Genomic DNA, 72,089 nt, shown 5'->3' on the forward strand with positions numbered 1-72,089 from the left:
CTTTAAAGTTCTATGGCTGAACTTGATACACACACTTAATTCTCAGGGATGCATGGAGGCACCAAAACAGGTTCTCTGCCTAGACCACTCAGTGAAGAAGCTGTACTTCTAATATACTTGGCAGACCAGTTCAGCTAAACCATGACTCGAGGAGGGGATGACCAGCAATGGCCCTGGGAAAGAAAAAGATAAAAATGAATGAGGTGAAGAATACTCAAGAAAAATCAGACCATGTTCAGTACAATCTCAGCAGAAACAACTACCTACAAGAACGACAAGAGGCCACAAGTTGAGTGCCCATCCCAGTGTTAGTAATTGTCCATCTAAATTTCTGGGGACTTAGAAAGAAGCAACTCACTACCTAATCCTTTTTTAACCCTTTGATTTCCTTTCTCATTGCACATTTAATAAGATATTTTACTTTACTTTATTTTTTTAATTTTAGATAATTGTATTTGAGAATCTTTATATTTTAATCTAAATTTCTTTTGCAATAGCTCCTCTTGTGTTTTCTCTGTAATTTTTTTTTGCATGTGCCTATGTCCCCTCCATTACCCCCCGTCTAGATTTAGTTTTATTGGTCTTATTATTTTTTTTTCTTTTAAAATTGTCTGGTATATTTTACATACATTTTATTTTCTTTCTCTGAAGGATACTCAAGGAACTAATAACATAAAGCATCAGAATTATCATAAAGGGAATATATATAAAGTAAATGGAATATTAATCATAATGCATTTGTATTGAAATTAGAGATAAAACCTTCGAGACAGTGATCAATGAGATTAGGAAATAATAACCAGTTTATAACAGCAAGTATGAGTTTTGTTGTTGTAGTTGTTGTTGATTTTATATATATATATATATATATATATATATATATATATAAATCAGTATATATATATATATATACATATATATATACTGATAATTGGGAAAAGTTGAATAATGAGACATGTATGTAAATCAGTGCTTATATTTTATCCTGGTTTAAAGGAAGACATAATTTCAGAGCAATAATACCCATTATGATAGCTTGATTTTAAAATGTTTATTTTTATGTGTTTCATAACTTTTACTAAGGTTTGCACTACTTTACTTTTTTTAGTAACACCGCCTTATTTGACTGTCTATTTAATTATAGTCCCTTAAAGAAAGATACTGATCTTTCATATCTCACCAAGCAGTCAATCAAAATAAGGAACTGATATCTATCATTGCTGTGGAGTAACGGTTGAGCAGGAAAACATATGAGTGGTAATAAAATAAATAAAGGAAAGAAATCTAAACCAAATGGAGATGCTTATTTTTTTAGTACAGTGTAGCAGTTTCCTAAGTCAAAAACTACTGTGGGACCTTAGGTTTGAATTCAGATTCTGGACTTTGTCTCCAAAAATAATGCCTATGGTAAAGCAAATTCATACTTGCTGTTATAAACCGGTCTTATTATTTTTAATACTCATTTTAAAATTTTTATTCCCTTTATTAAAACCATCTAACTTCGATGCAAAAATCACATCTTGAAACTGGGTACAATATTTCTGCTCTTCCAACAAGATTCTTTTCCACTTTCTGGTTAGTGTCAGTGACTGAGTCCTCCTGTGATTGTAGGATACCTGTGAATAAAATCTACCCACTAAAATGCAAGAAATATTCAAATTAGCCAATTACAAATCACAGTGAATAAGTGGGGAGAGATGACAATAAAATATGATCCTTCAAAGATCATAACTCTTCAACTACTAAGCTTAAAATTATTAATATAAGAAAAACTCCAGATGAAGATATCAAATGTTTATTGGTAAAAATGATAAAACATTGTTGACATGGTTTTCCCATCCCAACTGCCCAGTCCCAAATAAACAACATGGACACTTAATACAAATTATAAATTCTTGGCCAAAATCTCAGGTTTTTTACTAGCTAATATTCATTTAAATTAACTCATATTTTTATCTATGATTTGCTACATGACTTGATAACTTTTCTCAGTATGACATAACCATCTTGCTTCTTTCTGCATTTGTTTGCTTGTCTAGACTCTGCCCTTCTTCGTAGCACTCTCTTATTCTGGATTCCTGCCTATAGTTTTTGTTTAGCTATCAGACAGTTGGTTTTATTGTTAACAATGAAAGCATAATTTTTACAGTGTACAAAGATTGTTCCACAGCAAAATAACACTAAAGAGGAAAGAAAATGGCAAATGAGTTTATTCTAGGTACTTAAAAAGAAAATAGGCACTGTGTGTGTGTAAATGTTTTCCACAGACCAAAAACCCCTGCAACCTGTAGAAGTCTATGCAATTTTTAAAATTGTTGAATCTTAAGCTTTACCCCAGACTCAATACATTTTGATGAAATCACAAATTTGTCACCTATCACAGCAGGTCTCTTACATTTTCCTTGGCATAACCAAGGAAACCATTTTTAAAACTTGTACTTCTTCACAGCCTCTTCCCAGTGTTGCATAACCCTTCTCTTCAGAATTCTGTCCTTACTGGTTCATAAGACTTTTTTTCTTTTGTTTTTCATACTGGGAAAAGAGAGACGAGGGGGAAAAAAGCAGAAGGCAGACAGACTTATGTAAACTAAACGTTGATGTCTGACTGTCCTTCAGATTGAGTTTCACATTCACGTAACTCAATAAGAAATCGTATCATGTTGGGTCCAACAATTATGTATATTACCTCATTCAGGATAGTTTTTTTCTAGCTCCATCTATTTGCCTGAAATTTCATGATGTCATCATATTTTACAGCTGGGGAGTACTCCATTGTGTAAATGTACTACATTTTCCTTATCCATTGTTCAGTTGATAGGCATCTTTGGTCATTTCTAGGCAATAAAGTGGATATCATAATAGAGAGACACACTATAGGCATAGGGAGTACTGGTGCTATGGTAACTCCCAAGAATCCACAAGGAGGATCCTAGCTAAGACTCCTAGCAGTAATAGTGAGGATGCCTGAACTAGTCTACCTCTGTAATTGGATTGATGACCATCCCAACTACCATCATAGAGCCCTCATCCAGTAATTGATAGAACCAGATGCACAGATCCACAACAAAGAATCAGGCCAAACTCTGGAAATCCAGTGGAAGAGAGGGAGGAGGGAATATATGAGCAAGGAAGGTGAAGATCGTGATGGAGAAATCTACATAGGCAGCTGAACCAAGCTCATGGAAACTCATAAACTCTAGACCTGCCTCTGGATAATTCAGGGGACCAAACTAGATCCTCTGTATGTAGGAGACAGCTGTGAAGCTTGGACTAGCTGAGACACCTCTGGCAGAAGAACCACAATATAAACCTAGTTCATGACCTAGCTTGTTGGAGCCTATTTCTTAGGGTGGGATTCCATTCTTATTGGCAGTAGAATCATGATATAATCCCGGTATATGAACTAGCTTGTTGTAGTCTATTCCAAATGATGGGTTGTCATGTTCAGCCTTAAAGCATGGGAGAGGACCTGACCCTGATCCTGACCCAACCTATTGTGCTGGATCATGTTGAACTAATCATGGGTGCCCTTACCCATGAGCAGGAGTGGACTGGGAATGGGTTAAGGGGGAGGTAGGGGTGTCAGGAAGCAAGAAGAGATGGAAGGAGGGATGGGAGGGAGAACTGTTGTTGAAATGTAAAATGAAATAAAAAATAAAAACTGGAAAATAAACAAAAATATTTCATTAGTTTTATATTTCTTGATTTTGTTCATTACTTCATAAGTTATTAAGTAATACATTAGTATACTTTCTTGTAATAAAAGTATTAACTACCTGTGTTCCCTGTACCATGTCTAATATTAGTAATTATTTTTGACAAGTTAACTTACCGTGCTAAGTTTCACATGTGGTCATTCACTCTGTGTGTTTGGGTTTGGGTTTCTGCATAGAGATTCCCTGTCATTAATTTCATATTCAGAATGATCTTCTAATTTCTCTGACACACCAAGGACAGAAAATACACACTGTGCATTCTTATTTAAGGATATCAGTACTGCTGAACTTCACTGAGTATGTTTTGATATGTGACCCAGATTTATTCTTCAAAGCATACATAAGTTATCCTGATTATGTTATTAAATCCAGTGATACTTGAATTTCATTTCACATCAAAAGTAATTCATTCAACAATTTTAAGACTTTGCTCTATTTCATTCTACTTATTTTGTTCAGTCTAGAGACTGAATTAAATTAAACAATTTAGTGTCTGATAGAAATTCCCCTTGATAATGTAATTCTGTCTTTGAGCTTTTCTCAAATTTTAAAGTTAATTTCCATTTTAAACATGAAATAAAAATTGTTAAATGTTGAAGAGATAGATTTTACACCTTGATTTCATTTTATATAAAACATGTGTAATGTAGGAGGCTACTTCCTTACCTAGCATCATGCTATAACTTAGTCTACTTTTTGTCTGTCAAAACCCTTGCCTGACTTACATATGCTTTATCTTTTGCCTTTACTTCTCATTTCTTATCCATTTTCAAGCATCAGTATCTGGAAATTCAGAGATATTGTTAAAGTCACCTTAGGCTAAAGTGGTTTTGCCCAGTATTATAGCAGTTTTCATACTAATCTAAGACAACAATTCAAGCTCATGGATAATCAAATGAAAGGAAAATGTAGAATAAAGTTTTTTTTCCATCAAGTTTGCTGATTAAATGTAGTAATTCCCTTAAATTAATCACAGAGAGAAAATCTTCTGGTGCAACAATAACTGTGTGTTTGTTTTGTGGTTGTCTAACCAGAATCCTTCTTCCTAAGGGAGTTGAGGTGAAGTTCAGCTGCCTGATGTTAAAACTGACATGTGCCTGTTCTTTCATGATTCACTTTGTGGCTTGATGGTGGTCCACTTCAATGTTTATGACATCTGGAAACAATAAATAGTATCATCGGTATGGAGCAACATCCCTTTAGAATTCCACATTTGTTCCCTCATCATAGAAACATTAGTTATTACTGATCATAAGAAAAGAGGAAATGTCCTCCCGGTGCTTTTAGCTTTTCTGAAACATTTAATCCAGCAGCTGATGTGGATATGATGAATGGCATCATCGTTCCTGACCAATCAAGCAGAGGAAAGAGCCAAGGCAAGGAAGACTTCTTAGTATTTTTGTTTGTTTGTTTATTTGTTTGTTTGTTTGAAAAGTGTCCAGGTCTTCTCTGGTTTGAATCTTTGGGGACCAGCCTTTTTGTTGTTGTTCCTTTGTAACACTTATTGGCAAGTCCAGAATGGTCTTGTACTTAGGTTTTCTGGATTAATTTCCACTGACTGGAATGTTAAAGTTTCTTTTCTCAGTGATATTTAGTATGATAAACTGAAAGAGGTTGTTGTTCTTCCTTGATGTTCTAATATATGCGTCTCTAATAGTGAGCTTCAAAATCCCCTGCCTATCTAATTCCCTGCTCATTCATATGAGGCCATATCTGGCTGTGAGGTCCTATAGCAGCCAGAGTCTCTGTTGATGTTCTTGGCTTCTGTTGCCATGACGGTCATGTGGATTCCTAGGTCTGCTTTGCCACCTGTGGTCTGAGGGACAAGTTGCCATCAGGCCATGTCTGCATGGGTGGCCTACACTGACACCTGAGGCCACAGTGTCATCCAGACCCAGAGTGCTACCAAAGACCATGTCTGGGTCCGTGGTGCTAAGCCAGGGACTGTATTGAATCCTGTCCCCATGCTGATACTGAGAGCCCTGTGGATGCCTTGGGGTAGGTCAGCCACCCGAATCCATGTTAGTGGCAGAGGAACATGCTGCAGCTGGGGCCCATGCAAATCTGAGTGGCCTGTGTTGCTACCCAGTGCAAATGCTTGTGATGGGACTGGTCCTGTGCTTTCATAACTGCAGGATCTCAGTGACTTGGGGTGGCTATGGATATCTGACAAGAATTTCCATGAGGATCCAGTGACAATGGTGTACCAGAAACCAGGGCCTTGAACCAGGTCAAAGACTCATTGCATTGAACATTGCAAGTAACGCTGATTGGACAAAGGGTATATTTTGTGACACAATGCAACTCCCAGTGTCACCAAGAAGAATGAAGGGTGTGGGAGAAGTAGGAAAGGTGGGGGAGTAAAGAAATAAAGAGGGTTTTTTTTTCCTGTTTTTTGTTGTCGTGCTTCTTTTTTTATTTGTTTGATTGTTCTTTTTTTGATTTGCTTGTTTTGATTTTTTAAATTAGGATACATGATGTGAAATTCTCAAAATTTCAATGAAGAAATTATGTGGAAGATTAGAAATCATTTTAATGTTTTTTTTTTTTTGGTACTTCCATGATTAGGTTTTAATATAGATCCACCATGATGTGTTCCAGGCTTGAACTTTGAGTGATCCCTTAGTTTCAGTGTGGACTTTTAGGGTTCCTGAGGAGATACTCTAAGGAAGCTCTCATGAAACCTATATGCTTCTTAAAGAGTGAGTCTTTATGAGTGAGCCTAAACTGGGACATCAACTAGCTTCCACTTTGGTGATGTAATCTTCCACATGTCCCTACTATCAGCAGAGAGATCCTCACTAGACCCAAGCTTATTTCAAAGCAATGACCTTGAGTCTCCAGAACTATAAGGTATGTGAAGCTCTTTGTAAAATTTGCATGCATAATATACTTGTACTAATGGAAAGCAATGCAAATTAACACATACTATATTGGTCAGCCTTTCTGTTGCTATGATAAAACACTGACCCAAAGCCTCTCAAAACAAAAAGAGATTGTTGCCTCACAGTGTGATGTTACATTCTGTCTTTGAAGGGAGTTAGGGCAAGAAATGAAGGAAGGAGCTGAAACAGAGACCACAGTGTAGGGTGTCTTTCTACCTTCCTCAGCATGTGTCTGTTGCTCAGCTAGATTTCTTACACAACTTAGAATCCTCTGCTGAGTCCTCTCTTACCAATCGCTAATCAAGAAATTGCTCCACAGACCAATATAATGAAGAAAAATCATGAATTGAGGTTCCTATTCAATTTACTCTAACTTATATTAAGTTGACAAAAATCTAAGCAGCATCCATACTACATTGTCATTTGGAATACATTTTTAATTTAACCACCCACATTACTAAACATCAGGCTTCTTAGAAATAATAACTATAGCCTTATTTACCCTTCTAAAGGAAACTCTGTTAATGCATAAAAAATTTCCTGTTTTTTTTTATCAATATGGAAGCTCTTTGGGAAGAGATAAACCTCTCTGGGTTTTACTGATAATGTCACATTCATATGGAATCCTCACTTCTACTGACACATTTTTGTTAAACCTCTTTGCACAAAAGATCATTTCACAAATACTATATCTAACCTGGCACTTATTTAAAATGTTCTTTTTTAGATTAGCATGGATCACAACACATTTTAATCATATACTCACCTATCAATTTATGATAACACCTTATAATAGCATAACAAGGCTCAAAATACATCCATGCTATTCAACTTTGGAGACATTGCTCTCAAATAATAGGAGCATACTGAGTACAACTTTGTGGGGTGTGATTGTGTGTGTGTGTTTCTCTCTGTGTGTAGACAGAAACAGATAAAGAGAAACAGAAATAGAACAAGTTTATATCCATACTCATACATATTTTTGTGTGTTAAGTAATGACTAAATGCCAAGTTAAAAGACTTGATGAATGAACTGATAGCACACAATTTACAATAAAACACAGTGAAATATAAGCCATCACAAGGAGGTTTAGATTTCTTACAGCCTTAGGAGATAGAAAGTGCTTTCCAAGTACCTTTTCATGGATGTTTAAAGATTTTATAACACCAAGATTTATTTTTATTCAAGTATTGACAAATAATTACACTATACTTTAGAAAATTAAAAGCAACAAACTCTTCTATACATTATGCAAATACTCCAATGAACCACTGCATTTTAAATTAACATCTCTTTTTCATTGTGGCTTATATAAAATGCTGAGGTTTATATTTCAAAATCAACACATCATAGTCATGTTACTAACCCTTTCTATGCTTAGTGTCTTTTAGTCAGTATTATTTCTTGCCTATCTCCACAGTCCCCATTTTGACCACCTTCAGTGTGCTTTTCCATTGAACGAACAAACTTACTGAACTTATTCCCAAGATGTAAAGAATGTATGGCACCCAGATAATTGGACTGAACATTTAAACTGGTAGTGTCACGAACAAATCTATACCAAGGCAGTACAAAATAAATTATCACTTACACAAAGAGACTTTCATGGAGAGCACACAGCCTTACAAATAAGGAAAATGATGCCAAAAGTAGAGGAAGTAGACTAACATGGGATTGAGCTATTAGTGGGTGGCCTGAGTAAAGGTCACAGTGGCTAGGTAAGCAATTTCATGATTGAGTTACCCAGCAATACCACCAGATGCAACTGACATACTGCTCGTCCAACAGAATTGGAGGAGAGTTACATGGCTTAGAAGATTCTATTGATAAATTATTAGAAATGAAAGAAGTCTGTATCTGTATTAATATTCTTTGCTTGAATGAATTTATATGTTCATTTTATAAATAAGAGATCATCTTAGTATTGCAAGAACAAGGTAAAGTCCTTATTAACATCTTAGTGAGATGTTACATTCTTACACATGGTAGGAGATTCTATGTATCCTATATTCTATTACCTGTTTGAAAATTAAAATATGCTTCTTTAAAAATTATACATTTTAGTGAAATTTTATATCAACTAAAATTTTCACTTCCCAAACAAAAACTTATGCTCTGAATATTTTAAAAACAAATTAGAATTCAAAGTAGTATTTTTTTTTTTAGTGATAGCTTTGAAAAACCTCAAACTCATTATATATCTTTACATAACTTAAGTGACTGATTATGTGATTGCTAGAGTAATGGTAAAAATAATGACTGAAGTGATCTCTAAATTTATATTGCAGACTCACTCCTGAGATGACCATGAGTATTGGTGTCTGAGTGTCCCATGGGTAACATTACAAATGACTTTTCAAATTAACTTCAATGTAGGACACATTGAAGAAAGATAATAAGCACAACTTATTTGGCTTATATTACCTTATAAGTTAGGTAGTAGGTTAGGTAGGCTACAGATAGATATCAGATAGAAGGCAGAATTGATCCATAGATGACAATAGACAGCAAAGCAAACAATTCAATTGTTGAGAGCTAGGAAACAAATGTTCTGGAAGGGAGAGAATCTTTTTAAGAGACATTATTAAAAACATCATGTACTATTTTAAAATAAAAATATTTTGCTCAATAATTTTTATTTCATTTGAATTCCCCAAATAATGCACCCTCCTATTACACACAATCAGTGCAGAACTCAGCTGCTAACTCTGTTCTTCAGTTTTACTGCACTCTAGATAATACTTGGAGCTCTTTATTACACATAAGCAGGATAAGTCTCATGTCCTCAGGAAGAAATAGTTTAGCTGAAATATGCTCTACATGTACAATAATATATTATTCTTTTAACAATTACATACGATGTCTCACTATAAATAAGAACTGAATTTTAAAAATATATAGCAGTAAACTTCACCTGCTACTGTGTTCTGTAGGTAAATAGTAAATAGTTTGTTGTTTTTCTACAAATCAGATGGTCTAAAAAAGGCCTAATGGATACTCAAGGTAACATCTGTTCCTTTTGCATGTCACAGAGACGTAATTGTTTTTTATAGCCAAGTGATGCAACATCATCACCATTGGTTAGGGTAATATATTTAGCATCAGTATAGAAATATGGAAAAATCCAGAATTCATAAATGACTGACCAAGATTGACCAGGTAAGAGAAATAATTCAATCACTTTAGTACATACTATGAATCAATATAGTTTGAAATTTTGAATTATAGTATACACTGATAGTAATTGAGCTTCATAGTAACAGTGATGTTTCAATTAGGCTACCTTAAAAATATGAATAACTCACAAACTAAAGTCACACACCTTTAATTGCTTACCACAAACTAACATTTATATAATTTTAATGATCACTTTACATTCATAAATATACATTGCTTCCAAATAAGCATGCAAGTGCATATTTCTGTTGATTTTTTTTTACTGTTGCTTTTCAACTACACTGAGTATTAATTATTTGTTTACATAAAAATTTGGTGACTATTAAATCTTTTTCTTTAAATAAAATAGTAAAGTTTCCAACCTAATTTTCTTTGGTAATTAAATTCTCTAATAAAAATTTTCTTCGATGTAATTGTCTTTCAGTAATATTCAAATGAAGAATATTTTTGGGAGACACTATACTCGGAAAGTATTGTTGAAAAGTTTTATATTATTGATTCCACACTTATGACAGAATTTCCACACATTCTTTTCCTACAAGATTTAGTCTTAATGGATTATGTGTTTATAATAATTCACTCATTTTTTATCAAATTATCCACTTTTCTTGCATAATAATTTTTCATAGTATTTTCATACTGTTACATGACTTAAAATGATTTCAAACACTGCCATAGATTGCCTTCTGAATAATATGCATTTTGCTAGAATCTGAGGAATTCTTATCCTTTTTCAGGAATATTTGCTTTATCTTACCAGACCCATCACAATCACTGAATTCAACTACTGAACCTCAAAATCTGCATAATCTCAAAAGTTAGAGAGATGTTTGAAGTGTTAGACAACAGCAGAGAGTCAGTGTGTGAGCAAATTCTATGAATACCCAGAACCTGCTAGAGCTTACAGAGTTAGAGCTACTCTTTGGAGTCCTGTCCACAGTGATTGACTCTGCCCTACACCATCCATGGACCTTGTCTATAATTTCTGGTCTCTGTTCTGGTGCACATTACCTTCTTCTGAGAACTGATTCTGATATAAATGTCCACCTTTGATATCTTTTACAAATTTCAAATGATATATTTATTGGGAAACAGATATTGGTGCTTTATCAAAGATGACAAGGTCAGAGATGGATGATGGGATGAGGGAACCTCAGTTGGGACTATTCAGGACAGCAGAAAGCATGAGTCTCAGATCCTGCAAAACCTACTCCATGTCAGCCTTTGAAAAAACCTCTCTGGGAAGCCACTAAACACAAGGTCCTTGTCCCATTGGGATTCTTCTCACAGTGTAGATCTACATAGAGCCTTATGGCTGCCAACTGTTTCCAAGCCAGGACAATTTTTGTCAATGAAGTCTCATCAAGAGGCCTAAGCTGTATGGACAACATCCACATTTTGTCCTGGTAGGAGGCTTCATGCTAGGTGGGAAAGAAAGAACTGTTTTTATTTTAGTTGGGTTTTACTTTCTATAGAGGAGAGTCCATCCTAACTGAACAACTGGACCGTTACTATTTTGTAAGTCACTCATTGTGCAGTTAAGGCACTCATGTACACAGCTTACCCTTGTGAGCCTTGCATGTTGGTTAAGTGCATGGGTGTGGTTCGTGAAAGTATACTTTAATACTGTTCTTATCACAATTGTATAAAACACAAGTGTCTCTTATTTTTATTTCCATGGATTAATTTGCAACCTCCACAATTATACTTCATCTTTCTATCTTCTCTCTATATAATTTTTTGAGACATGGGGAGCTCAGTCCACCTATATGTTTGTCAATCAATGCTTATATCATTAATTTTTTTCTTTCCTCCCTATAAGTTTGTGATATATATATATATATATATATATATATATATATATATACACACACACACACACACACACACACACACACACATATATATATACATACATATATATATATATATATATATATATGGCTACTTTTATACTATAAAATCTTTCCCAGGATAAAACTCATGGAAATGCTCCTGTCTCAGATTGCCAAGTACTAAAAGCATGCCATGATTCCCAGCTGAGAGTTCTATTGTATTTTTCTCTATCTCATCCACTTCGTTAGCTAAATATTAGTACTCTTCCTTCACTAGATCCAGTATTAGGAAATTATGTTGCAAATTTTATTCTCTATATATGGATGTTTATCATAGTAAAATTTCCTAATATTGCTATTTTTATTTTAATAATTATTTTGAATGTGTGACAACAAAATTACAAGAAACAAAATCACAACTAAAATTATGTCAATTTAAAACTTTATGTACAACAAAGGAAACATTAAACAGAGTTAAATTACAACCTGCATATGGGAGGAAATATTTATAGACCATGAAACAATTAAGGGGTTAATAACTTAGACATATGACAAACTGACATACCTCAACAGAAAATAAACCACCTACTCCCTGGATTTTAAGAAGCCTAAGTGTTTCATCTCTAATAAAGCCACAGAAAAGAACAACAGGTATGTGTAAAAATACTCATTATCAGTTGTGTCTGGGGAAATGTAAATCAAAACCACAATAAGATTCATCCTCACACCAGTCAGGATGGCTATTATCAGAAAAAGATAGATGGCAAAAAAGTGTTAGTAAAATATTCAAAGAAATTGGGATCTTTGCAAACTGTTGATGGACTTGTGAAATGATACAGCTACTATGGAAAAACAAAATTGAGGTTTCTGAACACAAAATACAATTACCCTATAATTTACAATTGCACTTGTGGGAATTTATCCAAAAGAACATGGGATAACACTTCTTGTCATAGTATTCAACTGTGGAAACGTCTCCATGTCCTATTTCTCAGCAGTGTGGGCAAAGGGGAAGAGTGTACAGTGGAAAAACGACAAGCATTAACAAAGTAGAAGATTCTACGCTGTGTGGCAGCACACTTGCAATTGGGAGATACTATTCCAGGAAGAATAAATCACCTTCCCTCAGCTATTATTAGTAAACTCTAGAAATCTGCTAGACGGCTTTGTCACTAGAGTTAATCAATGTGTTTTGCAACTAGAAGTTTTGGACAGGAATGTTCGCATGTGATCTTATCATACAACATTTTTTTACTTAAACAAACAAACAAATAAAAACTGTAAAGCTGTTAATCAAAGCTTAATTCTTATATATGCACCCATTAGATACATTTATCTTTAAAATCTTCAACCTGAACATAACATTTTCCCCAGGAGCTAGGATAAGAAATTATAGATGTTTCCTTGCACATTACACTTCATTTAACTTTCAGACCTGCCTCTTTAAAGGAATAGTGACAAAGCACTGCGCACAGAGGGAGAATTGGAGGAGAAAAGGTGCAAATTGGTTGCCTGGGGCATGTGGGAGGGCCCAGTGTTCCTGTCCTAGTGATGGAATGCTCTGGAGTAGCTCAGATGTGGAGGCCACACAGCATGGTGGATGTAGCACACCTCTCTCACTCTTCAGCTCTTAAGAGGTTAATTTTATTGGTTATCTGAATTTCATCTAATATCAGATATATTTTTAAATGAAATCTTATTCTAGAATTTTCTTCCATTGTAAAATCTTTCATTAAAAAAAAAAAAAAACATTTTCAACAATTATCTTTGAACATGACTTTTGTAGTTTCTGAATGTTTTCATGTAATTTCATAAGTAATCAGACTTGCCTTTCAAATTCTTTTTTTGTGTTGTTACTAATTGCAACTTTTAGTACATATAATAAAAGAAGTTGATAGCATTAAACTTGTGATGAATGTTACTTTTGTATGTGTGAGTGCATTTTTCATGGGTGTGCACACATGTATGGAGGCCCGTGGACAATGTCAAATGTAATGAACAAATATTCTCCACCTTAGATTTTGGGTTGGGTTTCTCACTGATGTTAAACTCAGTGGCTCCATAGGACTGGGTGGCCAGTAAACCTAAGGATTGACCTGCCGCTACCTTCACAGTGTTGGGATTACAGGTGTGTGTTCTTGGTTTTTGAAGATATCTAGAGGATCCCAAATCATACTTGTTCAATAAGCACATTACTAACAGAGCCACTTCCCAATTGCTTCCTGAGGAATGATTTATTGTGTCCATTTTATGTACTTACTTCTTTCACATTTCCTTTAAGAAATTTCCCACAAAATGAAAATTCAAATGATGTGTGATATTTATGAATAAATACAGCTAACTCACACTAAGACATTTATTACATTGAAATCAGACCTTAAAAACTGCTATCCTTGTTTTGAATAAACTTCTTCATCCTACCAATTTCTTTGATTTAGCCTATTTAATTGAGTGATGGTGTTGATTTACACAGGTGATGATTACATACTTATGAATAATATAAACAAGCATAAAGTGATAAGAGTAATTGGTTTTCTGTGATTCAGAAAATTCTTAATGACTGATTCACTTGATAATACTTATGTGAGCTATAATTTTGCATAAATATAAAATACAAAGTGAAATAGACCTTTATTATAAGTTAAAATTTGTTGTTTTATAGTCCTCTCTAATATTTCAGATTGGAAATTTTTATTTTGCCTGCACACTCACATAGAAATGCCAGTGTGATTAATATGCAAAGCACTACTATCTTATTCTAGGGTCCTTATAAATAACTGGAGGAAAGAACCTTGATGTAATTATTGTATTAGTAAGGTGCTAGCAGGAATGAGGAAGGAAAAAGGGGAAGAGGAAGAGAGAGGCACGAAAACGTTAATGAGGATTACAAGTTTTCTAGTCTCAGTTCTTCAAAAGGTCTGTTGTATGTCACTTAAAAATAGACATCTCTGTCCATTGAATTAAAGTGATGTAAACACCCCTCCCCCACTTCTAGACTAAGCTTTTCCAGTGGTCATTGGAATTCCACAACCATGGAGGCTGCCTAGGCACAAAACATGACTTTGGGATATAGAAGACATACATGCATGTGTACTTATTTTATAAGAAACATGAATTTTAACTGCATTGCCATCAGGTAGTGAATCCAAGCCCCAGCACCGGAAAAGTGGAGTCCCCAAAAACTGGAGTCCCTGAAATCAGGAGGCAGAGGCCAGGGGAACTCTTGAGTTTGAGGCTTGTCTGGTTTACAAAGCCAGTTTAATGACAGCCGGGGCTATACAGAGAAACTCTATCTCAAAAAAAAAAAAAATTAAAAAAAAATTCAAAACAAACAGAACAAAAAAAGCCAGTGTCCACAGTCTTAAAAAATGTAGCACAGGTCTGCTGTCTACTACATAGGAGACATAACAATGCAGGGGATTAGTAGAAAACATTTCCTCCTTCGTTCATCTGTTCATTTATAGAAATTATATTATATAGGTCGTATTAATTGGTTTCCACATGGTTTCTCTTTCGGTTCCTTTTCCTATTTATGGTTTGTGGTCAGGAAATAATAGTTTAACATGCCTTGCTAGAAAGAAATGGAATATTCTATCAAATTGTAGGGTTTGAAAGGGGTAATTAATTTTCCTGGGAACATACAAATTTCACACGTATTGTGTTCAGTATTATTGAACCTCCAAGGACATACATACATTTTCCCCTTATTATTCAAAACTGATGTTGCTAATGGGGATTGTTCTCTCAGTCACTGAAAAGATGGATGTGTGACTAATGGCGCTTTCCATCCCACATAAAATGTGTGTGCTGTCCTTCAGCTATGACTTACAGTGACGGAAGCCATTTACCACAAAGTGTCCTACACTCTGCTTTCCCAACACTTTCACTGAAACTGAAACACCTCATCTCCAACTGTATTGTGTAGAGCTAAATTGGTTTGCATTAAAAAAGTAAAATGTTTTCTTCTCAAAAGTATTGTCTTTAGCTTCCGTCCTAATATTCACAAGCATTCACCTGGAAATACAAAGCAAAGAAGGAAAACAAAAGGGGGGAAGGCATGCTCATTTTTCTTATTGAATGCATACAAAGAGAACAGTGTAGTAGAATTAAAGATGTCTTATGTTACATGAAATGCTGCTTATTTCAGTCTCCTCTGTCTCCGTTGGTTATCTGTCAAGTTCTTAGTTTTATTCTTTTTTTTTATGCATATAGAGTATTTTTATTTAATTTTATATAACAAAGTCCAATTAAATGAAAACAAACATTTATACACAATATTTGGGAATTTGGGCGTTGTTCTATCCAAACTACTTCCTGCTGGTAAGGGGCGCTGTCTTGGGGGATTCGAAGAAGATTCAGATATCCTAGCTGTAGTCTGTAGGGCTGTTTTGTCCAGCTGTTTGGAATGTAGGATCAGCTTGTACTCTGTTTCAGGCGGTCTGGTGTGATCAAACCACATTAGTCTGGAAGGAATCCACATCTTAGTTTTATTCTTAAGAGTTGTGAAAATAGAATTAATTTATTAGTCCAGTCCTATTGTCAAATCTGTTGTTTCTAGTCTATATCCTCATTAGAAACCACGTAATTTTTTTTTAAATGCATGATACTTGTCAAGTATTTTTTCTGTTATCTGTCTCTTTTGGTTCCATTTAGTCATTTCATTTTCTTGGTGAGACCAAGCCAGATTCTCATTCCTTACTTTATTTTTTATACATTTTGCAAGCTACTCATCTTACTAATTATACTTATACACCTAAATTATTGTGTATACCTATGATTCAATGCCCCCTTTTTTTCTCTCCTGAAGATTCTTTAAATTTAAACTTTAACAAAGTAATACAAAGACAGGCTAATATCCAAGGATACTCACAATCAAATGAAAGGACCAGATAAGTGAAGAGACCAGAACCTGGAACTAAAATGCCATCAGAAACACCTGCCATTGCATAAGGTAAACATATCTCATAGTTATATCTCATCTCTGAGTATTAACTTTCTCATGTCTTTAATGTTTAAATTGGAAAATTCCCTGCTCCCAGATTAGTGCCTTGAAACTTAGGGAGTACAACAAGAAAAAGAAAATGTGAAAGTGTGAATGATGACTCTTACAATCACATTTTCCAGTGAAGGTTCAGTCTTACATCTCCAGCATACTGCAGCATTTATATATCAATTAACCAGAGATTTCCATTTTAGTTAGTACTTAGTATAAAAACAAATATAAAGCTCTAAGTTTTTCAACATACTTGAAAACAAACAAACAAAAAAATAGAACCTATTTTTCTTTTTTTTTTACTATAATTTATTATTTTACATGTCGATCCCAGTTCCCTCTCCCTCCCTCCCTCACAAGTTCCCTCACTTCCTCCCTTCCTCCCTCCTCCCCTCCCCTTTACCCTCTCTTCCCTCTCACATGCACTCTAACCACCCTTCCATCCCCCCCACCCCAATTCCATATGTAGGGGAATGTAATCCAGTAGGGGTCATGTAGGTCTGACAGGTCAGGTGAAGTAGGGACTAGGGCTTCTCTCTGTCTCTAGATTAAGGCAGTTATACCTCCATGGGGGATGTGTTCGCAAAGTCCTTTTGTGCTCCAGGGATACATCCTGGCTCCACTGTCTGAAGTCCCTTAGATTGCTCAGTCATTCTGGCTGAGACCCATATTCAGGGGGGGCTGAGTCAGTCCCATGCTGGCTTCCCAGCTATCAGTCTGGTGGCCCGTAAGCTCCTCCTTGTTCAGGTAAGTTGTCTCTATGTGTTTCTGCCCCCTGGTCTTGTCCTCTCCCTCTGTATCTGAGCTCTACTTCGACTCAGTGTTGATGTATGGGTGTTTGCTCCTGTTTCCAACAGGCATCAGTTAAGGGCTCCATGGATAAGTTAGTTGTTGATCTCACTCTCTGGGAAGGGCATTTATGATAGCCTTTCCACAGAAGCTCAAATTGTTAGTTGGCAGCAGTCTTGTAGTTCTCTAGACCTTTCTTTGTGTTCAGTTTTATCCTCAAACCAATATTGGCTCCCTCTTTTATGTTCTCTCTCTCTCTCTCTCTCTCTCTCTCTCTCTCTCTCTCTCTCTCTTTCCTGTCTTCTATTACTAACGAGGCTAAATCATCACCATTCCTGACTTCAAGCTCTACTACAGAGCTATAGTTCTGAAAACAGCTTAGTATTGGCATAAAAATAGACAGGTAGACCAATGGAATCGAATTGAAAATCCTGATATTAACCCACATACCTACGAACACCTGATTTTCGACAAAACAGCTAAAATTATACAATGGGACGAGGACAGCATCTTCAACAAATGGTGCTGGCACAATTGGTGTGTAGAAGACTGCAGATAGACCCATGTCTGTCGCCATGCACAAAACTCAAGTCCAAATGGATCGAAGACCTCAACATCAATCCAGCCACATTGAACCTCTTAGAAGAGAAAGTAAGAGGTACCCTTGAACAAATTGGTATAGGAGACCGCTTCCTGAACATAACTCCAGGGGCACAGACACTGAGAGAAACAATTAATAAATGGGACCTCTTCAAACTTAGAAGCTTCTGTAAGGCAAAGTACACAGTCGACAAGACCAAATGGCAGCCCACAGACTGGGAAAAGATTTTCACAAAACCAATATCAGACAAAGGGCTGATTTCCAAAATATACAAAGAACTCATGAAACTAGTCAACAATACACCAAATAACCCTATTAAAAACTGGGGTACAGAACTGAAGAAAGAATTCTCAATAGAGGAAATCAAAAAGGCTGAAAGACACTTAAGAAAATGCTCCACATCCCTAGCTATCAGGGAAATTCAAATCAAAACAACTTTGAGATACCATCTTACTCCTGCCAGAATGGCTAAAATTAGAAACACCAATGATGACCCATGTTGCAGAGGATGTGGAGAAAGGGGAACACTCCTCCACTGCTGGTGGGAGTGCAAACTCATACAGCCATTTTGGAGGTCAGTATGTTGGTTCCTCAGGAAAATGGGAATTAGTTTACCACAGGACCCGGCAATCCCCCTCTTAGGCATATACCCAAAGGATTCACATCCATGCAACAAAGACATCTGTTCTACTATGTTCATAGCAGCACTATTTGTAATAGCAAGAACCTGGAAGCAACCTACATGTCCCTCAATTGAAGAATGGTTAATGAAGATGTGGCACATCTACACAATGGAATACTACTCTGCAGAAAAAAATAATGGTATCTTGAAATTCGCAGGCAAGTGGATGGCACTTGAAGAAACCATCCTGAATGAGGTAACCCAGTCAAAAAAAGAGAAACACAGTATGTACTCACTCATATATGGATTTTAGAACTAGATCAAATGATCACCAGCCTATAATTCACATCACCAGAGGAACTAGGATACAAGGTGTATTGTAAGAGATTCATATAAAGTCCCTCACAGAACTGGTAATGGACAAGTCCCCCAGAGCTCAGGGGAAGTGGGGGGGCAGCAAATGGAGAGAGAAGTAGGAGAAAACAAGCGGGAGGAAAGGAAAACATGTAGACCCTATTTTCAATTCAAGGAATTAACTGCCATCTGGAGAAATTCATATTACATTAAAAAAGAAAGGGAACATTTTAGTCTAAGGCTAAGTAAGAACAACTATTTCAGCCAAACCACCTTAAGCAAGGTATGGATGGGATTCTTCAAGGTGTCATTAACCCATCAAAAATCTTTGTGATCTCTTATACTTCTAAGAACACTTTATACATAGGAAGTCCATCTCTCATCTGCCTGGGAAGATCAAGTACCAGAACAGAGCGTCATGCACAAAAGCACAGCCTCCAGATGTTATAAGAAATGGCCACTTTCTAGGAGCTTATAAGCAGTATTGAACTCTGGGAAAACTTGATTCACTAAGTAAATTCCTAGGTGGCAGCCACATTTGCACCCAAATGACACAGAGAAAAACATATTTTAAAAATATCTTAGTTAAAATTTCTCAGAGTGTTTATAGTTTTATTTCCACTGGGATTTTAAATATAACAGGGATGTGCTGTTGAATAGAAAATTCTGGAAAGAGAGAGAGAGGACAGAGAGTGGAAGGAAGGGGGGAGGAAGGAGGATGCGCTTTGAAAAGTCTCATTTTATTTGTTTCCTTAGATAATTTTCATTATAATGAGAACAAACTAGATGTGATGAGACACAAATCTACTTACCATCCTTTTAGTCTTGGTGTCCTCAGCTCAGGAGACATATACTGATCGACAACAGTTAACCTGTGGTCCACACTTTTTTTTTTTTTTTTTTTTTTTTGCCAAGAGATACAATGCTAGAAGCTCAGACTGAGAACATGTTTAACCTTGTGAAGGTCCCTTGCATTTACATCACCCAAGCTGGGATGGCAGGAATACTTTCTCTGAGCCCTTGTTCATTAGTGTGTATCCATATAAAACCTATACGTGATTTAGAAGGACAGCACAAGGCTCATCCTGTACAAGAGTGTCTTAAAATGTTGACTGTGATAAAGACAGTGACTATAGCTATTTCTAGACCATAGCTTCTCTTCAGCTTACAATGGGGTTACATCCCAGTAAACACACTTTGACTTAAAAATGAATTTAATGCTCTGAGCCAACAGAACATTAAAGCTCAGCCAACAGTACACTGTAGAATATGAGATGTTTGACCTTGTTGTGAAATAGATGACCGGGATTGTAGGTCATTGCTACTACTTTTCATACATTGTCTCTTATCACATATCTCCAGCCCAGGAAGAGACCATAATTCAAAATTCAAAAAATAATCTCTGAACTTTGTAATATCATGAACTAAAGGCAAAAGAAGACAAGTTGAGAATCATCTTGACATTGTTAGATTCCCTTGTCTATTTTATAATGTCACCAATTTATATAAAGTTCTCATCTTCTAAATATTTTCATTGATTTCTCTTAATACCAGACTTAGAAATAAGCTAAAAATATTTTTTGAGAAACTTTCTATGTTCACAAAAGTTGTTTATACATTCTTTATTCTACCAACTGGCCTTGCGATAACGACCTGTGTAAAGGAATGCTAGAGCATCTTTACCAAGTATTATGACTCATATAAATAGCACAAGAAGCCTTCATTATCCTTTTCTCAGAAATAAGATCACTTTTATGCTGGTGCTGTACATGTCAGTGATTACTAAACAAATACTGTCTTTTCCAAGTGTTCTCTTCAGTGTGAGAGAAAGCATGTCAGAGAGCATTTTGCCAAATACTTTAACTGTCTTCCCCTCTTTCCTGGGAATTCAGATTGGCTGTTCAAGGATGAACTCAGGAGTCCTTAAGTACTTTAATTTTATTCAGTCTTGATGACTTAAAAATGACTACCTCCTCAGTCCAGCTGCATTTAAAAGAGAGGGGAGTACTGTATTTTCAGTAGGAAGGTTAATTTCAGGTGATGATTTGAAGCCTCTACAAGATAGAAAAAAGATGTAAGTCCTGCATAGATGTTTCCAAAACAATAAAATATCTAGAACCTACCTATTCCACACAGGGAACATTCCATATGATTCAAGACCTATTTCCTCCCACAGCATGGATATCTGATATGGGGTATTCCATAAAGCAACTGGCACGGTCACAGGTGCTATAGTTCTGGGATTGTTCAGCTTTCCAGAATCACAAAATATCCTTGTGTGCAAGCCCCAGTGACCCAGGCCTGAGATAAATGGCTGCCAGGCTCTTGTTATTTTTATAAGGAGGTCTTTGCTTCTTGATTCAGAAATAACCACATTCTGGTGGACTCTAGTCTGTCAAAATCCCTACCACACTATGGGGAATCCACAAAGAAGGGTTACAAAATGTACAAAACACAATTCTGGAGAAAATGCTTACAGATATTTAAGCTACCAGTTTGAGGAGTAAGAGTGCTTCTCCCAAACATGCAATACCAAAGATAACACACACACAAGTCCCCTCAGAAAGCAGTTCACATAAGCCACCCTCCCAAAAGGATCAGGGCAACAATCCTCAATTTCAAGTAAAATATCCTGTTACACGTGTTTTCAACATACAAAAACTGTGGATGTCTATTCTCAAACATTATACTGAAAATCCCACAGATAAATCAAGCATTTCCACAGTTAAAGACATTCCTGCATTGCAAAATCATAAATTAATTTTATTTATTCCATCTGCCCACTCACACCATTATGTATCTATTAGAACATTTTATAGATTAACACCATTTTATGAATCTCTGTGTCTATTCTGTAATCGACAGAACATAACCTTTAATTTCTTCTGAATGCATTAGTAATTTAATGGGCTTCCCATTGTGCTTAATCTCTTTGTTCTTCTATAATGTGGAGCACACTTAAAATTCCTATCTGCCCTTTTGTTGAGTAAAGAGCTTTGGAAATGTGATTTCTTTGTTCATCCCTCTGCTCTTCCCATTAAGGACTAGTGTATCCTATGTGAGATTACTGTATAGTTATGGAAGAAAAGAATAATTACTTCCGAGTCTCTATAAGAGTAGCTTATGCCCTTTAGATCAGTGGTTCATATACCTGGAAGATCAGCATAATTACTGTGGATCATTTTCATAAGACAAGTTCTGGGCTCCATCCAGAGAGACTCTGCTTCAGTTGACTTAAGATTTTAATTGAATTAATACTGGTGTTCAGCTTCATTGCCACAACATAGGGAAAAACAAAAACAGCACTACGATCAACCACTAGGATCACCTGTGAGAAACTGAGCTGTCAAAATAAACAAACAAATTAATGCACTGCTGTCCTTGATAGAATTCTCTAAACTGAAAGGACTTCTTCACTAACTATTACAACCCACAACCCAAGATCAAAGGTTCAGTCTTTGCTGAAAGAGAAACTGTGGTGAATGCAACACTTCTTAGCCCCAGCTTTGAGAAGACTTGCTGTAAGAGGCCGCACATCATAGTATCAACCTTGGTCCAGCTGCTTACAGCATCAGATTCTAAACTAATCATCAACAAGCCTCCTACATGCTGCTTTCTCAGACAGCGTTTACTGGCAGAATCATCATTAAAACTAGAATGTCAAAAGAGCCCTTCCCAACTACCTTAAGTAAATACCCCTTCAATCAGAGTGTAAACTGAATTTTGATAAAGTCATAATCAAATTGTTGTCCCCTCCATCCACCACCAGAGGCTCTATTCTTTTTTTCAACCACCTGCTTACAACTACCTGCCGATCATGGAAGGTGTCTTCAATAGTAAAATGTCTTTCCCTTTTTCTTATTCCAAAGTGCTTTTTCTCATGTTGCTACTCATGGTGGTACTCTCCGTTGCAATTATCTAACTTTTCACTACTTATCACTGTATATGTAACAGGAATGTAATCATGAATTTTCTAATAATAACTAATAGTATACATGCACCATGTTTCTGAGAAAATCAACAAAACTACTTGGTTTCATATTTGCTTTGGTTTCTTTCATATTCCACAATATAACTACTAACTGCAGGCTGAACAATTAAACAGAACGATTGATGTTCTACAATGAGACTTTGCTCTCCCAAACTCCTGATTTTATGAATAATTTGAAAAATAAAGGGGGACCATATGCAAACTCACACACTGAGACGAAAACCCCTGTTTTGACTCTGTGGACCTTTGAAATGTGCAGCTTTCCATTATGTTCACAATAACAGACATGACACATCAGTTAAACTTGTTGCTTTGGCTTCTGCATGTACTTCAACTTACATGCTTCCCATTATATGTCCATATGACCAGTAACATATATTACTTAATATCTGCACAAAAGCACCCGTGTAAAAGTACAATGAAATGCAATTCTTCTCATTAAAAAAATACAATCTGAAATTGAACTGTGAGAGTATTTATTAATTTTGCTTTATTGGTGTATGTGTCCTTAGGAATTAAACCAAAATCATAGACATGCTAGCCAAACATTTTCCTAGATGAATGATCACCCCAGGATTCAGATATTTTAAGTTCTGTTTACCATTTATTAGTTTTGGCAAATCAAGAGTTACTAGAGTTGAGTTACTAGAGTTAAAGTTACTAGTTCTCTTTGTGTTTCTGGCAAATGGTAAGTTTTGGGTAAGATTAGTTCTTGTTTTTACCTCTTAGAATGTTTCTACCAATAAGAATTCTGCAAGGCTGCTGATGTCTTATCCCAGTGTAGATTAAGGCATTTATCTAGGGACAGTGATATCGCCCTCAACCCTGTCTCAGGTCAGAACAGGAATACTCATGTGGTGAAGGAAGCATTAGGATATTATGATATTGTTCCTAACCTTACAGAAAATACATGTCCTGGAGACTCATCGGAGTAACTGGTGAAAGTTTCCAATGTGCAATTTCCTATTTTGCCTTGAGACAGGAATTTGGTTAGAATGGCATAAATTCCAGTTGTTAGGTTTTTGCTTGTATTTGTGTTTTGAGTTGGGGTTGTTTGTTTGTTTGTTTTAGATTTATCCATGTAATCCATTTTTATTTTTACAAGCAAGAATGAAACTATCAGAAGAAAAAAAATTTGTAATCAATTCATCACAGAGAAATAAAATCACATTGTGATTTAAGATTGAGTATCTCCCCATGACAGTTAAACTACTCATGGACAAATAATACCCATAAGGCATGAGACAATATTCTTAGGAGGGAAGTGTGGCACAAACCCCATTAACAAGTAACTCTACCTTATGGAAACTATTGATATCTATAGGGAAAAAGGCCAATAGTTATTAGAAAAGAGATAATTATGAAGAAAGAACATAAACCAATAGAGTAATAATTTACTGAGAATTAGAGAGAGAGGGAATGTCTGCCTCTGCCTCCCAAGTGCTGGGATTAAAGTTGTGGGCCACCACTGCCTAGTGGAATGTTTACTAAGAATAGAAAATGTCTATCTAAATAGGAATTCCAAAGATACAGACAAAATTAATCTTTGGGTATCAAAATCTAGGGCTGGGCAGATTTAAGGGAGGAAAATCTCCACATTGGAGTCTAGCATAGGGATATTTCATTCTTCACCAAGAAACTTCTATCTGCTTTATGGACACTGAACTTTATGGCATGAAGGACATGAGAATTATCAAGTGACTTCCTGAAGTAATTGGAGTAAAACTTTGCCTCCATACCTAATAGTTTGATGCAGGAAGCTTTACAAAATGCATATTTATAGCTTCCTTCCAATCTCCAAATTAGTCTAAAACAGAAATGAAAATACATTTTCTAAAACTTCAGCAATATTATGTCTGACAGTGATGTGAGCAAACTCACTGATTCTGTCGCCACTGACCAACAAAGAAAGCTGTTTTGATCGATCAGAAAAGACATCAATGTTGGCTATTGCCCACGATGCAAAAAGCCAATGCATAAAACATTATCATAAAAGAAGTAAAGCCATACTTAGGGAGTGGAAGATAAACAGAAGACAAAAAAGCTTCAGATACTTTGTCCAAAAATAATTCAAAGACCAATAGTGAGGAGCTCAAAAAATTCTGGGATACTTGCAAATTATATTATTAAATGTCTCTCCTTTGGAAAACTGTTTCCAAAGTAAAACTAATAAATAAAAAAGAAATGAAATTTTACAGATGAAAATAAAATCTAAATGAAGAGAAATAGAGACATGAGAATTGAGGCTTAAGGATGGGAGATAACTCTATTCTTGCAAATATATAATAAATAAAAAGAAAGAAACCATTGATTGAAAATCCATGTGATCACTCATTTGGCATGAAGAGTAGACCAAGTCATTTTAAAGTCTATTCAGTCACTCATCACTGTCATTCAAGTACTGTCCAGAGCAGAAAATACGGTGGTAAATATTAAGAAAATATTACAGTATTTATTACCTCTATAGGAAATAAATTACATTTTATTCTTTCAAATGATGTGACTCTCCAAATTCATTATGCTTCATACTCCAACATACATAACATAAAAAGTTGAAAAATGAGAAAATCACTTGTTTACCCATACATTATTGCCATATGAAATACATTCCTAAGGCATCTGGAACAGATAAAGATTATACATAAACATATTTTCATTTCATAGAATATTTTAAAATGTGAGTGTAAAGGTAGACAAACTTTACATCATGAAATTTTAAATCAAAAATGGCATATAATACATGTGTGAATGAATTTCCTTTCATTTCCATAATTTTAATATATGTGTACTCATTTGAATAAATATGTACCTACTCATTTATTGTTAAGTTTAATACCTCATCACAACCTACCATATTCTTTTCTCTCCTAGGAGTCAATAGGCAAGGGTCAATTTCCTGATAAACACAGATGTAAAAAATTTAATAAAATGTGTACAAACCAAAAGAGCACATCAAAACCAAAAAGATCATTGTCTGTGATTAATTTGGCCTTATTCCAGGAATACAGAGATCGATGAGCACATACCTACAGTCTTGTTGCCTGTTTAAGTCAGCTTCCTCCTTCCCAGCTTCTGTTTATTTGCAGAGTCCAGAATAACCTTTGACTTGTAAGAGTTCCTCCCAAAATCTGCTTCCTATGTACACCCTCCTGGAACAACTACTTTCAAACAACCTCACCAAAAACAAAGTAATTACTAAATACCCAGTGTGGAGGAAGGACAGGCAAATCTAAGGAGAAAGGGCTTTGTGTAATTCCAACTTTTGCCATTTTCTCTACAACCCTGTAAAGACCATCATTTGTCTCTGGGGCAGCACAAAGTGTGTGTGTTCACCTGTGGATAATCTGTTCTTCCCTCTTGGAGAAAAACTATATTGCAAATTTTAACTTAAAGTGGCACATTAAAATACATTTTGCTCAAAATTGATTTTCTTTAGAAGAGTTTCAAAGGACTCTCTGACCCTCTTTTGACCCAGATGAAAGATGCAAAATGCAGGAATACTTTTAGCCAGTTACAAGATAACCAATAACCATCACATTACTTACCACAAATACACACTTAAAAGAGCCAATGTTAGAAAAAGAAAATCATGCTGTTTCTGTCCTGAATATTATTTGTTGGTCTCCTCAGGTAAGATGATAAAAGCATTTATATTAATTAGACATCAATTCTTATAGAAATCCTGCAGAGCTTTGAACTTTCATTAGAAGTCACAGAGAAATGGTGAAAGAGTGAGATTATATTCATTTTACTTAGGAAAATACAGAATAGAAAAATAAAGACGTCAGAAGGAAATCATTACTTAGTTTCTAAATTTTTCTTGCCATAAACTACAGATGACTCACAATCATCACTATAAAATTTTTATTTGTGGCTAATGTTAGACTCTGTGAAACATTAGCTCAATTTTAAACACGTTTACTCATTGTGTCTCATCCACAAGACATTATTTTTATGATGTGTGGAATAGAAGAAGCTAACACTCACACTGGGGAACATGCAACAAGCACTGCACCAGTCTAGCATGTTGTGAGAAAGGGATTTGGCACAAGCTAGAAAGTCATGTCAAAAAATTCCCTGTGATAATATCATTGAGCAGGACATTAGAGGAACAAGTTAAGACGAAGGATATGCAGAATGGCCATTTTAAACTGGTATTTGTAAAGAGGCATGAACGTAGGGAGGAATGAATGAAGGATCAGAAAGATATGACAAGCCAATTAGAGGAATAACTCATTTTCTCTAGTAGCTTGGTCAGTCCAAGTATAAGTCATTCTTCTTCAAATAGCTTTTAACTCAATTTAAAGATAATTTCTGTGGTAGCCTCCTCTGGTGACAATGTGTTCAAAAGCAAGATATGGAATGTTCCATAAAACCTTGCTTTGAAAAGCAAAAGTAAAATTCAGAATGCTAAATCAGAAAAGTTTTGTTATGGGATTGTAAGAATTTGACCAAAAGGAATTTATTTCTGTTCATGTCAAAGACTTAAACCTGATAGCACCAACAAAAAAGTTACAAAGGCCCATTAATCTAATTACCCAGCACATTTTCTGTGGTTTTTAATTAAAATGAGTATTGTTTATTCTAGTTGAGAAAAAAAGTCACCATTTTCCTAAGCTGTTTGTTGAGAAACTAGTCTCAAAGAAAACTGTTACCTTGTATGTATTTTACATCCATGCAGATAAGTATTCTTGCAATCATTTCATTACTTATATATGAAGGCAAATAATAATGGTAGACTGGCTTGTTTTCTTCCTAAAGTATTAAAAATCCTAAATAGAGTAAATTAGTTCAATAATGTCAGAACTTCCATAAACACAAAACAAATTGTAATAAGTGTTATGCCCATGATTTTAAGAAACAACAGCATTATATTGCTGTAGAAATCTTTAGTTTGGTGATAATAGTAATTTTGAAGTGCAGCAGGAATGTCCACAAGGCACCTCCTGACACTTACGATAGGGAAAGGTTCAGGTGTTTGGCTTCCTGTACCACTGAGATTATTCTTGCTCCTTTTAGTTCAGGGTAGATCATGTTGTATCATTGGCCCAAAATGCTATAGAATTTGAGTTAACAAAAATAATCATAATAAGGTTGTAAAATGTAAACAATGTATATCTTTATGGGCCATTTTGGGAATTGTTACAAAGAATAAGAGAGTCTTCATATTCAATGTAGAATATTAGAGATGGCCAGATGCCCTCTATCATAGACATCAGTTTTGGAATCATTTACAGTCTTGATGGAAACTCTTCAGTTCTACCATCCACCATTTGCCTTCATCAGAAACCCACATCATATTCATCATACAGTTCCATGAAAACTTAATTAGCACCAAGAGATGCCATATCTTGCTCTTGAGTCCAAGTGCCACTCAGAACAGCAGCAACAAGTGCACATAACAGGTAACTTGTTAGTGGGAAGGGGCAAGCTTTAAATAAGAAAGGGTGAGTACATAAAACTGTTGATTTATCATATAAAGAAATAATAGCAATAGGGGAAAGGATAAAGGGATGGAAATAAAAATAGAAAGACAAAGGGAGAGAGAATCAGATAGATGGGAAAGTGATTCAAAGAGAAAAATAAATATTAGTGTAAAAGAGGCTTATTGCGGTAAATAAGGATCAGGATAAACAAATAGGCCAAATAGATGTTTATTCAGGGAGAAATAACTTACAACCAAGACAGATGAACACCAGGAAATTCAACCCGAGTCACGCCAGAAAGAGAGAGCGCCTTCCTGGCCCCCTCCAACCTCCTTCCTCAGGTCACCTCCGCCCATCGCTCCACCCCCCAATGGGCGTGGTCAGTGCTACAGAAGGAGTATCTCACTACAATTCCCCTTTTAGTCTAAAGAAAAGATTTAGGCTTAATACAAAACTATATACAAAACAGTGAATAACAAGTGTGCTCTAAGAAAAGGAAAATCGAGAACAAAATGACCTACATATCTAGTCCTAGGGTGAGGGCATAATGGAGTTTACAATAGAGTTGTCCTAAGCTGGAAAACGTAAGTCTAGTACCTAATATATCTAACTAGGAAGAGAGAATAATAGTTGTGATAGTTTAATCTTTAACCTCATCAAGACCTGAGAAGGAAATTAACAATACTAGAGTAGACAGGAAATGCGGATGGACAACTTCCAAAAGGTGCAGCAAGGACAGAAACAGCAAGCCACCTGAACAGTCACCCTAGGTCTCACAGCGACGTTGGTACACCCAGATTTGGCTAAGGCCAAGAGAACTTGACAGACCACAACAACAGCAGGGAAATAGAATGGCTGTCTTACCCTGACTTGGCAAGGTCAAGCAGTCTTCTATATTTGTCTCCTGCAAGCACATAGGACTGCATGTCCAAATCAGTGGTCAAGGTGGGGGCAATTCTATGCTCAACAGGCCATTAGCTGAGGCGAGATTGAACTCCAGCAGGAGCAACAACAGTGTCCAACATATTTTCGGGAAAGTGCACGGTGCTGTCAGGAGCAACAGTGTCTCATGTCAATGGAGTACTAATATTAAAACATTTAATTGCCATGTTCTGCATGTCTATGAAGTGATTGAAGATTAAGCATCTATATCTGACTAATCTCATAGGTACAGGAAATGTGAGTGAAGATAATCTGTAATACTCGGGAACTTAGCTAAAAAGACTGATTAAAACTTTCCTGAGTAAAGCAGGAACAAATACTTAAACAATATAACTATTTACATATACATACATGTAAATCCCTAAAATAGAGGTAGAGTATAAGTGTCAAAATAAGAGGTAGAACTATAAAGGGCAGCAAGATAAATATCCCAAATTGTATCAATATACAAAATGTCTTGAATACAGGAAAAGTATACATAAATAGAATATGGTAAAAAATAATGTGCATAAAATATTATAAGTGGTAACATTTAACACAATATAACAAAAATTAAACTTAATTTTACATAGCTTACCACATAAGAATACACAACAATGTAAGCTGTAAAATACTATCTCATTCTTACTCAAATTCTCAAGAAAATAGGCTAATCTACCTATATCCCATCTAAACCATACCTTTACCAACCATTCCCTATTCCTGTCTAAAAGATAAACCCGAGTGTAAGCATCACCCAATCCCAAATAACGAAAACCAACCCAAAGACGATGACTATTATTCCAAAATTCCAAGGGTAGGGAAAGGGGGCGTAGTCATATTAAGATTACTTCCTGCTGAAATGGGACGATGTGCCCCCGCCTGCTCTTGTTCCACCATCTTTGGTAAACCGCGGCTGACACAGCTATGACTTTCATTTTAGCAATGTTGTTGTTTACCAGATAAAAGACTTGTGGCCAGACAAAGATAAAGATTTACAGTAAAGACAGATTCATATTAAGAAAAACCTCTAAAGGTTTACAGTGTGTTTTAAAATATATGTAGACATGGAAAAAAAATAAAATGGTTTTAAAGAGACAAAGAGGAACTGGGTGTGGTGGCACACACCTTTAATCCCAGCACCCGGGAGACAGAGGCAAGCAGATCTCTGTGATTCAAAGTAAACCTGGTATGCAGAGTGAATTCCAGGACAGATAAGAGTTACACAGAGAAACCCTATCTCAAAAAATAAAAAGTAAAAGAAACAGAGTAATAATAAAGCCACGTAAAGATGAAAAGCTCAGAGAGAATCTAGTTACTGTATGCTATTGTGTTGTCTCTGCATTGTTTGACTGCTGAGAAAATAACAACAACTGATAAAGGAAATGCTGCTGAATTAATTCAATTTATATATTTTAAAAATGCTTTGACTCCAACATTTAAGTTCAAGGACAAGTTACTGTGGAAAAGGATTTCTATTTTTGTTTCCACAGAAATTAAAAAGCTGTGGATTCCTTCCAGACTAATGTGGTTTGATCAAGCCAGGCCCCCTGAAACAGAGTCGCTGGTGATCCAACATTCAAAACAACTTGGACAAAGCAGCCTCGCAGACTACAGCCAAGATTTCTGCATCTTCTTAGGAGCCCCATGACAGCGCCCCCTATCAGCAGGAAGTAGTTTGGAAAGAACGACGCCCAAATTACCAAATATCGTTTATAAATGTTTGTTTTCATTTAAATGAACTTGGTTATAAATGGTTAATGATCACAACCAATATCTTTTAAAGGTAAAAAGGGAAATATGGTATAGATATGGATACTTTGTATTGGAATGGATTTTCATTTATTGATACAATTTAAGGTCAATTTTGTGATGTATATATTTCTCCTTTTGTTTAGGTATTGTGTTTATATAGTTCATTCAGAAACATATTGTATAATGTACTACAGATTATAGATAATTACCTATGATAGTCAAAGCTTAGAGTTGTTAGGTTTTTCAAGATACACAGAGATGTATTTGAGATAGATAGGCATTCTTCAAACCTTTCAAAGACCTACAGAATATGACATTTAAAATGGTTTAGGGTTTTCCTGACAGTGAGACATAATTGCTCTTGGCAATACCACCTGCACCAGAAAAGAAGATGGACATTGACGAAACTCGTTTTGGAGTTTACTTCCAATATGGCAAGACTAGCCATTTGGACAAGATACTCCTCTTGTCTGGACTGTTTGACTTTGTGATGTATAAACTGGACATGCAGGACCCACAGGAAAGTGACTTCTGATTCAAGATGGACATTGCTAACAGAGATCCTGCTTCATGGAAGAGTCTGCAAGACAGTATGCAGAACACAGACAAAAGTGACTGACAAACTGCCAATACAAGAAGACAGTTTAAAGTTTCCTGCGTTGCTGAAGAGTCTGCCAGACACACTATGGCCTATGGGCTGAAGATGAAAGATTACAAAAGAACTTCGGGTGACCAGGCAGTGAGTTGTCTCTGTCATTTCTAGAGTTTATATACTATCCTTCTGTGGTCTTTAAAGGAGTTGAAGACAGATAGTAATGGTTATAGTTTTCATTAGTTAGGATTAAAGATAAGTTACTTAGACTTTAGACACACAAAGATAGAATAGATGATGAAATATTTTCTTCAAATCTTGCTAAATGTTAATGGACTAAATGTTGTTAACTGTGATTGTTACTTGATAACTGTTGTATAATATATTTTGCTATGTTAAGGTTAAAACCCTTCTTTTTATTTAGACAGAAAAGAGGAGATGATGGGAGAGGTCATTCTGTATGTTTCTCATACTGGTTAATAATAAAGCACTGTTGGCCAATAGGAAAGGAAGATAGGAGGGACTAGGAGACAAGGAGGAAATAGGAAGTAGTAGGGAGGAGCCAAGATGGAGAGTCTGAAGAAAGCAGTATGCTGCTGGCTCCCCGGTAAGAGAAATACATAGATCAGCAGAAATGGGTTAATAATTAAGGCATAGCTAGCCGATAAGAAACAAGTAACCAGGCCAACAGTATTGTATCAAATACAGAGTCTCTGTGTATTATTTGGGGCTGGCATGGCAGCAGGTCAAGACCAAGCGGCAGGCGGAAAACCCGTACTGGTTACAGAGGCTTCCAAATAATTTGACATAAAAAGAGAACTGAATGACTAGGGAACAATTACAAGTAGGTGAATTAAAGGTTTATGTTTAGCCTTGATTACAAGAAAGTATATTTCATTAAAAGCTTTTGTAGTTTCAAAATGTTTCACTTTCAGATCCATCAATTGCAAGAAAAAGCATGGTTCTCATATTTATATATACAGATATGAATTAATATGACATTTTTGAATATTGCTTAATTTTTATTTAAGTTTGTTACTGATTAATGTGGATTATTTAACTAACTCACAACCTATTGAGAAGTCTAAGTGGTCTGTACTCCATGGCTTACCTGACAGTTTATTGCTTTATCATGCTACAAGCCACCCAGAAGCTTAGTGGCTTCAAAACAATATGCACACTTTGTTTTGGGTCTATACTAGGAGGGCAGCTCGGAAGACACAGGCAGATAGGCTGGCTGCTGTCCTTTAGGTTCTCTGTGTTTCAAGGACTTAGTCAGTTCTATGTATGCTACTTCTGTGGTTTCAAGTGCAAGACTGTTGGCATTCAGGTAAATCTTGATACTATTTTCAGGAAAAATAACTGAGCCAGTAATGAAACTGCACTCCAAAAGGCACATTTGAAATAAATACCTGATTCATTCTACTAATCATCATGTTTGCTAAAGCAGATTTGTGACTCAGTCTAACATCATTGAAGAAGTATATATCACAGTGAGAAGATTAGACAAAATTTTACTACACATACTTATACTATTATGGCACAATTATAAAACATAAATATTCAGACTCTAATAATTTCCCAAATTTGAGTAGACTACAAACCTTTATAGGAATTCCAAGTGTAACATAAACACAACATTGGTAAAAAACTTATTTTTAAGGAGACCTGATATATTTCATAGAAAATATAATATTCATATAAAACATATCCAGGGAACAATGATAATTTTTTTTATATTCAATCAATAGTTTATATTCAGGAAGTCACAAATACATCTACCAGTTGTTTTGTGTATATTGTCCTCTAATGCATGTGCATTTAATGGCTTGTTAATAAAGGATAAATGAAAAGAATCTTTCAATGCACTGTGTGTGGTTAGCCTGTGGGGTTTTCTGTCACAGGAGGTCACTGAATCAAATATTGTGGATTGAGTTTTGAAGGCTACTGAAATTTTTTATAATGACTAATAGAGTTCATCATTATTCATGCCAAGCTTCAGGTAATGAAGTCATCCACACAAAGCTCTGATCACCTCGGGGGTCAAATGAAGTAGTTGCTTTTGTATTGCTAAACAAGAGCCTATTCATTGGGGAACAACCATGAAATTGAAAACAGCATTTTAAAAATTAGAGACTTCCAGAAATTATATAATGTTTCAAAATTTCAATGTGCTGAGGGAAAATGTAATAACATTTCACTATCATGCGTGTTTGCTATATTTTTAGCCCAATTGGCTTTGAAAGTGCAGTGAGATTGAAATTGTAGTTATATCTCAATTGTATATAAATAGATAATCCATTTTTAATTCAGAAAGCCAAGTACAGCTTCAAACTATTTTAAAGGCAAAGAATACATTTTGCATTGCCTTCAACATTCATGTTAGTATTAAACTAACTGAGGTCTGCTATACTGGAAGGCACAAAGAATGAAAAAAAAAAAAAGATTGGAGCAATGGCAACTTGATCTCTCTCTCTCTCTCTTTCTCCCTCTCTCTTTCTCTCCATGTATGTGTGTGTGCACCATAAAATGCCTTACATCCCAAAAGAAAATGCAAATGCTTCATGCATCATATTGGTTAAGAGTACAGCAACATTTCTCCACCTCCATTGTAGGATAGAAAGAGAAAGGAACTAAGGACAGTAAGAATGGCCTTCCTCTTCCTTATAATTGATTTCTCAGAGTTTGATTTGATTCTATCTGATATATTCAAAAAAAGATCTTTTTATACTTTGATGGATATATGAAATTATATCCCAGCCCAAAGTAACAAAATTGGGGGAGTTATATGGTATTTAAAAGTACATAAACTCCTGTTACTTAGCATGTTCTAAAGTAAAACCATCAGTCTTTTTTCAGGAAAGGGAAGTTTGTGGGTTCCAACTATCACTAAGTTTCTATATTTTGCATATAAATCAAGAAGGAAATAGAATAGTAAATGCTTGGAGTTAGCTTTATTTATTTATCATTACTAGTAATTCCATAAGTAGTCAATAAAGAATTGGACTTATATGCGGTTGAGCTAAATGAGGAATAAAACAATATGAAGTGGATAAAGGTTGTTGACATCTCTAGCCCTAGCCCTAGGTAAATATATTTTAAAAAGTGAGAGAAGTAGTTACCTGTAAAAATCCTGAAATATCTTGTTATTGAAAGCCTATAAGCAATACAAGATCCTATCTGATACTGAGAATCCTGTTAATAGTTATACATAGTTATTATTTTTAGATACGACTTAAGTGAATATATGTCTCAAAAATATAGAAAAAGATGATCTCTAATTACATGTGACATGCTTTTATTTAAGTTACATCTATTTGACAATATAGGAATTTAGATAGCAAGGACTGGTTATTTTTGTAGAAGTAACTCTAAGGTTCACTCATAGTTAAACTTCTTTTAGGATAGCATATAGTTACCAGCTCAGCAAAGCTATCACTTTTGATCAATCTAGTGATCAAAACATCTAAGGAGTAAAGTAACTTTTTCTCTCTTGACTGAGTCATCAATTTAAAAGATGGCATATTTTTATATCCAGTATTTGGGTCACCAAGACAAATGTTGCTAACTACTTCTTTCTCTGGGTTGTTATAGTTGAGAATGCCAAGAAATTGGTCCAAATTCTAATTGTTTTTGTTGGAGAAAAGCAACTGACAGGGGCATTAATATGGAGAAAGCAACTGCTCCCGTTTCTGTTGCCCTCAATCTGCAACTCATTTCTCCTATTCTTAGAACCTAAAAGTAACCCAACTGGGAAAGGAAACCAGGAGATTAGACATGGTTTCATAGAAAGAGAATTTAAGGTGAGATTGGACATAATTGATGCCTCACAGAGAATTTTTGTGAGAAGAAAGTCTATTATTAACAAATATTATGAACTTAAAAATGACTATATAAGGCAGTTATGGCATTAAAAATTAATGAATAACAAATCAATGTAGACTTTCAGTTTGAAAATTATCATAATTCCTTTCTAATAAATGATATCTATTCATAATATTTAAAGGGAAATACATATATGTATAGGAAATAGAGCATAGAATGGCATCAATAGATAAAAATAACTTCTGATTTATAAGAGATGAACAACATTTTCATGATAGTATTTTTTATTTAATTTGAAACAACCTTTTTTGACATGTCAATCCCAGTTCCATTAATCTCCCTTCTTCCCTGCCTCCCCAACATCCATTCTATCCTGTTTCTGCTCCTCAGGGAGGGTGGGGCCTTCCATGGGGAGATCTTCAAAATCTGTCATATCATTTGGAGCAGGGTCTAGGCCCTCTCCCATGTGTCTAAGCTAAGAGAGTATCCCTCTATGTGGAATGGGTTGTCAAAGATCATTTGTATACTAGGGATAAATAGCAATCCACTACCAGAGGTCCCATAGACTGACCAGTCCTCCTAACTATCACCAATGTTCAGTATGTTTGGGTTGGTCCTATGCTGGTTTCCCAGCTATCAGACTGGGGTACATGAGCTCCCTCTTGTTCAAGTCAACTTTTTCTATGGGATTCTCCATCCTGGTCTTGACCCCTTGCCTCATCACACCTCACTTTTCGCAACTGGATAACAGGAGTTAGGCTTAGTGTCTAGCTGTGGGTGTCTGCTTCTGCTTCAACCAGCTACGTGATGAAGGCTCTAGGATGGCATATAAGATAGTCATCAATCTCATTATTAGGGAAGGACATTTAATGTAGCCTCTCCACTACTGCTTAGACTGTTAGTTGAGGTCATCCTTGTAGATCTCTGGACATTTTCCTAGTGCTAGATTTCTCTTTAAACTTATAATGGCTCCCTCTATTATGGTATATCTTTTCTTGGTCTCCTCTATTCTTCCCCTGACTCAATTTTCCTGCTCCCTCATGTTTTCTCCCATCATCTTCTTACCTCTTTCTCCTAACTCCCTTTCCCCTCCTGCTATGCACCCAATTTGCTCTAGAGATATTGTCCCTTTCCCCTTCTCAGGGGTACCTTGTAAATCTTTCCTAGAGTTGTCCTTGATTCCTAGGTTTACTGTGGCAGTGCGGAATGTAGGCTTGTGGTCCTTTGCTCAATGTCTAACATCATATATGAGTGAATACATAATGTGTTTGTATTTTTGTGATTGTGTTACATCACTCAGGATGATTTCTTCTAGTTTCATACATTTTCCTGGGAAATTTATGATTCCATTGTTTGGTTTTTTGTTTGTTTATTTTGTTTTTCTGCTGAGTCATAATCCATTGTATAAATGTACACATTTTCTTCATCCATTTTTTCATTTGAAGGGCATTTAGGTTGTTTGCAGGTTCTGGCTATTACAAATAATGTTGCTATGAACATAGTTAAACAGATGTCCTTCTGATGTGAATGTGTACCTTTTGGGTTTATGCATAGGAATAGAATCATTTGATCTTGTGGTAGACTGATTTCCATTTTCCTAAGTAACTGCCAAACTGATTTCCAAAGTGGCTGGTGGCTGTACAAGTTTCCAATCCCACCAACAGTATACCCTTTTCTCCTCATACTCTCCAGCATAAACTGCCTGTGCTGTTTTTTATTTTATCCATTGTGACAGGAGTTGCTTTGATTTGCATTTTCCTGATGGCTAAGGATATTGAACACTTTCTTAAGTATCTTTCAGCCATTTTAGATTCCTTTATTGAGAATTCTCTATTTAGTTCTATACCCCTTATTTATTTATTTATTTATTTATTTATTTATTTATTTATTTGCGAAGCAAGATCTTTAATGAAATGTAAATCAAAGTTAGAAAGTAAACTTTCAGGGCTCTAAGCAGATGAGCAGCACTTGCTTTTTTTCCCAGAGGATCTAAGTTCAGTTTCCATTGAGTGGCTCACAAGCACTTGTAACCCCAGCTCTGAGGAACCTGACAGCTTCTCCTGGTGTCCTCAGAAGATGTGTGAATTTGCTCACACGCCGTCATAAATAAAATTGAAACTCCAACTTCCAGATTTTCCAGTGGAGTACATCTGCATATATCAACCACATTGCAAACAGGCCTCATACCCAGGAATAGTCGACTAATACAATGTTTACTGCATGTTTTCTTTGTGGACTTTTTGTTGTTTTTTGTTTGGTATTTGTTGTTTTGGTTTGTTTAGATTTTTCACTTTGCTTTTACGTTTTGGTAATATTTGGTGGTGGGGACAACATGACTTTAGGTGGATTGGAAGATGGGAAGGATCAGGGAGAAGTTGGGGAAGGGAAGAAAAGAGTGTATGAAAAAACTTAATAAAATATTATTATTATTATCCCCCAAAAATTTATCTCACATTTTATAGTTAATATTATCTTCCATTTAAAGGGAAAAATTAAAACTTGTAGAATTTTACTTTCTGACAACCATTTTTTCTTTATAATCATGTAGAACTTGTATCTCATTTTTCTGAACAATGCATAGAGAAGAAATGTAATCTTGAAAAACACTGTTAACAACATTGGCAAACATTAAGCCATTAAGGGATCTTTTAAAATTTTGCTGTCGGCTGTCATGTTTTTAGTCTACTACTTTAAGTCAAAGTCAATTGACACAAGTGTGTCTATCCATAGGCCACCCTGATAGACATGGATGCTACCTGACAAGATAGCCAGAGCCTCTCTGTCGTGGGCTGAAGGACCTGTTTCCTAGGGAAGGCAGGTAGCTGTCTGGATCCCTAGCCAGCCCATTGCAGAATTCCGATGTGCAATGCCCACAATGCACATTTTTTTTTTTTTTACTAGTCTCGATCTCAATGGAATTAAGCCTCTACCACAACAGGACTAAGAAAAATGTCCTCCACTTTTTAATTGGATTATTTGGTGTTTTGGTAACTAGCTTCTTGAATTCTTTGTATATTTTGGATATCAACCCACTGTCAGATGTGGGATTGGTGAATATCTTTTGTTATTTTGTCTTGTTGACTGTGTCCTTTGCCTTACACAATCTTTTCAATTTCAGGCGGTCCCACTTATTAATTGTTGATATCAGTGTCTGTGCTACTGGAGTTATATTCAGGAATCCGTTTCCTGAACACATTTTTTCAAGGATACCTCCCACTTTTGCTTCTAAGCTGGACTTAAGTTGAGGGCTTTGATCTATTTTGACTTAAGTTTTGTGCATGGTAATAGATAGGGATCTATATTCAGTCTTCTGCACACCAGCATCGCGTTATGCCAGCAATATTTGTTGAAGATGCTTTCTTTATTCCTTTGTGTAATTTTAGCTTCTTTGTCAAAAATTAGGTTTTTATAGAGGTGTAGGTTAATATCAGGGTTTTCAATTCGATTTCATTGGTCTGTCTATTTTTGCACCAATACCAAGCCATTTACAGGACTATAGCTCTATAATATAGCTTGAAGTCAGGGATGATGATGCCTCCAGAAGTTCCCTTATTGTACAGGGTTGTTTTATCTATCCTTTGTCTTTTATTTTTCCATAAAAAGTTGGGTACTGTCCCTTCAAGGTCTATGAAGATTTGTGCTTGGATTTTGATAGGGATTGGATTGAATCTGTAGATTGCTTTTGGCAAGATTGTCATTTTTACTAGGTTTATCCTACCTATCCAAGAGCATGGGAGATCTTTCCATTTTCTTGTATCTTCTTTAATTTCTTTCTTAAAGCCACTAAGTTCTTATTATATAGGTCTTTCACCTGTTTCTTAGTGTTACCAAACCTAAGATAATTTTATGTTGTTTATGGCTATAGTAAAGGGTGATGTTTCTTTGATTTCTTTATCAGCTCCTTTATATTCTGTATATGGTAGGGCTACAGATTTTTTTTTTGTTTTGTTTTTTGAGTTAATCTTATATTCTGTGACTTTCCTGGAGGTGTTTATCAGCTGTAGGAGTTCCTGAATAAGAGTTTGACAAAATCTAACACCCAATCATGATAAAAGTCTTGGAGACATAGGGGATAACAGGAACATGCCTAAACATAATAAAAGCCATATACAGCAAACCAACAGCCAACATCAAAATAAATGTATAGAAACTCAATGTGATTCCTCTAAAATCAGGAATAAAACAAGGCTGTCTATTCTCTCCAAATCTCTTTAATATTGTTCTTGTAGTTCTAGCTAGGGCAATAATAAAACAAAAGGATATGAAGGGGATACACATTGGAAAGGAAGAAGTCAAACTGTCACTCTTTGCCTGTAATATGATAGTTTATATAAGAGATGCACTGCTTTTTAATACTTTTCTCTCCTATTATATTTTTCTAATTGGTAATTGCTTATACTGTGGTAAATTGGAAAATTATGGGGTTAGAAATATTTCTACTTAGTCACTTTTAATATTTTTTTCATTATTTCATACTTCAACTAGAAAAATCATTATCTACACATTATATCATCTATAAATAATGAGACAATATCATTGTTTAACAAATGTATAATGTTTTCTGCCTCATAGTGTATTAGACCAAGAGGGATGTCAACATGTACTATTACATTCCCTTACTAAATCATAACTGAGTCTTCATTTTTACTCCCTGCTGAGTTTTCTCCTATTGTTCCTATAGTTTTCATATTGTCTGTCATGCTCTTCTTTGCACTCCAAATACATGAAGGAACCTGCTGACATTTTAAAGTAAATAATGTTTTACTAATGAATCATAACATTGCTACATAGTCACAAAATTAAAGGAGGTTTTGAAATATGCTCTTTGAAGCAGTACTAAGATTCTCTGATCAGTAGCCAAATCATGCATATTTGCACTAATGCTGGGAGGGAAAAGTAAACTAATTAATAACAAAAAAAATATTGTTTTCAAGTACTTTTGTTTAAGCTGACTGGTCCATAAGAGCTGTCTTGGGCTTTACATATATTAACACAAATTCTTCACATTTGCCCTTTGATGTAGGGTTTGAAATTGCATGGATGATTTATCTGAGGTCTCCATAAAGCTTGACAGGATGTGCTTAAATTCATATAATGATTATCTAATCCCTGGAGTAGCTGGCCTTAAAGAACAAGCTCTTTAATTTGGAATCTGTGTAAAAGTTATGCTACTCTTTCTTCCTCTGAGATTGTACAACCTCCTATCAACTGGTTGATAACAGAGTGGCAGTTTGTGCCATTTTCAAGAATGAAAGTTGATTTTAAGACAGGAGCCTCTCTAATGAGATAGTAGTGTGATGATTTTAAGATCTAGGTAATGCAATGATTTGATTAATTGAATGAATATATGGAGTTTATAAAGGAGAGACAAAATTTGGTAAAAGTTTGTGGAGAATCTTGGATGCTTGCCTAAAAATCATTCTTTTGTTTAACTTGAAGTTGTTGTGAGTAGTAGAGAGAATGCAACACTTAGAACAGTCATCTACATATAGCAGGCCAATTTGATACCATCAGCCATGTTATAAAAAGGAGAAATTAAGGTATTATAATCTAAAAGCAATACCAAGGAATGGGACACCTACAAATTGTCAGCAACGATTATAGAAACCAAGAAAATACATGACATAAAAGAACGAGCTCCTTTCCTTCAGCATAGAATTACCTACCCCCTTAGCATTGCAGCCCCAAAGGGGACAGTCAGAAGGAACAAAGCTTGGGTTCTAAAGTTCCAATGCAATTTCCATCTTCAAAATTCTGTCAAACTGCGTTAGAAATCTTTTTATCCAAACCATCCTTAGATTACAGGTAGCCCCAAGCTATGCTGAGCCACTTCTTAGACAGTTTCAAACCTTTCATTTCTTTTGTGACTGAAATATGGATTTGGCTTATCTTAAAACACACATGTATGCATGCACGCAAATAAACTTCGGTCCAAAGAAAGTTTAAGAAAAAGAAAAATTGTGGAGTCTTTAAGACTATCATCAAAAATTAGCTTGGTATCCCATTTGTGGGTCTTACCTGTCATCTCATCAGTTTGCCCTTCCATAAAAATGACCTGAGGATCAGGGATGTGCTATAAACCTTCATGCCGAGGAACATTTTAATTACTTTCTGAGTCTGAGGAAGTCCTGTCTGTAAGCATTATCAGGCATTTTGCACATAATTCAATTATTGAAAGCCCAGTGCTGCAGAAAGCACACCCTACCTCATCTGAGGCTCAAATGCACAACAACTGAGAGCAAAACTCTAAACTGCAGTCACAGGAAAAGGTGTCTAATTTCTACCAAAAAGTTTAGCCACCACGATCCACAATTTCATGTAAAAATGGACATTTGCATGATCAAATTTGAGAGCCACAATTTAGTGATTTTACAAATGTTCACCAAGAGTAATTTAAATATGTGCTAAATGCAAAATATTTTTAGATGTTAGTGTCAAAAATATAGTGAGTGATTGATGCCAGGAGGAGAGTGTAATTTTATGAAAATTTAAATTTTATGCATATTTAATCCACTTCATTTTTTTTCTCAGCTATATTGAGGCTTTATTGAGAGCAAGCAGAAGTTGTATTTAACAGCATCACTATCCATAATAATTTCGGTTGAAAATTTTACAAAACCATGCCATATAGTATCCAGGGTCAATATGTACTAACTTTTCAAAAGTGACTAATATAGTTAAGAAATTAAATTTTACATTTTTTTTAAATTTGGTTAGTTGAAGTATGAATAGCTGAAGAAGTTAGGTATTATCACTTAAAACAGCAGAATCTATATCATACAACATGGTTAACCAGAAATGAAAGTATTTTAATATTTTCAACAAGTTGTTGCTTGTATATCCACAATAAGTAAAATAAATATCATACTGTGATAAGATCCTAAACTTAAAACCTTTCAATTATACATGTACATAGATGCATTCACTGACCTTGATCTTTTGATGTGTGAAGCAGGCATGACAGTTCAATCCATTGAACTGGAAGAGGATAATTTTCCTCAATGACCAGGTACTTTATAATACATGAGCTGAGACTTCATAGAAAGACTTTTATTACAAGTTTTATTTGAGAGGTCTCAGTATAGTGGAGAAAACCGTGTCTGCTAATACATCAATATATTTCCATGTGTTCCTACTAGCTTGGAGATTTAGAATGAACTGCTGTCATCTATTCTCATTAACACTGTTGAAAACATTTTCAACACATTTATTAGGTTGTGTTTACTCTTGATTGTGAAGCTTAAATATATGCCCTTCAAAACCGAAGTCCAGTGTCTTTGCCAGTGACATAAAAATATCCCTGAGTGCTATTTCATATAGTAGTTCTACTTAATGAACAGATTAACGATTACTGGCTGAAATATAACAACACACAGGAAGATAAATGAAAGGTAGCTGCTAGACAAAAGTATTTACCCCTGTTCTTTCCACTAAGTCTTGCTCTCTGGTATTCCTACTGACAAGATCCCTTTCTTGGTTGTCGCCTCTGCTTTAGTTGATTATAGATAGTTTTGGAGTTTCTCTCTGTTTGTTAGTATTATGGTGGCACATTTTAAACGATTCAATAAGGAAGTAGTTGAGACCACAAGGCTCATCCCCTTCTACATGCTATTAGTACTGGAATCCCAAGGGCCAACTGTGCAGTGAACCATGGTAATGAGGTTGATAGTTCATGAAGAGGCTGAAGTGACAAATTGCCAACCTGCTGAAGGCACAGCCTCTCTAACCCACCAAAAGGCCAATGTTATTACAATTTCCACTCAGCATTGTTCCTGTTCTGAGTGTGTCTGTACTAACACTGCAATGATATGATTCAAATGGTTATACTCACTCCCCTCCCCCTGGGAAGGAGAGCACTTGGTAGCATGTAGGTATATAATTCCTCTTTCAAAATGACATGCTTCCAGAGTGAAATTAAAAGCATTTGTTCTGTACTTTAAAGCATAAAAGAATGTATAATTTATAATGACTTATTTTGGAAGTATTTGTGAAAGCAATAATTTCACCTATTGCCATTATTGATCTACAAGGACCCTTTAACTCTATTGTTCCTCTTTTGATAGTCACATTGACTGAGTTTTACAGTATTCTCTTGAGTGTGTATAGAATCCCTTGAATGCAGCCTTTTTCTCTGTCTCTGCCTGAATTTGTAATTTATGTAGAGAGGCATAACATATGGTCGATAAGCTGACAGTCAATGCCATCAGTAGGTGAATTTCATTATAAATACTGTTTATAATTCATGCTAAGTTGCATTTACATTTCTTCATCTTACTTTAATAGACATTTTCTTTTAAAGATGTTATTGTGATCAAGTGAAAAATGAGAATTAGGTATCATGGGATTTAATGGTGAAATCTGGCCAAATTAAATTGATGTTCAACAAGTCCTTCATTAGGTAGGAATAAGCATTTTAAGATAATTATATTTTGGGCAGGCCTAAGAAACCAATATCAACTTGTTCTGAGAGGTTATAATCAATATGTTCTAATATTTTTAGACAAACCAAATAGTTTAGAGAGAAAGGTAATAAAATTATCTTCTTAAATTCTTAATTGTTTAGAGCCATGCTAATCTTCTGTGTATCATTCCAATTTTAGTATATGTGTTGCCAAGGCACTAGAGAAATGTCCAGAGACCTACAAGGATGACCCCAACTAACAATCTGAGCAATACTGGAGAGGCTATCTAAAATGTTCTTCCCTGATAATGAGATTGATGAATACCTTATGTGCCATCCTAGAGCGCTCGACTGGTAGCTGATAGAAATAGAAGCAGAAACCTGCATCTAGACACTGAGCCAAACTCCTGGAATCCAGTTGGAGAGAGGGAGAAGTGATGAGCAAAATGGTCAAGACCAGGCTGAAGAAACCCACAGAGACAGCTGACCTGAACAAGAGGTAGCTCATGGATCTCAGACTGATAGCTGGGAAACCAGCATAGGATTATCCTAGATTCCCTGAATGTGCATCTCAGTTAGAAGGCCTGGGCTGTCTATAGGACCTCTGGCATGGGAACCAGAATGTGTACCTGGTACATGAAAGGACTTTGGGAGTACATCCCCCATGGAGATATATTCCCTTAGCCTAGAGAAAGGAGGGAGGGCCTATACCCTACTCCAAATGACTTGACAGATTTTGATGATCCCTCCTGGAAGGCCTCATCCTCCCTTGGGATTGGGTGGGGAATGGGATGAGAGGTGGTTCAGGGTGGCATGGGAGGATGGGAGGGACAGGGACTGGAATTGATATGTAAAATAAGAAAAGAAACAATAAAATATTCCTATTAGCATCTAAAATTCCATAAGATATTATAAGCCTTTGGAGAATCAGGTTTTCTGTTCCAAGTCTTTATGATTTCAGTTTTCTAATCACTATGCAAATGCTTCCCCCAGCTTTCATTTAGGTAAAACACTGCAATTATTTTCCTGTTGCCACTTTTCTTATATAAGCTCCATGAGGGTAAGTTAAGCATGTAGCCTTTATGTCTTTATTGCTTACTGCTAACATTTTAGTTCTTGCTCCTCAAAGTGGGTGATCCATCAGTTGCTTTAGTTATTAACTATGGGGATATTATTGTATAACTTGTTAATAAAGTACCCACCCCTTTTTCCCTCACTTGGAAGGAAAAGGCAGTCTGCTAACTAAATTTAATTGCTTGATTTATTTTAATTGGCTAGCAAAGTATTAAAACATTAACACTTAAATGCTTTATTGAAGGACACTCATAAACATAGCACTTGCATGATCTACTGCTTGAATATGAGATGTTTGTGTTTACCTTTGTGTGCTACATGAAGCCTACACTTGGTAGCATTCTAGAAACAGGCAAACAAACTTCTCTTCCCTTTGGAGGTTACATTGGAAAAACTTTAATCAGGGAAATAGAATAATGTAAACCTTGGTTCTTGTACCCTGAGAGGTCTATACCATAATGAGGTTAATAACACAAGAATTTTGAAAAGGACAAAGTTGTGGGGAGGTAACACAAAGCCTGTTCTGATTTATGGCTTGAATTGTCTGACAAACTCAGTCTAAATTGGGTGGTTTTGAATATTGGATGTCCTGTTAACAATAATTATGTCTCCTACAGTTTCATATGAGACATTTTCCCCCCTCAGGGAAATGTAGCTGTAGGCATGGTCTTCTTTTAGTGAGTCAGAGGGGAGAGTAGGAAATAGCATCAATTTCTTATTATTTGATCATTCCAGAAATCCCACACAGTATTCCTTTTTCTGTGCACAGTAGACTCACCCAAAACCTAGTTGGGATCCCTAGATAAAAGACATGGTTCAAGTTGCCAAATCTGTAAGAGAACCTTCGTTACCTGAAGTTCCCATCTCTGTCCCAGGCCAGACTCTAGTCTGAGAACTGCCTATACCTTATGGTGTGGAAGTAAAATATGGCTTTAAGAACCTAAACAGGGAAACAACCTATATTCTGCTCTCCCTCCACCAGGAAACATAAGATTCAGTGATGTGTCACCCTGATGCTGGTATTCCAATATCTTCTTAACAAATGAACCCCTACAATGTCTAATGTCCTTAAGAGCCACTGTATTTACCTACCCAATAGGTAAATTATGCAGGCCTTTCCATGATTCTTATTATATTACATTGTTTCATTTCCGAGAATTGCTTGATTTATTCTGTTAAGAAATATGCTTGATAGCTTTGTACAAATTATTTTATGATTTATAAGAATTTTTGCTGGAGAAGATGTTTTGGTCATTTAAAAAAATAAGAGTAACAGCAAAATCTGTTTCTAGAATCTAAGTATCTATGTCTATCTACTAGAATGAACACATTGAATATATTTTTCAACTAACTTTTTGTGTTACTTTATTTTTCTAATTCTGAAGGAGGTTTTATATTATCATTCACTATAAAGTAAATTTTTATGCAGTTTCTCTGTTCTTTGGCATTTATAGATTTTCCTGGTACTTTTCTTGCTGCATGAATTTTTATGACTATAGATTTTTTTCTCAGTGTGTACCCTTTACCATTAAACAATAAAAATCTTTGTCCTGCTTAATGCACTAGCCTTGAGTTCTGTGTCCCCTCATGCCAACGGTGACATTTATGCTTCTACTCTGCATATATATATCCAGAATATCTTTGTTCTCACATTTTCAACTCAACTTTACTTTTGAATAAAGTTTGAATTTATTACGAGAAAACTTATATAGATTCAAACATGAACAATAAGGGGTGAAGAGATATGTAAGAGAAAGGTAATAGTGAAAATTTAGTTTCAACTTGAGTTTCTAAGAGAGCTGTTGTATTTTGATTTCTAGTCTGTCAGCTGAGCATCAGAGACCTGTCTGAATATTATTCCTCACCTAACCTTCTCTTTTGAGTTTATGAAGTCTTCTTGGATGCGTTTTCCCTTCCTTTATTAATACAAGCTTTAATTAAAACAAAAACCATAACAAAATCCAAGCCATAGGGTTATATAAGATAAAGGTAACGATAAATCACGAAGAAACTCTGTCAATATGTCCCTTACCAATCATATAGGATGGACATTGTGTCTCTTATTCTTTGCTATAACAATGTGAATTTAAAATCAGCTTAGCTATAATACCACATTGGCTTGGACATAAAAGTTATGCCTGTGACCTATTGTAGGCAAACTTCATCAGTTTTGTTACCCACTGACACCCACATTTGAATATGCTATTTGAATGCAGAGCTAATTTGATAAAAGCAGGATGCCAGGGTCATGATTTAAAGGTCTTTCTTGTCTTGACACCCTTCTTCACACCCTCAGCTTTCTGGCACCCTTCTGCTATGATAATCCTGTTTCTCTATGGGACTTGTTGCAATAGAACCTAGTGGCCTTTCACTAAAGCCTCTAAAATTCTGACAAGAAAATGCCCCATTCTAAAAAAAAAAAATTAATACATTTATTTGTTTTACATTCCAACTGTGTCTTCCCTCCCTCCTTGCCCTCTATATCTTACCCCAATCTCCCCTCTGCCCCAATTCATTCAATGCCATATCTGCTTTTTGTTCAGAAAGGGAAGGCAGCCTCTCATAGGTATCAACAAAAGCATGGCATAACAAGTTGTGGTAAAATCAAGCACCTCCCCATGTATTAAGGCTGAACAAGGCAAGTCAGTATAAGCAAAAGTTTCCCAAGAGCCAGTCAAAGCATTAGGGACAGACCCTACTCCCATTCTTAGGGGTTCCACAAGTAGACCAAGCTACACAATTATCTCATAGGGCCTAGATCAGTCCCATACAGGCTCCCTGGTTGTTGGTTCAGACTCTGAGTTCCTATGAAACTGTTTAGGTGTTTCTGTTTCTGTGGTTGGTTTTCTCATGATGTACTTGAATCATCTGGCTCCTACAATCTTTCCTTCCTCTCTTCAGAAGGATTTCCTAAGCTTGAGCTAATGTTTGACCATGAGTCTCTGCATCTGTTTCCATAAGACACTGGATGAAGGCTCTCTGATGAAAATTGGGGTATTCACTAATCTGATCACAGGAGATGGCCAGTTCAAGCTACCCATCTACTATTGTTAGGACACTTAGCTGGGATCATCCTTGTAGATTCATGGAAGTTTCTCTTTTATCAGGTTTCTACCTAATCCCAAATGCCCTCTATTTCCAGTGATTTCTTTCACTACTCTCTCCCTTCACCCACCCCTTAACTCTATCCCTCAAATTATCATCCACACCTTCCCCCAGTCCACCAGGATATCTCTTCTATTTTCCTTTTCCAGAGAGACCCAGGGGTTCTCTCCTTTGGACATTTTGTTAGCTAGCCTATCTAGGTATATGGATTATAACATGGTTATCATTTACTTTATAGGTCATACCCACGTATGAGTGAATACATAACATGTTTACCTTTCTAGGTATAGGTAATCTCTAGTAGGATGATGTTTTTCTAATTCTACACATTTGTATTCAAATTTCTTGATGCCAGTATTCTTAAAGGGAATAAAAGACCCAAGTTTATTTATACATTCTTTGGTCGAGCTGCAGGTCTGGCTATTACATATAATGCTGCTAAGAACACAGTTGAGCAATAGTCCTTGTGGTATATTTAAGTAATGTTTGGGAATATGCATAACAGCAGTATAGCTTAATCTTGATTTAGACTGATTCACTATTTTCTGAGAAATCACCATATTGAGTTGCAAAGTAGCTGTAAATGTTTACATTCACACCAACAATGGAGGAATATTCTTGCTCCACATCCTGTCTAGCATACATTGTCATTTGTAGTTTTGATCTTAGTTATTCTGACTTATGTAAGATCTCAGATTCATTTTGATTTGCATTTCCCTCATTGCTAAGGATGTTGCACACTTCTTTAGGTGTTTCTCTGCCACTTGAGATTCTTATGTTGAGCAGTTGAGAAGGGAATGGGAGGATGATGGAAGAGAGAGGAAAGTGGAATTATTATGTAAAATAAGATTGCTTTAATTTAAATTAAAAAAGAGCAAATCTGATGAAATCACACAAATAATAATTTTCTGTTTAGGTCTGCACCCCATTTTTTAATCAGATTTGTTGGTATGTTGATGTCTAGTGTCTTGAGTACTTTAAATATCTTGAGTCCAGCCCTATGTCAGATGTGGGTGTGGTGAAGTTCTTTTCCCATTCCATAGGCTGCCATTTTGTCCTCTTTACAATGTTCTTTGTCTAACATAGGTTTCTAGTTTCAGCATGTCTCATTTATTTTGATTGATGCTCTCAGTGTCCAGGCTACTGGTATCATAAATAGGAAGTAGTCTCCTGTACCAATGTATTCAAAGCTACTTCCCACTTTCCCTCCTATCATGTTTAATGTAACTCGATTTATGTTGAGGTCCTTAATCTACTTGTACTCGAGTTTTAAGCATGGCAATAGATGTAGATTCATTTGCAGTCTCTTACACGTTGACATTCGGTTATGCCATTTGTTAAAGATGTGTTCCCTTTTTCATTGAACCATTTTGGCTTCTTTGTCAAAAAATGAGGTGTTCATAGACGTGTGGATTAATATTAGGGGCTTCAATTTGATTACATTTGTCCACATGTCTGTTTTCAACCAATAGCAAGCTGTTTTTATTACTATAGATCTATAGTATAGGAATAGTGATGCCTCTGGAAGTTATTTTTTTAGGTTTGTGAAGAATTGTATTGGGATTTTGATGGGGATTGCATTTTATCTGTAGATTATTTTTGGTAAATTTTTCATTTAAATTATGATGATCCTAACTATCCAAGAGCATTGAGACCTTTCCATTTTCTGATATCTTCTTTAATTTCTTTCTTTAGATACTTAAAATTCTTGTCAGACAATTATTTTATTATCATTATTATTATTACTATTTGGTTATAGTTATCCTGAGATATTTTATATATGTGGCTATTTTAAAGGGTGATGATTTTCTGATTTCTTTCTCAGCCTGTTTACCATTTGTATATACTGATGTTTTTTGATTTAATCTTGTATCCCACAAAATTATTGAAGATATTTATCAGTTGTAGGAGTTCCTGAGTAAAGATTTTATGGTCACTTATTTATATTATCATACCATCTACAAATAGCAATAGATTGACTTCTTCCTTTCCAATTTGTATCTCCTTGTTTCCCTTTTGTTGTCTTATTACCCTAGCTAGAACTTGAGCACTATATTGAGTTGATATTGAGAGAGAAGACAGCCTTGACTTGTTCCTGATTTTAGTGGAATCTCTTTGAGTTTCTCTCCATTGAAGTTGAAGTTGGCTGTCTGTTCACTGTAAATTGCCTTTATTATGCTTATATAAGTTCCTTGTATCCCTGATGTCTCCAAGACCTTTATCATGAATGGGTGTTGGATTTTCTCAAAGGTTTTTTTTTTTTTTTTTTTTTTTTTCAGTATCTTATGAGCTGATTATATATTATTTTGTTTTGTTTTTCTTTCAGTTTGTTTATGTGCTAGATTACACTGATACATTTCTTTGTGTTGAATCAATCCCATACCTCTGGGAAATAAGCTCACTAGGTCATGGTGGCTGATTTTTCTGATGTGTTCTAGGATTAGGTTTGCAGTGTTTTATTGGGCATTTTTGCATTAATGTTCATGAGGGAAATTAGTCTGTAGTTCACTTCCTTTGCTGCATCTTCATGTGATTTATGTTTCAGGTAACAGCAGCCTCACAAAATGAGTTCTTTCTGTATTCATTGCATGGAACAGATTGAGAAGTATTGGAAATAGCTCTTTCTTTGAAATCCTGTCAAGTTCTGTGCTAAAGCTATCTGGTCCTGGCCTTTCTTTGGTTGGGGGACTTTTAAGGGCTGCTTCTATTTCCTTAGGTCTACTTGTATCATTTATCTGGTCTTGATTTAACTTTGGTATATAAAATCTACCCAGAAAATTGTTCATTTCTTTTATGTTTTCCAGTTTTGTGGAGTACAGATTTTTGAAATATGACATGATGATTCTCTAGAAACATTAATAAGGTGGGTCAAGGACCCCTTCACATGCCAATTATCTGAAAAATCTATTTTATATAGAAAGAAAGATTATTAACAGATCTATCATTCCATTCCAAATCAAAAGCAAGATATCTTAATTGTATTAATTTCATAGAAAGCCAACTTCAAGGAGGAAAATTATCAGTTATGAAGTGGACATTACACAATGAGAAACTGATCAGTTCCTCAGAAGACATAAAAATCTATAATATATGTTATGTCCCCCTTTCATTTCTGATTTTGTTAATTTGGATATTTTTCTCTCTGCCTTTTGGTTAGTTTGGATAAGGGTTTGTCTGTCTTGTTGATGTTGTCTAAGTCAAATTCTTTGCTTCATTGGTTCTTCCTATTGTTCTCTTAGTTCCAATTTATTGATTTAAGCCTTCAATTTCATTATTTCCTGTAGTCTACTCCTCCTTTGTGAGTTTGCTTCTTTTTGTTGTAGAGATTTCAAGCATTATATTCAATTCACTTGTGTAGGATTTCTACAACTTCTTCATGTAGGGGTATTAATGACCAGGAATTGTTAAATTATGTAAATTTTTGGTGTGTGTTTCCCTTCTTTAGGGTTTGCTGGTGTGAGATTATCTATTGTCTGTGCTTTATTGGGTAGAGCTAACTACCTTGGATTGAAGTTTTCCTTCTAGTGCATTCTGTAGGGCTAAATTTGTGAATAGGTATTGTATACATTTGGTGTAGTCATAGAATATCATGTTTTTTTCATCTACAATGGCCAATAGTTTTGCTGGGTATTGTAATCTGAGTTAGTATCTGTAGTCTCTTAGTGTTTGCATAATGTCCTCTGGCATTCAGCATCTCCATTGAGAAATCAGGGATTATTTGATGGGTCTGACTTTACATGTTTGTTGGCATTTTGTCTTTGTAATTCTTAATATTTTTTTATTCTGCATATTTTGTGTTTTTAATTATTATATGGTGAGAAAACGTATTTTTTGATTCAGTCTATGCAAAGCTCTGCAAGCTTCTTATATCTTTATAAGTATTTCCTTCTTTAGGTTGGGAAAGTTTTTGTCTATGATTTTGATGAATATATTTTATGTGCCTTTGATCTGGTATTCTTCTTCTATCTCAATTACTTTTAGGATTGATGTTTTCATGGTGCACAGATCTTTTGGCTATTTTCTGTTGTGGTTTTGTTGACTTTAATGTTTTCTTTGACAGATGAATCTATTTCCTCCATATTCTCCACAGAGCTTGAGATTCTTTCTTAAATCTCTTGCAACCTTTTGGTTATGCTTGCATCTGGTGTTCCTGTATGTTTACTCAGCATATCCTTGATTTGTGTTTTCTTTATCATCTCTATTTCAATATTCAAATCTTGAAGTGTTTCCTTCACCTTTTTGTTTGCTATTCTTGGCTTTCTTCAGGAGATTTATTGATTTTTGTTTTTGTTTCTATTTTCCTTGATTTATATAAGAGAAATTTTCTTTTCCTCTTTAAGGGTCTCTATAATCTTGATATTTTTCTTGGAAAAAGGTAAAGTATGCATGATTGTTGGCATATTAGATAAGGGACTCCTGCTTGTTTCTCTTAAAAAGCAACAGAAATCAGAGATCATGCATTCAGGGTCCATGCTTTGTTATATAGTATAAAGATGTAGGCTTCTCCCTGCAAAATTCAGAGATAGCAGAGGTCATCTTATTTTATGAAGATAAAAGCATTTAATACATTTCAGGTACGAACTGATATTTCACAGAAGAAAAAAAAAAAAGAATTCTCAAGCACAGTAGCATTAAATTCTAGTTTAACCTTGGTACATTTTCATCAGTTTTAGTTGTTTGATGTGAATAATCTCTGAAGTTGACCAAAACCACTGTATCTAAGAAAAGTTTAAATACTAATTCAACTGTTATAGGTTTGCACAATTTCCTTCTTGTTTGAGCCATTTAAATTTGGAATTAACTGCTTTCTCCAAGAAATGTAATGTTATAATGTAGGTGTTCTGATCCATTATCAGTGGTAAATGTGACTTGTCCAATAGAAAGAAGTTGGTTTAAATAAAATTGTTAGCCTTTCCCAAGAAGCCCTTAACAATCTCAGAACATCTCAAAGACTGTAACAAAGAACATTTATCCATCATAGGTCTGAACAGTATTACAAATGAAGATCAGCTGTTTCCATAGTCCCTTTGAGAGATGTCAACACAGCATTTGCTTGTATGGGCAATACTTGAATATGGCAAAACCTTTGTTTAATTCATTGACCTCTAAGAACTTAGGTTACAAAACACAAATCTGGTTTTACTGAGTTGTTCAGTCTGTTGGGTAAATCAGTCTTTAGATTAGCAAATAAGAAAGATTTCACAAAAAAAAAAAAAAAAAAAAAAAAAAACACTGAAAACCTTTCCAAATGTGATATTTTATGATAATAATTATATTTAATTATCAAACAAAGCAAAATGGGTCTAATTTTTAAAGTCAGGTGCTCATGAACTTTGTTCTCTGTATTTATTCCTGTATTTCTCACTATTTTTGGTAGTTAGCATGTTATATAAGCAACCAATACTTGAGACAATCAAAATAAAGAGAAGTTTAATTTGACTCATCAGTCATTGCAACTTGTCATTGCATGAGCAGTTGTTAACTGATTTTTGAGCCTTTGATGGGTCTTTTACTAATGATGACAACTGGCTATATAGTATTATGAGATATGGAGCAAGGCTTCTAAACATGCCTTTAGAAGAAAGTAAAAACCCACACTAGGTCAGTATACTTAAATAATGTTTATTCTAACTGAATTTTAGCTAAATTATCTGTAAGATAGAATATTATTTTTTAAATTAATAAAAATATAATATACCAAAAAGAGAGTATACCATAATCCATTTTGGTATATAAATAAGATCAGTTAAACAAAAATAAAAAATAAAAAAACCCTGTGACTAAAATGCTTTCTGAATTTGCATATAAAATTTTTAACAAATGGGGTCAGTGAGAAGACTTAGTTAATAAAAATACTTACTTAGTAAGCCTTAGAATCTGTGTTCAAAACCAGGATCCCATTAGCTACTAAATGAAGGCTCTAGGATGGCATGTAAGGTTGTCATCAATCTCATTATCTGGGAAGGCAACTTAAGGTAGCCTTTCCACCATTGCTTAGATTGTTAGTTGGTGTCATTCTTGTAGATCTCTGGACATTTCCCTAGTGCAGATTTGTCTTAAAACCTATAATGGCTCCCTCTATTATGGTATCTCTTTTCTTGCTCTCTTCTATTTGTTCCATGACTCAATCTTTCTGATCAAACATGCCCACCTCTCCCTTCCTCTTCCCCTTACCTTCTTCTCCCCTCCCTCATGCTCTGAATTTGCTTGGGAGATCTTGTCCCTTTCCCCTTCTCCAGGGGAACATGTATGTATCTCTTAGGGTCCTCATTTCTTAGCTTCTATGGCAATGTGAACTATAGTCTGGTAATCCTTTGCTCTATGTCTAATAGCTATATGTGAGTGAGTACATACCATGTTTGTCTTTTTTGTGACTGGTTTACCTTACCCGGGATGGTTTCTTCTTCCATCCATTTGCCTGTGAACTTTAAGATGCCACTATTTTTTTATGCTGAGTAATGTTCCATTGTGTAAATGTACCACATTTACTTCATCCATTCTTCAGATCAGGGGTATTTAGGTTGCTCCCAGGTTTTGGCTATTGCAAATATTGCTGCTATTAACAAAGTTGAACAAAAATCCTTGCTGTGTGGACATGCATCTTTTGGGTATTTACCTAAGAGTAGAATTGCTGGATCTTGAGGTAGACTGATTACCATTTTCCTAAGGAAACACCATATTGATTTCCAAAGTGGCTGTGAAAGTTTTCACTCCTACTAACACTAGAGGAGTGTACCCTTTCTCCACATCCTCTCCAGCATACAGGGAGGAGTGATGTGCAAAAGGGTCAAGATCAGGCTGGAGAAAACCACAGAAACTGCTTACTTGAAAAAGGGAGAACTCATGGACAAAAGTCTGATAGCTAGGAAACCAGAATAGAACCAACCCAGATTCCCTGAATGTTGTTATTTGGGAGGACTGAGCAGTCCTCCCAAATGGGGCCTCTGATATTGGATCAGTATTTATCCCTTTGGGAGCCCATTCCACATATAAGGATACTCCTTCAGCCTAGACACATTGGGGACAGCCTGGGTCTTTCTCCAAATGATATGATAGACTTTGAGAACTTCCCATGGAAGGCCTCACCCTCCCTGGGGAGTAGAAGGGTGATGAGATGGGAGTTCATGGGCAGACAGGAAAGGACAGGAAGGTATGAGTACTGGGATTGACATGTAAAATAAGCTTGTTCAAATTTATGCAAAAAAGAGAGGAAAACAACAACAACAACAACAAATCCAGGATCCCATGCTTAAGGGAAGAACTGAGGCTTAAGATTGATCTTTCTGTCCTCTATATACATGCAATAGTAGAGGCATATGAGTATAAGCATGCACACTCACACAAACACACACATATACACATTGTGTAATAAAATAGTAAAATAACTACTACAACAAAACAACTAATAATAATAATAATACAGACTACTAGGAACAGGAATTAGCTTTAGTGTTCTTACCTGAATATGAACTTTAACAAATTCAATATCTACCTGCCAAGCCATATTTTGTCACTTACACAGTAGTGGCATGACTATTATTGGTTAACCAACAACTTTATGACTTGAGGTTCTTTCCACAGGAAAAATGTATTGCCTGCTGTCATAAGCTATAGTAAGTTCAGAGCCAATGAAGGAGAGAATCTTAGGCTCTGGGTATTATTAGTTTGTTGTTTAGTAAGTGACATACTATTAAAGTTTATATTTGTAGAGGATCACAATGCTCTTCCTTAATCTGAAAAACTTCTCTTTGTTGAGATCTGCGGTGAATTTTGAGATGTGTAGCTACACATAGTGAATAGAATAACTGACAGTAACCGGATCAGGTTTGAAAGAACATTTGTAACATTACCTCTAAGATCCAGGGAATTTAAGAGTTAGAAGACAGAGAGATGGACAGACAAATCACTTCTTTAGAGAAATAAAAACATATTGCAGTCATGAACTCTCAACAAACACAGATAACTGCACTTGGCATAAAAATAAGCACTTCAAAAGGTAGTCCTGAATGGAAGATGGGCTCCAAGGACATTGCCACTCACTGTTGCACTACATCCTACAACAGTTTTGGGGAAGGGGAAGTCATTGGCTTGCAATTTGCAACTACTGGATACTCCAGGAAATTTCATTGCACATTCCAAATTCAGAGGACACATGGATTGCCCAAGATAAATCAAAATGACAATAATAGAAAATTTAATGAATTTGGGAAATTAATAAGTGAGCATAGGTATAAGAGTGATATAAGAAGGTAATAGGAAGGCTAGTAAAAAGAATTCATTGGACATAACTAAGGTACTGTGAGAAAACTAATTTCTAATTTCATCATGATTAATAATACAGTATTTAAAAAGGGAAATATAAATCAGCTTTTATTTTATAGGAAGATCTATAGAGGCATATAAACCAAACAAATAACAACAGTATACTAAGCTTAGCTTGAAGAATGCCCTTTCTTGTTGAGAAAGGTTATATTACAAGAAAAATCTAGAAATATTTACATGAATATGGAATTATGTTTTAGAAACCAAGATAGACAAATAGAACAAAAATGATAAGAGTAGTTCTAGTTCCACTTAAAATATTATATCCCTGAGTGGGGGGAATTAAGTTGGTATTAAATCAGTAAAAATGATAGAAAACCAGAAAAATTCAGCAGAAGGGAAGCCAAGTCTGAAATAATCTCCAGAGTGTTTCAGGATCTAAGAAATATAAAAGCTGATATCAAGACAAAGTCTTCCAGACAAAATCAGAGTGGGAAGTTTTGGGAAGGGAGGGCTCCTGAATGCTGCCTGAGAAAAGGACACCCTCAAGGACTTTCTTCAAGCTCTAAGTAACTCTCCATCTTCTCTCAGCCCATGCTTTGTACACCTCACATGTGCACAGCACTGTGTAACAACATGCATTTTTAACATTCTTTGAATTACAATTATTTCAACATGGTGCTCTTGACAAAAACTTCCTCTGCAACAACACTTAAACTCAGGTCACCAAGTTGTCTCTGCATCCGTGCCACTTGTATAATTTTCTCTTGTTTGGCCCTTCAAGGTTTTATTTCCAGGGCTTTCTTCAAGAGCCCTGCATTTTATTATGATGTGTGAATTCTTGCTGCTGATATTGCCAAATAAATATCACTATCCTTGGGAGAATCTGTTATTGGGGTGACAGAAAGTATTCATAAGCAGCTTCATACAACTTGGACAAAGAGTTTGGAGTAAACGAAATCCATAACCAACCAAACTGGGAAGGCTCTACAATGTAGTTTTAGAAGATCTAAAGGTATTTCAAATGAATAAACATCAAAGGGTAATTTAAAACATATATAAAACATTGCATTTAGAGTCTGAATGTTCTAAAATTATAGGTCCATAAAGACATAGGTTCTTATTAATGCAAAAAAAAAAAGTTCATAATTAAAATCTTAGTTCAAGACTAGAAAAGGTAAGATTAGGAGAGAAGAGGAGAAAAGTCAGTAATAGGTTCCCTGTCCTCCTGAATCAAATGTTACACATGAGGGACTATTGCTTCTGTATAGTTTTACAATGGAAAAAAGAAACTAGGGAGGTTTTCACTCTATGGGTGCCTTTTTGAGAACATACAATTCTCTATATCTGTTTTCAATGAAAGGAGAATGTGGAACAAAACTCATAATTCTACATAATGAGAACACAAATTTGGAAATGAAACAGAGATTTAAACCCAGAAGAAAAGCAGTTGAGTGCTGTGCCAACCTCCTGTCTTTAAGACAGTAGTAAGAGGCAGAAACAAGGGCAGCTGCCTAGGCAATAATGTTTCACCTTCAGGAGTAGAATGGGATGACTGATAAAAGAGCCTCATGGAGGGCAGCACAGTGATGGTGCACACCTTTAATCCCAGCACTCAGAAGGCAGAGGCAGTTGGATCTCTGTGAGTTGGAAACCATCCTGGTCTACAGAAAAATTCCAGAACAGCCAAGGGTAAACAGTTTAATGCTGTCTTGAAAAATCAAAAGAAGTTAAAAAAAATCAAGGGTGAAGGGGGAAATGGAGAGAGAGACAGAGGGAGAGAGAGAGAGGGGGGTAGAGGGAGAGGGAGAGGAAGAGAGAATGAAAGAAAAGAGTTTCATGAAAAGTTTTTCTCCCTTCAGCATTCTGTGTGAGAATCCAAGAACATACTGGCCTCATGACAGAATCTTGAACTTGAACTGCCAGAGCTCTGAATACTTGAAAATAAAAGTCTGTATACATACATTTTCAAGTATTCTGCCATTATAAACAGAATATGACAATCACAAAATGCCCCAGTACTTCACATATAGACAAAAGAGAAAGAGTGAGAAAGAAATTGAGAAAATGTTTTCATTATTAGAGATTATCAGGACTTCTCAAAACTGGCATACAGTTTGCAAAATTAAAATTTATTCTGTCTTGTCACTCAAAGGAAAACAAAGAAATGCTTGTGTGTTTGATATCAAGAATTTTAAAACATCCAGGAAAGGCCTTGTATTGTCAAATTCACTTCAAAAATGGCTGTCCTTATAGTTCCTAAGAGTGTCAATACCCTCTTTAAGAGAGTTGAAACAAAGTAATCCCCAACAAATAAGATGTGTGAGTGCCCTTCTTTTCAACATTTTTATAAATAAAAGATATTTTATTATTTTAGGCTAATATGAAAGTAAGTATTTCCATGATCCCTGTTGCAAAATGATTGTTTACTGATGGAGAAGCAAGCGGTCTTTACAGGATCATTTTGTATGTGCTGTTTTGTAAGGAAATTGTGGAGACTCTTAGGTATATTGTTCTTTGACTTTTCTTATTTTTATCATCATTCCAATTCCCTTTCTTTTTCTTGTTACTGTAGGTACTTTGAGATTTCATTTTACACCAAACAGTGCATGACTATGATCATGTAAACAACTGATATGAAATGTTAGTAAATGTCTCTGGAAAGAGGAACCCTCATTCATTGTTACTGGAATTGCAAATCAGTGTGCCACTATAGAAATGAATATAGAGAATCCCCAGAAACCGAAAAATAGATCCACCATAAGACCCAGCTATACTACCCTTTGTAACACACTCAAATAACACAATATGCTATTGTAGAGACACTGGCTCATCCATGTCTATTGCTGCTGTATTCATAACAGAAAGGAAACAGAAAATAATGCTATGTTAATGCTATGTGTCCTGCAACAGATGTTGGATAATGAAACATGATAACATGATATATATATATATATATATATATATATATATATATATATATATAAAATCAAGATTTTGGCTAGGATATGCCTCAATCTTAGGACACCAAAGAAGATTATTTTCATATGTAAGTATAACGGTACATGCAAATATTTGATGATACAAGATTTCTTATCTACCCTTTGTATCATTTTATGGGTCAAAGCCAGTAACACTACAAGCTTTTTACTGTGTTTTGATCCGAGTATCTACAGAAGTTAAGTAGCTAGTAAGCTACTGAGTGGAGGCTGGGCCTTTTAAGGAAGGGGAACACTATATACTGTTATAAAGACAAACTAGAATGGGAGAATTACAAAAAGTGGCAGTTGGGAGAACAGGGAAAGAAAGGAATCTGTGGCCAGAAAACTAACACTAAGGACCTTTTAAAAACCCATATGGTTTTGAATTTTTTGATTTACCATTTTACATTTGTAATTATGAGCATCCTTCATTAATGTGTATAAAAGAATAATTTGTGATTGCTTTATTATAGAGATGTACTGATGGGAATGTCATTCTGTAAATATGTTTCTCATACTGGTTAATGAATAAGCACTGTTGTCTAATAGGAAAGCAAGATAGGAGGGACTAAGAGAGTCTGGAGAGAACAGGATGCCAGCGGCTCTCCAGTAAGATGAAAACACATGGAAATAGGTAGATTAATAGAAATGGGTTAATACTTAAAACAGAGCTAGCCGATAAGAAACTAGTACCTCGCCAACAGCGTTATATCAAATACAGAGTCTCAGTGTGTTAATTGGGGCTGGCACAGCAGTGGGACAAGACCAGTAGCAGGAGGAAAATCCTTACTCCTTACATATGGCGCCCACGTGGCTAATAAGAACTTCCACTTAAAATTTAACAGAAGCTTAAGAAAGGGATTTAGAGACAAAAGAACAGAGACAAGCAAGGCTTCTTACTAACAGATTTTTCTGGGTTGGACTCTGTTTTGCTTGAGACAAGCAAAGATTTCCACGGCTCCTTTAAAAAGTTTCCTGACTCAGCATGAGTGGCAACAAACCACAAGGCTTTTAAGAAACTCTGCTAACAATTCATTGGTGTGTATGAGAGCTGGCAATGGTAGTGACCACATCTCCAAGTTGGCAGCATGCTGCTGGATGGCAGTGCAGACTAAGGCAGTGAGCAAAGCTCTCAGTGCTGACAGTGAAATAGCCACCACCATCTTTGATAAACTGCGGCAGAAACAACTATGACTTTCATTTTAGCAATGTTGTTGTTTACCAGATAAAAGATGCGTGGCCAGAAAAAGATAAAGATTTACAGTAAAGACAGATTAACATTAAGAAAAAGTGTTAAAGGCTTACAGTGTGCTTTAAAATATACGTAAACTTGGGAGAGAAAAAGGGAAAGAATAAGATGATTTTAAAAATACAGCGAGGAGTTGGGTGTAGTGGCACACCCCTTTAATCTCAGCACTGGAGAGACAGAGACAAGCAGATCTCATGTGATTTAAAAGTAAACCTGGTATGCAGAGTGAATTCCAGGACAGACAAAAGTTACAAAGTGAAACCCTGTCTCAAAAAATAAAAATAAATAATAAAAGTAAAAGAAACACAGTATTAAAAAAGCCAAGAAGGAGAGATTCTGGATACTGTACAGTGTTATATTGTCTTTGTATCTTTTGACTGATAAGAAAATAACAACAACTGTTAAAACAAATGCTGCTGGATCAATTCAATTTATATATTTTAAAAATGCCTTGACTTCGAATTTAAGTTCTAAGAACAAGTCCTGGGGAAAAATATTTCTATTTTTGTTTGCATAGAAAATGAAAAGCTGTGGATTCCTTTCTGACTAATGTGGTTTGAGCAAGCCAGACCCCCTGAAACAGAGTTCCTGGTGATCCAACATTCAAAACATCTTGAACAAGGCAGCTTTGTAGACTACAGCCAGGATTTCTGCATCTTCTTAGGATCCCCAATGACAACGCCCCCTACCAGCAGAAAGTAGTTTGGAAAGAACAACGCCCAAATTCCCAAATATTGTTTATAAATGTTTGTTCTCATTTAATGGGGTTGGTTATAAATGGTTAATGATCACAACCAATATCTTTTTTAAGGAAAAAAAAGGGAATTATGATATAGATATGAATACTTTGTTTTAGAATGGATTTTCATTTATTGATACAATTTAAGGCCAATTTTGTGATATGTATATTTCTCCTCTTGTTTAGGTATTGTGTTTATATAGCTCATTTAGAAATGTAATGCATAATGTAGTAAAGATTATAGATAATTACCTATGATAGCCAAAGCTTAGAGTTAAGTTAGTTAGGTTTTCAAGATACACAGAGATGTATTTGAGATATATAGGCATTCTTCAAAACTTTCAAAGACCTACAGAATATGGCATTTAAAATGGTTTAGGGTTTTTCTTGACAATGAGGCACAATTGCTCCTGGGTACACCACCTGGATCAGAAAGGAAGATGGACCTTTAAGAAAGGAGTTATGGAGTTTACTTCCAATATGGCAAGACTAGCCATTTGGACAAGATTCTGCTCTTGTCTGGACATTTTTCTGTATAAACTGGACATGCAGGACCCACAGGAAAGTGACTGCCAATTCAAGATGGGCATTGCTACAGAGTTCCTGCTTCCTGGAAGAGTCTGCCAGACAGTCTGCAGGACACAAAGAAAAGTGACTGACAAACTGCCAATATAAGAAGACAGTTTAAAGTTTCCTGCTTTGCTGAGGAGTCTGCCAGACACACTATGGCCTATGGGCTCAATATGGAAGATTACAGAAGAACTTCAGGTGACTGACAAGGCAAGATGTCTCTATCATTTCTAGAATTTATATACTATCCTTCCATGGTCTTTGAATGAGTTGAAGACAAATGGTTACGGTTATAGTTTTCCTTAGTTAAGATTAAAGATAAGTTATGTATAGAACTTTAGACTCAGAAAGATAGAATACATAATTGAATATTTTCTTAAATCTTACTAAATGTTAATGGACTAAATATTGTTAACTGTGATTCTTACTTGATAACTGTTGTGTCATATATTTTGCTATGCTAATGTTAAAACCCTTCTTTTTATTTTAGACAAAAAATAGGAGATGATGGGAGATGTCATTCTGTAAATATGTTTCTAATACTGGTTAATGAATGAAGTACTGTTGGCCAATAGGAAAGCAAGATAGGTGGGACTAGGAGACAAGGAGGAAAGAGGAAGTAGTAAGGAGAGTCAAAATTGAGAGTCTGGAGAGATCAGGATGCCATCCGCCTCTCTGGTAAGAAGAAAGCACGTGGAAATACATAGCTTAACAGGAATGGGTTAATACTTAAGACAGAGCTAGCCGATAAGAAACTAGTTCCTGGCCAACAGCATTATATCAAATACAGAGTCTCGGTGTGTTAATTGGGGCTGGTGTTGCGGTGAGACAAGACCAGCAGCTGGAGGAAAAACCTTACTCCTTACATTACTTGTTTAAAAATTTTATTTCCTTTCTATGGTTGACTTTTTCTTTTTAAAAGAACTTTCTCTCTTTCTCATCTTTCCATCATGTGTTTTCTCATTATACAGATACCCATCCCACACATGGGTGGCTCTCTGGGTTTTTATGTCTCATGCCTGGCCCACTGCTGAAATCCTGGAAGACAAATCTGAACTTTATTCAGTGGCTCTTCTGTACCGTACCAGGAACCATTTTTTTTTTTTTTTTTTTTTTTTTTTTGGTATCAAGCCAATTCTACTTATCATTATTGCCTCTTGAAAAGTGTCTTCACCAGCAGACTCCAAACTCCATGAGAGCAGGAAACGGCATCTGCCATATTCCCCAACACTAAAAAGAGGTCTTTGAACAGAATTAATGCTGGTTACCTGCATCATGTTATTGGTTCCATCTTTCTTTCATTTTTCTGTCTTTCCCAACTTTCCTTTTTTTTTTTGTTATGACGTCCATCACCATCCCTGTGAGGGTGCACAGGGCAGCTTTTAAATGTCCTAATGCTCCTATCATGAGATCCTATCCTTTTCAGTTTTAAGTGGCCACTACCTTAGATATTTTTCTATATAAATTTTAACTATATTTTCATAGTTAAATGAAATGTGAAAATGTTGCTGGCATTTGTTGCAGGATATTTGATCATACTTTGACACTCTAAGACTGTCAATAAATTTAATCCTGAGCCTGCGGTCAGGCTCAGGAATTAGCAATCGTGAGGACTGAAATATTGCTCAAGAAGATACCAAGGAAAGAGAAGGCAGGGAATTGGAGATTTGGGGATCTCTTAGATTTTGAAGTGTATAGAGGACAGCTGATTTTTCTTCTCCGGTTCTTGCATCTATAAGGATTTTATCCTGATATTTGACTCTCCAGTTTTTATTCATGATTGGACAATTTATATAAAAGCTTCATCCGGCTTACAACATGTGTCATGGAGTTGCCACTTCTGTGAGACACCATAGTTTTCGGCTTTTCTCTTTGGAATCTCGCTTTGTCATCTTCCAGGGACGATAGCACTGTCTGCATGGAAACCATTAGTGCTAAAATTGCCTTTTGGGGTGTATAGTGCCACTAATTGTCTACATGTGCACACAGGATGCCCTCTGCCTGCTCTGTCATCCAGGTGTCAAACATCGGTGCCCTCATCTCCTATCAGGCTCCCAAACACCTGCACCCTAAGCCCAGATTGTGTGTGTGCAGCACAGCTTCTCAAACACTTCTGTTTCTTAAAGTAGCTGTGGACAAACTGAAAAGACAGCAGAGTTGGTGTGACATCTGGGAAATCCTTCAGGAGGGAGTCAAGTAATACTGAATACTGAATTTCTCACACATTAAGAATAGGAAATATTACAATGCAGGGAGTTATGACTCTGTTTGGTGCCACAATGGATGGCTTGAAAATGGAAAAAAAAAATAAAAGAAGGGTTAACAAACTTAGCTTGGATTCACAAAATTATGATTATATTATCAGTTTGGTAATTCATATTTATATTTAAAAGAGTGGCTTGATAATTGTTCAAAATACAAAAAATCAATGATAACATGCAAGCCTTAGAAAGGCCTATTAATGAAAATGAGAAAAATATTTGGACACAGACAGAAGAATTTAGAAAAGAACCTACTGTACAACTGCATTATAAAACTAAAGAAGGGCAGCCAAAGGTTATTAGAAAACTAATCTTAGTTTATCCCATTACCATACAAGAATAACCAACAGATGATAGGCACCTCAGGGAAGGCCAGTATACTTACAGTTTGGCTTGAAGATAACCTCTTGGCCATATGTTGTCTAGCAATACTTGGGACAAGGTTGAAGAATTAGGAAAGTAGACTGGGTCTTTTATTAAAATTATACAAGATCCAAAAAGTCCCTCACTGACTTCTTGCAAAAATTGACTTCAGCTGTAAATAGAATAGTATCAGATGCAGAAATTAGACAAATATTAATTGAATTTTTGGCTTTGTAATGTGCGAATTCAAAATGTAAAATGGTGATTAATTAGTACTTACATGTTTTAATTAGGATTCACATGTTTTAATTGTGTTAAAGGTGGTCACACACAAAAAAAAAAGGATTGTAGGCAAGGCATTCCTAGAAATAATGTTTTTGCAAGAAATAATACAAATAGAAGTCCATACCCTCCCGGAGTATACAGAAGTTTTGTCAAAGGCTAACATTGGACTAACAAATGTCGATCAACAAAAGGCAGTCAAGCTAACCCTTTGCTGTTAGAAAGAACCTTAGGGACCATCCTATAGGCCCCAATATTAAATTTGTTTTAATCATTCACTCATATTGGAGAAGCTCTTTTGCAGAATAATTAAAAGATTTAATGCCTGTTGTTAAAATCTATACTACTCTGAACAAGCCAATGGGCTCTTTACAGCCTGGGATTCCCTTGCCTTCCTTATTCCTAAGGGATGGATTGTTATAGAAATTGCTTTGAAAGACTGCCTTAGATTCTTAAGAATCTAAGCAATGTTGGAGAGGCTAGCTTAAATGCCTTTCCCTTTTATGATATTGAAGTTTACCTTAAGTGCCATCCTAGAGACTTCATCCAGTAGCTGATAGAAGCAGAAGCAGACATCAGGTAAGCTCTGAGTGGAACTCCTGGAATCCAGTTGTAGAGATGGAGGAGGGATGAGCAAAGGGCTCAAGACCATGCTAGAGAAACACACAGAAACAGCTGACCTGAGCAAGTGGTAATATATGGACCCCAGTCGTAAAAAAATGGGGAACCAGCACTGGACTGTACCAAGGCTTTTGAATGTGTCAGTTAGGATGCCTGGGCAGTCTACAGGACCTCTGACAGTGGAACTAGTATCTTTCCTTAGTGCACAAATGGACTTTGGGAGCCCATTTCCCATGGAGGGATACTCTCTCCACCTAGATACATGGGGGAGGTTGACAGACTTTGATGATCCCCATGGAAGGCCTCACCAAGATAGAATAAATGACTGAATCCTTTCCCAGAATTTGCCAAATGATAATAGACTGGACATTGTGAATGCAATTCTTACTTGGTAAGTGCGCTTATTGTGTGTAGTTTCACAGTGTTAGAGTTAAAGCCTTTCCTTTTTGTTTAAACAATACCTGATAATTATTTTATAGTTTTACTATATTGAGCGTTAAGAGTTTTCCTTTTCTTTCTTTCTTTTCTTTCTTTTTTTTCTTTTCTTTTCTTTCTTTCTTTTTTTTTTTTTTTTTTTTTTGTGTGTGTGTGTGTGTGATATTTGATCACACGGTGACACTGTAAAATTGTTAAGAAAGTTAACCCTAAAGGAATAGCCAGGGTTAGGGATTAGTTTATAGTCATTAGCCATAGAGAAGCCAGGAATAAGGACAATGAAGACACATAGGAAAGAGACAGGAGGGATTTAGAGATTTCAAGGTCTCTTTAATCTGTGAATTGTAGAGAGAAACAGTACTGGTAGCTATTCCACTGTTTCTTGGTACTATCAAGTTTTTACCCTGATATTTGATTCTTGAGTTTTTATTGATATCAGAACAGTTTAGATAAATAATCCAGACATTTCTAAAATGATTGCATAGATTCCATAGATATGAGTAGGAAGCTCTGAAATTTTAATAATATTTATTCCAATCCAGGAATGTGGAATGCTGTGATATTTCATTGGGAAGAATCAAAGCAAATAGCATTTTTCAAATAGCACATTGCAATTGTCAATTGTGCTGTGTATGAACCTGGCAACCTGAGTCCTTGCTATGATATCCTAAAAGGTCAAAGAGAATTTGCAATCAATTATTTGAGTTTGTCTATATGAACAATCCTATTACCTGTAAACAAAAAAAAATCTTTTTATTACTCATCATCTGGAGAATTCTTTTTTTTTCTTATTTTACATATTGATCACTGTTCCCCCTCCTCCCTCCTTTCCTTCCGTACCTCCCAACCATGCTCCCATCCCACCCCCCTACTCAACAGGGAGGGTGATGCCTTCCAGGAGGGGTCAAGAAACACTGTCAAGACATTTGGTGTAGGGACTAGGCCCTCTGACCTGCCTCTAGGTTAGGGGAGTATCCCTCCATGGGGAATGTGCTCCCAAAGTCCTTTCGTGCACCAGAGATACATCCTGGTTCCACTGTCAGAGGTCCCTTAAGACTGCTCAGGCCTTCTAACTTAGACCCATGTTCAGACTTAGATCCCTAAGTCAGTCATCTGGAGAATTCTTATTTCTTTCTATACTCTTAGGTCACTGACAAGATTTCTAATATATTTAAACTGTGCAAAGGCAAATGGACTTTTGTTTTCTCCTTACTCTTAGGAATGTATCCCATTCCTCACCATCAAGTTAATTATAGTAGCTTCTCTGTATTGAAAAATTTGAGGACAATATCCTCTTTTCTTAGTTCTATGGAAATTTTTATTATAATTTTACTATAAATAAGTATTTAGTTGGTTCAATAGTAGTTCTATGATAATTTATATGAATATCATTTTCCATTTATAGCTTGTTCAAAAGATCTATTACATTATTTCATTTCCAAAACTTCCACCAAATTTGCATGCTTAGAATAAATCTCATTCCTCCTTGTTACATAATTATTTTTGTAGACTGGTGAACTCGATTTGGCCCTTTTGAATTAAGTTCGATTGCAATTGTAAATCTATTTCTGAAAAAAATATACTGGCCTTTGGTTTAACTCCATTTAAATTCTTCAATATCTTTTTGACAGTTCAGATGATAGTGATAGCATTAAATAACTAATATATTTCTAAAAGGAGACTATGAAAAGTTATGGTTTCTTCTTTAAATATTGATTCACCAGAGAAGACTATAACTAGTGTCCTTCTCAGATGGTTGCTCATATCATCTACACTATCAATTGTAGTAGCACAGTATCCCACCAATTGTTCAGAGTATTCCTCATCTTTTACTTCCCTGGGTATCACCTTTCTGTCTCTTATACTGTTCACTGAGTCTTTGCATAAAGTTTATAGGGATATATCTGTGTCTTCTCATTTAGTTCTTAGGGCTGTATCTTTTATCATTAGGGTGTAGCCCTTCTCTCTCTTCTCTTGCTGTACACTATGTCTTCCCATTTACCCTAAATTTCATTGGGATATATCAATTGTGTCAACCTGGTCTTCACAAAGAACTTTGATTCTCTTCATTTTAAACAATTTTCTGTCGTGTACGTACTTTGAATTTACTCCATATTTAATTAATTATTACTCTATATTTTAAAGTTTGTATTCTTTTTATTACTTTACTTTCAAATTATATTACCCTTATTTTTCTAACATGAAAATTATTGTAGCTTGTTTACTTATATCTTTCTTCTAATACATGCATTTAATGTTGTAAGTTTCCTGTGAAACATGGATTCCTGTATTCTACAAATCTAAATTGTGTTTTCATTTAACATTTCTTTGGCCTATATATAATGTGAAAATCATTTGACCTCCAGATATTTGTGTATTGCTGAGCTATGTTTCTGCTGTGGCTTCAATCCTCTATTCCCTGACAGCATTCTCTGCATGCTTTCTATGATCTACATCTTGAGATGATATTTGTCTGTGGACAGGAATGTGGTTTATCTTGCTGAAGGTCCATGTAATCTTGAGAAAGATGTATATTCATCTGTCTTTGGATAGACTAGTCTGACAATGCTAATTGGATCCAGATGATTGATGATGATGCTTAGATAAACTTTATTTTTACTGATTTTCTGTTTACCAGATTTAGCAATTACTATGAAGGAATGTTGAAATCTCCAACTGTGAAGGACAATTTGTCCACATACATTATAGATTTTTATGTCTTCTGAGGAACTGATCAGTTTCTCATTGTGTAATGTCCCCTTCATAACTGATAATTTTCCTCCTTGAAGTTGGCTTTCTATGAAATTAATACAATTAAGATACCTTGCTTTTGATTTGGAATGGAATGATAGATCTGTTAATAATCTTTCTTTCTATATAAAATAGATTTTTCAGATAATTGACGTGTGAAGGGGTCCTTGACCCACCTTATTAATGTTTCTAAACTAAACTGGCAGTGACAGATTTACTAGTGGAAAATTAGACATGTTGTTACAATAAGTAGACAAGTCATTAAATAATTATCTACTAGCTCATCATGGGCCTAAAGTATATTTTTAAACTTCTTCAAAATAGAATATGGTAATTCATTTGCCACTGGAAAATTTTGGGTGGACGGGAAGTCACTTTAAGGAACATTCAATGTCTTGCCATCTCTGTAACAAATCCCATTTTTCCTACTGGAAATTATTGTCATTTAGAAGTAATTTCCATGGTCTGAGAAATAATTTTATCTTCATTAAATTATCATTATGCTGTTTACTTGGGAATTATATGAAGTCTTAGAACAGTTTGCTTTTGGTAGACCCTTTAAGGCAATTTCATCTAGTCATATGAGCCAAGCAAGAATTCAAACACTTAAAGTATTCATTTCTAATCCTTGTATATATTTGTAATTGTTTTATTAGGAAAATATGAGCAAAAAATTAATAATATTCAAGAGATCACAGTTACTGGATGGTGACTTCAGTTTTGTCCCCCAGGGACTCGGCTTAAGGTTCACTAACTTACCATCCTAATTATGGTATCTTTTGTAGTAACAAGCTTGTCAAAATTTTTGTACCAACAGATTGCTGAATGAGCCTATATTTATTCTACTAATGGATGCAACCATTCATTTCAGTTTATTTCCTCAGCAACTGTTAATACATATCAAATTTTCCACTATTATGTTTATAACTCATCTATTTATCCACATGCAAATAACTATTTAAAATTATTACAAAATACACTCAAAGCTTAAAATCATCCAAGGTGTTATATTTCAGCATGCATGGACATCTTCCTATCTATAGTCATCTTTTCCCTTTCTTAAATATGGCATCACTGATGTATATTAGTTTAATTGAAAGCTGTCACCATATCATAGAGTATACTACTATGTTCTTCATTTACATAGGCAGTTGTTTACATTTCTGTTATACAACTTAGTAAGAACTCATTCTTTAAGAAAGACCCTCTAGACTGTCATTGTGAAAACTGTATCCAAAGACTTAAAAGCAGTTATAAACTGGAATGACAATTTTGACAATTAGGATGTATAATTGGAAATTAAACCTGACTGAACAATTTCAGACACTTTTAAAAGTACTTTAGCTATAGTTTATGTGTAGATACAAGAATTTTCAAATGTTCCTTCAAATCCATTTATTATACAGTACATGTTTTATAATGAATACTACAGGAATTAGAGATACTGAAATTGCAAAGTTATTCCGGTATCCATTTATTGAGATGAATACCATATAAACATTTCTGACATGCTAGTAAACACCAAATGAAAAGTAAATAAATTATCAGAGAAAAACTCAGTGTGTAAGAATATTTATATGGCCTATGCAAATTTCCACATCTACATGTACTGTTCTCTAAGTAGTGTGTGTTAACAAAGGTTGGACACACTGGCAGCCATTACTCGTAATTCAAGCCTACTTGCATTAGGTATGAAACCTTGAAATCATGAGGAGGGTATATCACTATGATCCTTTTTCTCAAAATATTTCAACTGCTGGACAATTAAATATGTGTGAAACAGATAAATGTTCATAATGAGACAGTTTCAGGAGGAAGTGATAAAATATGGGCATATGTTTGTGCACCCCTGATTTGCTAGTATGAATTCATAGACTCCATAAAATTTAAATATAATCATTTAAAATGTATTCCAAAATATCAGGTTTGCTTGAACAGATTTTTTAATTACTAAAGAAATTAGACACTACTTTATTCAGCATAAATTAATTTTAATAAGAAACATGCTCATATGTAAAGAAATGGATTATCATAAGAAATCTATTATAATAGTATATGCAGACAAATCAAAATCATAGTGTTATTTATCATGATTGCATCTGCAGTATTAAAAAAATCATGGAGTGACTACCTGCCTCTACAGCTTTCACATATGGATTTGAGATTTTTACAGAAAGAATTGCGTTATGTAGCCCTGGCTGACCTGAAACGTACTACATAGACTATACTGGCTTCAAAGATGTGCATGCCTCTGGTTCTGGAGTGATAAGACTAAAAACGTGCTGGTACTGAGCTCATGTGTATAATTTTAAAGACCCATACAACACCGTGAACTTGTATTACAAAATGATAACATCACTACCAGATTTCTATTCTCCTATTTCTTTATGCACTGTATCCTAGTTAATGTTTGTTAAGTCAATTAATATGTAAACTTTGGTGTCTTCTTTGTGGTTCTACTTTGGTTTCTTCTCTGTGGGTCTCACCAAGTTATCTGACTTTATTTTTAGCTATACCTTCAATCTTATTATATTAATTTCTTGACAATTCATCTTTTATAATTATCTCTTGTATTTTCTACTCCATTTTTAAAGAAATAATGCCTTATGTTTAGAGTAAAATATTCTGTGTTCATTGCAGACACAGTCTCTATACTGTCTTTTCTCTTGCTTATTTCTAGAAATAATATTTTGAGAATTTTGAAGAGAAGTTAAAACTCAAAAAGTATTTTATGTCATTTGCTCCTTTTATTTCAGCCTTCATGTTATTAATGTTCAAATCTCATTAGCAGTGCCAATGCAATCTCAAAGAATGGCTTACATAGTAGGACATTTCTATGGAAACCACTCACATCAGCTGTTGGCTGTCCTTACACAGGAACTGTGCTCCTCTAAAATGCTTAAAGGTTCATTATGGATGAATATGTTTTAGGATGTGGGGCCTCAACTTGAGTACACAATCCAAATCTAAAGGGACAAAATAGGAACTAAGGGCACTCACATCTAAAAGCTATGTGTGTGCCAAATTACCCAGATGACAAGTAACACACACTAGGGATTTCTCAGGATCAGACTACAAAAGATAGGTACAGCATTATAATGAAAGAAGAGTTTGTTACAGGATTTATCACTTAACTTTCTGAACTGGTAGAATTTATTTTGGGGCAGGAGGATAAATAAATGTGTTGGAGGAGAAATGGAGAAGAAAATACAATAACCAAGTAGTCTGCATGGTTTGGTATCTAATGCAGGTAGGCTTGAAATATTAGCAGGGACTGCCTGTGTAGCCAACCTTTGCTAACACACAGCTCATGAATAGGCTCCTGAAGACACTTCGACTTTGATCTTGCTTCTTTCTTGCATATTCAATCCCTTAATGATTAGTCTCAATTCTCCATGCTCATAGAAACTTGTCCTAAAAATCTCACACACTGTGTCTTCATCCAGCTCCATGTTAAAGATGAAACATGATATGCTTTGGAGCACCATTTTGGCATCCCCTGAGAAATGTTC

At 35.4% G+C, this 72,089-nt stretch overlaps 1 pseudogene; it reads right to left on the bottom strand.

Moving 5' to 3' along the window:
• Window positions 1-44,003: 44,003 nt before the first annotated feature.
• LOC127230829 (uncharacterized) lies at window positions 44,004-44,103 on the bottom strand (annotated as a pseudogene).
• Between the last annotated feature and the right edge of the window lie 27,986 nt (window positions 44,104-72,089).

Source organism: Phodopus roborovskii, unplaced genomic scaffold (assembly GCF_943737965.1).
Source record: "Phodopus roborovskii unplaced genomic scaffold, PHOROB, whole genome shotgun sequence".
In the NCBI taxonomy this organism is placed as follows: Eukaryota; Metazoa; Chordata; class Mammalia; order Rodentia; family Cricetidae; genus Phodopus; species Phodopus roborovskii.